The 72,089-nt window shown below is 33.2% G+C and overlaps 2 protein-coding genes across 13 annotated transcripts; both read right to left on the minus strand.

Moving 5' to 3' along the window:
* Window positions 1-2,498: 2,498 nt before the first annotated feature.
* Window positions 2,499-12,021, minus strand: LOC114314896 (putative disease resistance RPP13-like protein 1). Of its 8 annotated transcripts, XR_014362240.1 has the most exons (6): window positions 7,537-12,021; window positions 4,518-4,762; window positions 4,373-4,417; window positions 3,511-3,712; window positions 3,230-3,406; window positions 2,499-3,126 (listed from the first exon to the last, which is right to left on the minus strand). XR_014362240.1 is itself a non-coding variant. In XM_082916508.1 (2 exons), the coding sequence occupies exons 1-2, from the start codon at window positions 11,874-11,876 to the stop codon at window positions 4,759-4,761; spliced, it is 4,344 nt and encodes a 1,447-aa protein (XP_082772634.1). In that variant the 5' UTR covers window positions 11,877-12,021; the 3' UTR covers window positions 4,125-4,758. The 8 variants fall into 8 exon arrangements, 1 of the variants encoding a protein (XP_082772634.1); XR_014362239.1 differs by having other exon boundaries at window positions 2,499-3,406; XR_014362238.1 differs by having other exon boundaries at window positions 2,499-3,406; window positions 4,256-4,417.
* Window positions 12,022-23,875: 11,854 nt separating this feature from the next.
* On the minus strand, window positions 23,876-46,089 carry LOC114315622 (uncharacterized). Of its 5 annotated transcripts, none has more exons than XM_082916510.1 (8): window positions 45,787-46,089; window positions 43,134-43,248; window positions 39,358-39,499; window positions 38,524-38,617; window positions 36,936-37,013; window positions 36,170-36,232; window positions 32,593-32,670; window positions 23,876-24,519 (listed from the first exon to the last, which is right to left on the minus strand). In XM_082916510.1, the coding sequence occupies exons 2-8, from the start codon at window positions 43,244-43,246 to the stop codon at window positions 24,215-24,217; spliced, it is 873 nt and encodes a 290-aa protein (XP_082772636.1). In that variant the 5' UTR covers window positions 43,247-43,248; window positions 45,787-46,089; the 3' UTR covers window positions 23,876-24,214. The 5 variants fall into 5 exon arrangements, with proteins under 5 accessions (XP_082772636.1, XP_082772635.1, XP_082772638.1 ...); XM_082916509.1 differs by having other exon boundaries at window positions 36,170-36,247; XM_082916512.1 differs by lacking the exon at window positions 36,170-36,232.
* Window positions 46,090-72,089: the final 26,000 nt, after the last annotated feature.

Below are 72,089 nucleotides of genomic sequence, written 5' to 3' on the forward strand. Positions count from 1 at the left end.
GCCCATCCACCTTTTTTATTATTATTATTTTTCTTTTGGAGTTTAGGGCCTTACTAAAATCTTTAGGCTTAATTACATTTTTGGTCCTCAATATTTAAATTGTATCAATTTGGTTCCTAATGTATGGAAGTGTTTCAATTTGATCCTCAATGTTTAAATTGTGTCAATCGTTTCCGCAATATATAAAAATTGTTCCAATTTACTCATATTTTGGGAACTAAAAATGTAATTAACCAATAATCTTACTACGTTAGAAATTCGCCTAAAAGATAAAAGTGTTTTATTTTTCATCAGTTTGAGAATTTTATAGGTTCCACAAACAATCCATTTTTGTATTGTAACTTGCCTTTATTTTGGTTGTTACAATAATTAAATACCATTGATTGTGCTGATAATTTGGTTTTATTATTAGAGAGAGAATAATGGATATGCAAATTGGAGCTTGGAGAGGAACTTCCTTGTTGAATTGTGTGTAAATTCTGAGGTGCTGATTTAGGGTTTAATTGTGAGGTGCTGATTTAGTTGTAGTTGTATAATGCTTTGCTGATACAGTGGTATTTTTTGCAATGGATGAAGGGTTGAAGTTTTTATTTTTTATTTATTTTAATTTTTTTTTTCTATGCAGTAGGTAGATCCTGATCCTGTATTTGTTCTTTTCTACACAAGGGAAATACCATTTTAATGAAAAGTTAGAAAAAATAATATTAATTTCGTAGAAACTTTGCAATATGAAAAGAAAATTTAATTAACTATAACCACTAAATTGAAAATATTTTTGTACTGATGTTAAAATGATATTTCCCCTTTGAACTACTGACTGTTATTTTTCAATTTAAAAAAAAAAATTAATTCATCGAAAACTAATTATTTTAAGCATAATTATTTAGTAGAATTCTCACTTTTATTCCATTAAAAGTTCTCGAGTCCATGTTTGGTAGGGAATGGTAAGTTAATTAATCCTCTTTGGAGGATCAATGGATTCCAACTATTCGCAATTCTTTAACATGCTTGAATCTACCTCATTTCATTGATACTCAAAATCATGCTTGAGGATCGATCTTCTACGAGTAATTTTTCCACTAGAGTGCATAAACTGTATTAGGGGTATTCATTTACTGGTGGTGCCTTTGCGAGATCAAATTATTTGGGGCAGTATTTATATGCAGCAAGCTCAGGCCGTAGGGGTACACGTCACCATTAGCGATTGTAGAATCTTAGACTACCTAAGTGGACACTCTTCTTATAGAAGTGTCTTAACTGTATTTTTTTGGTCCGATGGGTGTTATATGGGAGAGGAGTTTCCACTGAGCCTAGTTGTCTGTGATGTGATAGAGGGATTGAGACCGCAGAATGTCAGTATTCTCAACGGGTTTGGCGAACTTCTTCATTAGGCCTTATTTTTCTAGAGGAAGTCCCATGTTTTTTGGGGAACTGGTAGATTAAGAAGGTTTGGAATCATGAAATTATTGTTCAATCCATTGCTATTCTTTGGGACCGTTTGGCGTTAGAGAAATAGTTATGTGTTTAAAGGCATGACTATGACACAAGTACAAGCAAATCTTCTTGCTGAAGAGCTTTAATACCTCAACATCTACTGTTGATGTTTTTAATAATGATGATATATGTATGCTTGCAAATTCTCTCTTTAATGTGACAGATTACTAGGTGTAGACTTTTGTCATAGATGGTTCGTGGCGGGCAGCTGATCAAAGTGCGGGCGTGGCATGTGTTTGCTTCAATATAGATCAATCACGGGTTCAAGATTATGCTTGTAGGATGCAGCTTCTCCATTGTTGGCCGAAGTTAAAGCGTGCTGGTAAGCTATTCATTGGACTAAAAGCCAGCATCTGTTAAGCATCTCCATTTTCATGGATAGTCAAGTTTTGGTATCTACTTTGCAACGGCAAGGCATCCCTGATTGGAGCATTGTGGCTATTATTAATGATATTAAGCTAATTAATAAGGATTTTGATTTTCTTTGTATTTCTAAAGTGAATATGGAATCATGTACTATCTAGACAAGTTAATGGCAACTCAAGCTAATATATAAAAAAAATAAAATAAATTACAATCACCAAAAAGGCATGGTGTGCACATCAAAGTATGGGTTTCATGTTGGAGTTTTTAATGTAGGGAGTGATATGTATGTGCAATATACATAAATTAATTCTGGAGGTTCCTAAAAAATCGATTTGCTTCAAAAATCTTGATTAATTTTATGATTTTTGGAACAAATTGATTTTTTAATCAATTTTGGGTTTTGTTTATTTGATTTTTATATTTCAAATTATAAGAAATTTGATATAATAATTAAAATGTGTTATGATTATTGTGATGGTTAGTGGTGGTGGTGGTTGGATTTTATTGTCTAAGCTAACGTTAACATAGTAAAATCTCAATTGGTTAAAATTTATAATGTTATGGTTTTGAAAATAAAAACTTGTAAAAATGAAATTATGGAAAAATAAATAAATAAATAAAGTAATTAAATAAAATAAGTGGTTAGATGAAATAGTAACTTTGCCTCCTATAAAAAAGCAACAATACTACAAACTCACCCTTATCTACCTAGAATTTACTAGAAAAAGAAATCAACGGTTTATATTCATTTCATATGTAGATCCCACACTTTATCAATTCAATCTCTACTATACAAACACATTCGAGGTAAATTCGGGAGGCGTAAGGATGGGTTCTTAGCATTTTTCATAAAAAAAGGGAAGTAGTCACACAAACACACTCTTATCTCACACAAGGTGCATGCGCAATGAATTGATCACAATATTGGGGACGGATGGATTGTACTGTGGCATATATGCTTCTCTGCCTTCACTTAGTCAGGAAGTTGTGTTCATGAAGGAATTAGATGCCACATCATAGAAGATCTCTAAATTGGTGCCCTTTATGGTTGGTATGATGTCCTCTGGAGTGAAGGTGTTAGTAGTCCGCATGCAATCTGGTACTACGGCAGGCACTCTGGGGGCGGCCATCCCCATAGACTAGTAGCATCCCCGCTTGTCGAAATGCCAAACTCAATAGAAGGGGCCCTCTAGCAAAATCATCTCCAACTCACCAGAGTGATGTCGAGCACCGCGATGAAGCACATCATGGTATTTGATGCCACACCTGCCCACAATGTCCAAGTCACAAACAAGACAAGTACGAAGTTAAGAAATCTCATAGCATAATGAATGAAAGCAACAGAGTACATGATTGAAGAGGGATTAACCCAATTGTTTGATCGAGGGTCACTATGTCGAAATATTATCTAAACTTGTAAAAGCTCGACAACCCTGGGGCCTGGCGGCAATGCTAACAGAAGTATTGTTGGGACCTAAGGACAACGTGCTAGTCCATCTCCTGAGTGTCAAGGGGATTCGCCCCTGAAATACTCAAAGCTCTATATCTACAATTCAGAGAGTTGATTAGTACAAGATGAGGCAAAAATTTCAGAATAAATGCATAAATGACATGTGCAATGTAGAAATGACATAAAACAGTAAATTGTACCTTCCATCGTTTCTAATGACCTTCAATGGTCATCTCTCAGTTGCACATGACAACACTAGCGTCTCTATAGAGGGTGACTAGAGCAGCGCCACCCCAATCGTAGTCGTCGATGTGATCAATGTCCACCATTAAGTAGTGGAGATGTATCTTGTTTAGAGGTGACTCCACATAGTAATCGATGGTGTCTGAGTAACCCATCAAACTATCAAATTTAAAAAAAAAAAAGATATTATGCTATCAATATTTTGTTTGATATAAATTAATCTCATTAAAAAGTTAAAAGACCCCCATCAAATATAAATTCTTGATTTATTGTTTTGAGAAGTTTAAATCAAAAATAGTTTTTGAGTTTATTTTTCATTTTTAGTGAACGTTTTAAATATTTTAAGTAATTTTTTAACTTTGTAGATTCACTTAATCTACACACTGAGATACATTTCAAAAGTAAAAATATTTTAAAACTTCACTTACATACAAAAAAAAGTTAAAAGGTGTGTTGTGTCAAGACTAGGAGAAAGTTAAATTCTAATAAATTAGCCACCTAAGCAGAGCTACAAATGAAGATATGTTGTGTCAAGAGACTTAAAAAATGGCCCAGAACTGCATTTATATATCCACAAATTGTGTTGGGTGCGGAAGTGAATGACTACAATGCTAACATATTCAATCACATTGTAAGCTGACTCAAACCACCAAAAATAGCACTAATGTACAATAACAGTAACCAAATTGAATTACTTTGCACCTATTCAAGTTTCACTAAACAGGTAGGATATTCAAACAGATTTTCATTCAAAGATTTCACTTTATTCAGAACTTTCAGCAGCCAAATCTTTTTCCAAAATGCCCTTTCAAAACTCACCCCATCTGAAGAACTGACCCATGTTTCTCTTCTTTGCAAATCCATCTCCAAATGATATGCCGATTAACAGAAAAAAGGCGGCCATTTTTAGTAAAGTGCCAAACCAGTTTGTCATTAGCAAGCCATGGGGAAAAAGGGATTTTACATGTCAACTCAGCTTCAAAATCCAAAAAGCACTATGTGATGAGAGCTTCATTGCATTCCAGACATCAGTGCTTTTATCAATAAGGGAGCAAACTTTAGCATCAGCATGGAATTCGTCTAACTTTGATGACAAGGAAACTCTCAGATGTGCATGGATATTTCAGCCTGCACTACCTTTTTTTTTTTTGGTTTAGATAACAAACCTCAATATTGTTGTGGAGAGTCTCAAGCAACCTCAAAAGCTACCTGCAAGATAAGAAAACAAAACCATAAGTTGATAAGAGGTTCAAAGTAATATACATGAACACAATTGTAGTAGAGATAAGAAGGCAAGCAAATTTGCTTAATAACAAATAAATTGAAATTAGCAACCAAACTCAAGCTCACGTCAAGGAAAAAGGACCAAACTTCATCATTTTATTAACTATTATTGTAAAATCTTAGCTACTCTATCAAGTAAAAGATGAAATGACTGATTCTTCCATATTGCCATTTTTGGAGTGGTAAAGTAACTATGGATTGCCCACATGAATTTTGACCAGACTAGATGGCTTACTAACTGTCAAATCTAGAATAGCATGCAAGGAGAAAGGCTTAAAAACACAAAGTGATTTTTTGCAAGGTCTGGAAATTTAAATGATCAAAAGTCTTGCTTAAGAGTGTGCTAGAGGGAGGTTTTTTCAATTATGGAAAGGACTTCTTCTCAATTATCTTGAAATATCTCTTACTCCTTTATCATTTTTTTTTTTTGGTCTCTTAATCCTTCATCATTTTTTTTTTCTCTCTTAATCCCTTATCACCTATGAGAGTTTTCTACATTACTGGATAAAGCCTTATTTTAGAATAGAGCATCCAAAGTACTTATCAAGCAAATTCCTGGCATACCTTGAAAACTCGCAATGCAGTTTAGATGATGGGCATGTGTACATCCTAAAGTTTGTTTCCACAACAACAAAGCCATCAGAATAGAAAGGTAATGACAATAGTCAATACATTTTTCTATTTAAATTTTCAACAAAACATTGAAAAAATACAGAAAAGCACAGTTTCACAAGCTGCAACTGCAGATTGTAACAGACTGAGAAAGTTGTCCTCTTTAGGGTTAAAAATATTGTTGATGCTCATGTAGGTGTGTTTGTATTTGGTGGAGTAGGCGAATGTACTTATGGAGCAGATGAAAAACAATATCAACATTCCAAGTGAAACGGAACCACTCATTAGCTCTCGTCTTGGCAATTTCAAAAAAGAACAAATAACTCGAACTAATACAAATTACTGATCAATTAAAGGTTTTGGATAAGACCATGAACATGGTGAGTAAGATTTTGGATGATGATGAGCTCCACATCTTTAAAGATTGTCACTTATACGGTTTGAGAGAGAAGCATTGTTGTCTTTTAAGGATAATAAAATTCTTCAATCTGCCAGCTTTTCATTCTAAGCAAGACCCTAAAATTCGAAACTCAAAATTTATGCATAAGCTTATCATCAGTAAATTTCAAATTTACAAAAGCTAGAACATGAAACAACTCAAAATTACAATGATGGTAACAATAGAAGAATTATGTTTGAGTGAGTAACTGTCGTGAAGAGTATCAAAAAGTGATGCTATACTTTTCAATAGACTTCAAAAAACCAGATTTATAAAGTTCAAAGCTTGTACATGCATTTTTTTTTTTCCTTTTCAAAATGAGATGGAATGCATGTTAAATGCACGATAGTAAAATAAAGATTCTCTTAAGGTCCTAACAAAAATGCAAACTTGAAATATAACTGAAACATGGTGCAAAAGTAAATATTTTCCTTCCATTCATGTACTTGTAGAACAAAAGTGCAGGGCTTCTATTGTTTACTTAAACATGGATGAATTAATGTGGGAACAAGTAGAATTTTAGAAGAATGGCAATTGATTATGCATGAATTGAGCTCAGGGTGAGTAAAAACAGGGGAACAAACTTGATACAGAAAGTTGAAACCAAACGGTCATCAATAGCCACCCATTTGACAAAATATTTGCTAAACCTAGAAAAAAAGCATCTCTTATGCTCTGTTTGTTTTGGCTGAAAATGTTTTTGGAAAAATGTTTGTCACATTTTCTGGCGGTTAGTATGATAGAAAATGAAAGTTAAATGGAAAATGTTTTCTATGGTCAATAAAAAATAAGCCTTTTCAGTGATAAATGCTTTACATTTTTGAAGGTGAAATTTTTTTCCTAAAGTGTAAAACATTTTTTGGTCTAAAGTCTTACCAACACCACCGCCGACGCCACCCCCACTACAACAAACACCACCGCTAATACAACTACTAGTACATTAGTTTCAAGTAGCAATCAAACATAGGATATCATTTTCTAGAGCACATTTTATAGAAAAATAGGTTGTGTTTGGTTTACTTTTGGAATTGTAATTCTAATAAAGAAATTTCAAAACTCATAAGCAAACACGCAACTTAAAACTCAATTCAAAAACTATTTTTAAAACTCATAAAGAAACACACAATTCAAAACTCTTTTTAAAAGTCATAACTAAACTCTTTTCAAAACAAATATGGCAGTTTTTCCATTAGCACCTATGAATAATACAAGATAAAATAACAAATGAGAATGAAAATTATCCATTCATTATTAATATTATGTTTGGCTAGGGGATTTGGAAAAGAATTTGAAAATGGAAAAAGAAAAGGAAAAGATAAGTGAAATGTGAATAAAGTATATTTGAATTTCACACACCTTTTTCCCTTTCCCTTTTTAAATCTCTCCCTAAATCTCTCAACCAAACACATCCTAAAGAAAAATTAAGAGAAAAGGAAATATTTGAAAGGAAAAGACAAAAAATAAATTAAAAAACAGAGCAGTGTGTTTAATTAATCAGTAATGTATTGATAATTTCAACAACATTCACAACAATCTTACGATATAGTAAACTCTCAGTTGTGATAAAAAATTGAGATGGATTTGGTAATGAGAAAATAAATAAACAAAAATGATATGGCAGATTTTGTGTTTGTTTGTTTGTTTGTACCTTATATATACGTGAGGAATGTATTGGATGATGGGCCAATATTCTTTCCCCTTTTCACACTTCTGTTTCAGTATTAGATTACATGCCAAGATCACCAGTGACAAAAGCGAGGGAGGGAATCCTTGTTCTGGAAAGGTCGCAAGCTCAGGGGAATACCAGATCGATAGATGCAAAAGAGAGGGAGGCAACCCTTCCTTTGGAAAGGACGCGAACCTAGGGCAATGCCAGATCTCAAGTCTTTGGAGAGAGGCGAGGTTTTGAAACTTCTCATAAGAGAGTCTTTCCAGATTTGGGAAGCGTCTGATGGTCAATTCGATGAGAGAGGTGGGCAGGAACATCCCTTCTTCTGGAAAGGACACCGTATCTCCCCACGGCCAACCACCGCCATAAAGATGGAGTGTTGTAAGAGAAGAGAGTTTGTGCAAACCCCACTCTAATGGCGATGGAGGCGGAAGTGGAAGTTGACCGACGTCGTCCACTCTCAATTTCCCGATATCAAGTGAAGTGATGTTGGTGGGGAAACTCCCTTCCTTGACAAAGTAGGAGACCATTCCTGCTCTGCAATCACATAAACCCAGATGTTGAAGCGAAGTGAGTTGGTTGATGTTGTTGTTCTCATCACGACCACCAAGTGACAGGGGCTCCAGATTAGAACAATCGTATATCTCCAATCGCCTGAGATTCCTGAGATTATTGGCTTCAGGTAAAGATTTGAGACTCCCACAATCTAGGATGCAAATAGTTTCAAGGGATGGACAATCAATTTTGATCCCTTCCTCTGCAAAAAGTGACTTCACATTTTTACACCACCTAATCGCAAGTTGTTTTAGTGTGGATGGTAGCCCACCTCTTGACAATAAATATGTGAGTGATGCACACATAGCAACGTCCAACTCTTGCAGATTATTGAGTGTCATCAACTCCGGTAGGGACTCCAAAGCATCACAACTTGTAACCCGAAGTTCTCTCAGCATAGATGGCAAACCCTTCATTGGAAAAGAGATGAGACTTGCACAACCTTCGATTCTAAGCACCCCAAGAGATGTGTATGTGTGCAGATCTTGTGGCAGTTTCTTCAGGATTCCACACTCTTCAATTGTTAAATACTCGAGTCTCGTCATGCAAGGCAGCCCCTCATGTTGCTGCTTTTTTGAACCTTCTCCTCCTTTTTCTTGCTCTTCTTCAAACAAGCAAACGAGTTTGGGGCAATGAGAAATCTTCAAATGGCAGAGGGAAGGGAGACATACTTGTATTCTCACCTTATTCCGCCACAATGTTATGAGTTCTTGGCAGTTAAGGATGTCCAATTTCTCGAGTCCCGTCAAATCTCGAGTAAACCATGTCGGTAGGAACGCCAGTTTTTCAACATCAGAAATGCTCAAAGCAGTTATTGAAGTCAAATGCTTAGACATTTCATTAGCCAGTAACTCTTCATCAGTTGTGCTTGGATTGCAGAGGGAGTCAACAACTGTAACGCGGCTAATATCCAAGGTGAGGGAACCAAGTTCAATCGTGGTGTTCGTCCCTAAGAGTGCTGGAAGGCTTTGGAGCATAACATTATTCATTGACAAGGATGCAAGTGATGGCTGAACGAGGCTCCAAACATCAATCAACAACTGCGGACAACCATCAATTTTGAGAGAATTGAGACAAGGAAGATCATTTGGTAATCTTCCAACAAGTTTGGGACAATTTATGATGGAAAGCTCACTGAGATGACCAAAGGCCTGAACTCCCTCTGTTTCAAAAGCAGAGCAATCCTCCCATTCTGGCATAAACTCAAAGCTCAGTCTCTCTAGAGAGGGGAACAGTTTGGCACCACACTGCTGCCCATAGAACTCACAACCCAGGTGCTTTATTGCACTCATTCCTTCAATGTAAAGGTCTTTAAGCAGGGGTAGTTGTCCAAGTGGTGGCAAAGATGTGCAACATTTACTACCTTTTAATCGCATGAACACCATTTTAGAGAACGAAACATCTCCAACCCATTTTGGAAATTTTGTACTGCCGTACCCACTAATGGTGAGTCGTTCCAACAATTTGAAAGGTCGCATAGCGTCAAGCACATCCCTCTCAACTATGTCATTCTGTGAACTACGAGATTCATCCCATTCTAGTGATAACTCTTTTAACTCCTCCTTAGACATTAAATTGGCATCCACAGCATCCTTAACACCACTGACATTCTCCATTCTTGATATGTGTATTGCCCCTTGAATGTGTGATAGGTTTTTCAACTCTCCTATTTTACGTCCACAATCTTTACCCACCATAAAATTTGACAATGTTTGGAGATTAGTTAATTTACCTATATGTAGTGACATCTCTTCAAATGATGGAATATGCACGCCAGTCATGTCAAAATGGCGCAAGTTCACTAGCCTCCCCATGTTTAGAGGCAACTTCACAAGTTCAACACAAAATTTCAAAAACAAGACTTGTAAATTGTAGAGAGTTACCACCGACTCAGGTAACTTCCTAATTCGAGAATGGGATAAATCAAGGTACCGTAGATGCTTTAGATCTCCAATGATATCTGGTAGTTCATCTATACCAGAATAACACAAGCGCAACTCACGTAAGCACTTTAACATTGGCAACAAATCATGAATCAAGTACCTTGTTTTGTAGTTGAATCTATTTGGCAAAAACTCTAAGAAGGTTCGTAAACATTTGGCATCATCGAAAGCTTTGAATTTTTTGATTCCGTCAAAGCTGCTAGAAACATAAGATGAATGTCGAGCTTTGTCTGAAATCTTGTTCTGCTTGCCACCCTCTGAATTATTCTCCAACCTAAAACAGATGCCCCCTGCAACTGCTTGAGCCAAATCATTGATGAGGTCATGCATTATGAATAGCAATTTATTATGCCTTGATGATTGGAAAAATGACCTAGACACCAATTCGTGAAAATACCTATGGCCTACATCTTCTATTTGTTCTTCACCTTCTGGGTGTTCAATTAAACCTTCTGCCATCCATAGCAAGACTAATTCCTCCTCCCCAAATTCATAATCCTTTGGGACAATTGCACAATAACCAAAGCACCTCTTCAAATGGGAAGGGAGATGATGATAGCTCAATTTCAGTGCTGGGAGAATGCGACTTTCCTCGTATGGTTTATCCCATATATTGCTAGTTAGTACCATTTTCCATTCATGCTCATTTTGTTTACATTGTAATAAGCCACCGAGGGCCCTTGCTGCCAGTGGCAAGCCTCCGCACTTGGCAACAATTTGCCTGCCAATTGATTCCAATTCTGGATGTTCACTAATATTTATATTCTTGAATGCATGACGGGAAAATATTAACCAGCAAACATCAGGTGATAAGCTTGGTAAATTGTGATATTTAATCGTCATCACCTTTTCCGCAACAGCTGTGATTCGCGCTGTGACAATGATTTTACTTCCATGTGCTCCAGCTCGCAATGGAGATTGTAGTGAACTCCATTCTTCATCTCTATGGTTCCACACATCATCTAAGAGGAGCAAAAACTTTTTTCCTGCCAGCATGACCTCAAGTTTACGTTGAAGGGCAGTTAACTCTGCCAAATCACATGACTGGAGAGTGAATGACTCCAGAATTGCCTTTGTTATTTTCTTAACATCAAACTCGTCAGATACACAAACCCATGCTTTTAGATCGAAATGGATTTTGACGCCATCATCATCATAAATGAGTTGAGCCAGAGTAGTCTTGCCAATCCCACCCATGCCGGTGATGGGAATGACATCAACTTTGTTTTGAGTTGGTGTATCTCTAAGAAGCAATTCAACAATCCATTTTTTATCTTCATCTCTGCCACAAACAAAAGGATCATCCAGCAAATATGTAGTTTCTCGTCTCGGCCACGCATTTGTAGGCCTATTAGTCCCCCCAATAGCCTTTTTCACCAAACCAAGTTCCTTAATTCTTGTAGTAGCATCTTGCAACTGACCATTGATCTTCTTTATCTTGGACCCAATTGCGAAATCGAATGAAATCGCACTTGGAGTAAAACCAGTGCAACAAGTAGAAAGGAGGAATCGTCGTACCGCATCAGTCTCTGCCCTGATCAGCTTCTTGCGTAGAACTTCAGTAGAAAACTCATCCAGCACATCGTCCGCATCGTAAGCCAAATGCTGGAGCTCTTTCAGCCACCTATTGACAGCCTTGTCAGATATCTGCTTGTCCTCTGCATCAGCAAGAACATCGTTTATATCTTCGAATGACTTCTTCAGCTTCTTGATGGAAGTGCTGACACCCTCATGACGCGCCAAGTTGATTAAATCAGGGGACAACAACTTGTCAATCACAGATTGAAGCAATGGAGAGATAAAGATCCCCAACACATCCATGTCTACTCGTCTTTGTTGTGAAAGAGCCCAGAATTGAATGTATGAAACAAAGCAATATGAGAGAGAGAGAGAGAGAGAGAGAGAGAGAGAGAGAGAGAGAGTTTGGAACAAGTTTGGTAGGTAGGTAATTGAATGAAGAATATGATTTTGGATGGTCCTCCCTACCTAGCAAGCAGGGTATATGATTCTGGACAAACTTTTTGTATAAAGCAAGCAGGGTATATGCTTCCCTCCCTCCCTCCCTCCCTCCCTCTCTAGCAAGCAGGGTATATGCTTCTCTCTGTTCTCTAAGTAAGCAGGGTATAATTTATTTATTTATTTATTTTTTTTGTACAACTTTCTAATTAAAAAAGGATGCCATGTAAATTAGAATGATGACCTCTGAGATTTATATACATATATATATATATATATATATATAATCAGTTTTACAAATTATGTTAAACTTGTAAAACTCAATGTATATTTTCTAAATTATAAGACATGTTAGTGTAATTTACTCCCCCCCAAAAAAAAAAAATGAAACAAACAAATATGACTTAATATCTAGAGTTTCTTACCGAACTACAATTTTTTTTTTTTTAAATAAAATTTTTAAATTCAAGTTGTAAACTTATATCCCAAGTTGTTTCATAATGTCCTTTTCTCTAAACTAATTTATTATAAAAAAAAATGATATTTTTTTAAAATAGTACTTTAACTTTGAAGTCGTGTTTGAAAATACCTTATAAATATTTTACATTTAAAAAAAAAATGGGCTCCGTATAGGTAGGTCAAAATAAAAATAAATATAAGGAGAAGAAAAGAGTGGAGTTATTTTTTAATCTAGTTGCAAACTTTAATACTTATAGTTAGTTCAATCGAATAAAAACAAGGGTTGAGCTTCCCTTCAATCCGTGATCAGACTAAAGGATATTGTTGGGCTCGTGAGGGCACACCACGGGTCCCGTTTCAATAATCTGAACCGTTCAATGCGTAGAATTCGTCAAGCAATATATGCCTATAAAAAATCACATTGATCGGATATCAATAGCTATCTCATCGGATCAGATTTTTGTCAACCGTTTATTTTTTCACCATCCATTTTTTTTTAATAAAAAACGGATTTGATCACATAGCTATCGATATCCGATTAACGTGATTTTGTATAGTCATATAGTACTTGACGAGTTCTACATATTGATGGTTCAGATTATCGAAACAGGATCCGTAGTGGGCCCTCACGAGCCCAACAATACCCTCCAATCTGATCACGGACCGGAGGAAAGCTAGACCCTAAAAAAAAATGAAATGTAATGTGACCATTTGAATGATAATTCAATTTTCAAACTCACTAAGATTATTTTAGGAGTTGGTTTCTCATTGCTTAAAGAATAAAGTGTGAAGTGTTTAAAAAATAATAAATTCAAAAGACAAAAAGAAAAAGAGCATATAATATTATTAATAATGTGGTAGAGCATCTTGTCCTCTTTCTGTTTTCTTACTTAAGCTTAATAATATTCTTCGTTGCTTTTCAAAAAAAGGAAAAAAAAAAAAAAAAAAGGTAGAGCATCGCTTGTAGTACTATGTTTCTCACTATCTCTCTCACAAGCTATAGAATTCACAAATATATGGGTTTCATCGCCTTGTAAGACACGATAAGAAATACACAGGCATCAATGATGGATCTAGAAGCGATTGCCCCCTACGAATTCAATCACTCATACATTAGTATTAGTTATTAATTATTTTTAAATTATACGAATTCACCCTCTCTAAGTTTTAAGAAAAATTAGTTAGTTGCACAATCCAAGCATTCTATATCTATGAAACATAACGTTCAAAGTATAAAAATCAATAGTTTGGGCAAAAGATAACATCTTAAAAAAAAAAAAAAATAGTTTTGTTTCCCACAACTAGTATAAAAAAAAGTCTTAAAATTGCCATCTTTTGAAATTCAACAAAAAGATATATATATATATATATATATATATATATAAATACTTATTTATATATGTTTTTCATACTATTTTTTACTCTTTTTTAAACTAATTTATCATTAAAAAAATGATATTTTTTTAAATAGTACTTTCACTTTGAAGTCGTTTTTTGAAAATACCTTATAAATATTTTAAATTTCAAAAAAAAATGGGCTCCATATAGGTAGGTCAAAATAAAATTAAATATAAGGAGAAGAAAAGAGAGGAGCTATTTTTTAATCTAGTTGCAAACTTTAATACTTATAGTTAGTTCAATCGAATAAAATCAAGGGTTGAGCTTCCCTTCAGTCCGTGATCAGACTAAAGTGTATCGTTGGGCTTGTGGGGGACCACCATGGGTCCTGTTTCGATAATCCGAACCGTTCAATGTGTAGAACTCATCGAGCAATATATGCCTATAAAAAATCACATTGATCGGATATCGATAGCTATCTCATCAGATCAGATTTCTGTCAACCGTTTATTTTTTCACCATCCATTTTTTTTTAATACAAAACGGATTTGATCACATAGCTGTCGATATCCGATCAGCATGATTTTGTATAGGCATATAATACTTGACGAGTTCTACACATTGACGGTTCAGATTATCGAAACAGAATCCGTGGTGGGCCCTCACGAGCCCAATAGTACCCTCCAATCTGATCACGGACCAGAGGAAAGCTAGACCCTAAAAACAAAATGAAATGGAATGTGACCATTTGAATGATAATTCAATTTTCAAACGAGCAAGGATCCTCAAGAGTTTTTTTTTCTTAAAGTTTCCTAGAGTGATGTGTTGTATGGTTGAGATTTAATGATAAGTCACATCAATTTTTTAGCATTAAATCTCACCCATACAATACACCACTTTAAGAAACTTTAGAAAAAAAAAAAACTCTAGAGGATCCTTGGTGTTTTCGAACTCCCTAAGATTATTTTAGGAGTTGGTTTCTCATTGCTTAAAGAATAAAGTGTGAAGTGTTAAAAAAATAATAAATTCAAAAGACAAAAAGAAAAAGAGCATATAATATTATTAATAATGTGGTAGAGCATCTTGTCCTCTTTCTTTTTTCTTACTTAAGCTTAATAATATTCTTCGTTGCTTTTCACAAAAAAAAAAAAAAAAAAAAAAAAAAAAAAAGGTAGAGCATCGCTTGTAGTACTATATTTCTCACTACCTCTCTCACAAGCTATAGAATTCACAAATATATGGGTTTCATCGCCTTGTAAGACACGATAAGAAATACACAGGCATCAATGATGGATCTAGAAGCGATTGCCCCTTACGAATTCAATCACTCATATGTTAGTATTAGTTATTAATTATTTTTAAATTATACGAATTCACCCTCTCTAAGTTTTAAGAAAAATTAGTTTGTTGCACAATCCAAGCATTCTATATCTATGAAACATAGCATTCAAAGTATAAAAATCAATAGTTTGGGCAAAAGATAACATCTTTAAAAAAAAAAAAAAAAAAATAGTTTTGTTTCCCACAACTAGTATAAAAAAGTCTTAAAATTGCCATCTTTTGTAATTCAACAAAAAGATATATATATATATATATATATATATATATATATATATATAAGTACTTATTTATATATGTTTTTCATAATATTATTATTATTATTATTATTTTCTCTTCTTGTTGATAGAAATTGATGTTTTAGTCAATAATAATTTTTTATTTTTTTGGGTTGAAATTTTGGTTAGTATATATTCACACCATTGTTAAAATTCTAGATTCATCCCTGTTAGTATTTTTTTAAATAATATTAATGATTACTTTATTGGTGCTGATAGAAGACAACACAATTAACCCCAGTTGGGACGGTTGAAAAATAATGGTAGCATTTCATTTTCCCCAAGAAATGGACAGATGTGGAGTATATGAGAAAAGAAATGTTGGAGATCCATAATTTAAGATTGGGCAAAATTCAGTTAATCCTTGGTGTTGGTTTAAGGCCGAAACTTTACCCCTATTGTTCAAAAATAGGCAGACAATCCTTTTTATGATTTTGGATTAAATTGCAACTCTAACACCATTAAAAAATAATGTAAAATTAGCTTGATAACCCTTTGTCCTTCTACCTAATTTTTGCTTCTCTTATTTTATTTCCCTTTCTTTCTCTCTTCTGCACATAATCTCTAACTTAAGCAACAATAATTTTTCATAAAAAATAACATTAATTCAATTAAATAACATAATAACCACCCATCAAAAGGGAAAAATAAAATTAAAAAAACCCTCTAATTATTTATTTGATCTCTAACTTTTTAAACTAATTTTCATTTAATTATATTTTGCACAAAAACAGATACATATATATACATGCATACGCAATATATATGGGAATTTTTTTTTAAAGGTACATGATATTAAGATTTTATAAGTTAAATGACATACAATATTTTCATAATAGTTAAAGTCCCTCAACATTTTTACAGAGACAATTTGACTTCTCTATGAAATCAGAGAAATTTCTCTAAGTTGGAGCCGAAATTTCTCTTTACAGAGACAATTTGACTTCTCTATGAAATCAGAGAAATTTCTCTAAGTTGGAGCCGAAATTTCTCTAAATCAGGCAAAATTTCTCTAAGTCGGGCAAAATTTCTCTGAGTTGAATTTTTTCTGTGAAAATTTTGAAAGACCTTGGCTAATAGAAAAAAGTATCTTGGACGTATCTTACTACACAAAATTGAAGAGGGATGTTTTACTAATTTTCCCTATATATATGTACATATACATAGGCTATAATAATTGAAAGAGAAAAGGGGTTGGTAGCTGATAGATATAAGAGAAACAAAATTAGATAAAATAAATTAAAATGAGAAAGATGAAATTACAAATTTTACTCTTCTTTGTTTTCTGTTCTGTATTCTTTATTCTCAGTCTTTTCCCAAACAAAAACAGATACATATATGTATATATATACCTACACAATATATATACACATTGTATATCTTGTAAAATGAAATCAAAGAATCATTTGGATTAATCAAAATCATGTAATCATCCAATGTAATCACGAAATAAACTTAACATAAAGAATTCAATTTTTTTGGATCAAAGCCTCGCAAAATGATGGACAGACTAACGCTATGAAATCCCATATTTTTGAAGTATTTAATATTTTAGTAAGAGGTAATGGTGGGTTGTTATTTGGTGGCGAAATTTTTAGACGAGAACCTAATTTATTTCTTTATATTTATATTATTTCTTTTATATCTATCTTAGGTTGAAATATAGTACACAGAATATTCTAGAATAGGACCCTTTTTATGGCCATTATTTAGGCCTTAATGTTATTTCCTATCTTGTACAGTTTCCTAGATATATATATTAGGTATTGATTTCTTAGATATATTTGTATTGTCATAGTTAGGTTTCTAGTAGGATACTCTTTCTCAACCTATATATACGGGCCTTCTATTGTATAGGATCAATTTCATGGAATAAAATATATATTATTTCCTCTCTCTCTACTATTCTAACATGGTATCAGAGCCTAAAAAACCCTAGCCACCCTCTCTCTCTCTCTCTCTCACAACTAGCCACCACCGAAACCCCTCTCCAGCCACCATCCACCAGCCAACAGCCTCTCTCCTCCTCTTCTAGCTAGCTGAAACTCCTTCCCAGCCCATGCCCACCAGCCAAAACTCCTTTCCAACCCCTATCCACCAGCCGACAACCCCTCTTCCTTAACCCTTGACCCTCAACAATCCCTAGAAACCCCTACCGAGGGCTTTGTGAGTGTCGACCAGTCTTTTATGTGAGTGAGATTGATTCGGCTCTATCCCTAGGGTTTGTTTTACCCTTTTTTCCTTGTTTGGGTGCTCCAAATTAATGTGTTGAGCATTTTTTCCCTCTTGTTTGTGGAATGGGCAACTGGATTTATTTGGTAGCATTTAATTGGATAAGAGTTGAGTTTTTTCCGGCCTCTTGCTTTCGTTTTTTGGACTGTGTTGTTGTGACTTTGTATGTCTTTCAAACCTATCACTATGACTGATGAGACACCTCCTGCTGCTCCTTTTGTTGAGACCACTAAACATATTTCCATGAGCTCTGATTTTTTTCTTTCTCACCACACTCTCGTTCATTGCATTACGAGTGTGGTGCTGAATGGGAAAAATTTTGTCGTATTGAGCCGTTACCTTAAACTTTATTTAGGGAGCAATGGCAAAGCTCATTGGTTTTTACCTTCTACTACCCAGCCTAATGAGATCAACCCTAAACAAATCCAGTGGAATATTGATAATTGCACTATTTTAGGTTGGATGCTTAATTCTATGGAGGATCGTATCTACCACATGTTTCTTTATTGTGACATAGTCTCTAGCCTCTAGTGTGCTTTGTTCCAGATGTATGCCCATGCTCATAATGATGCTTGCATCTTTGAGCTTTATCAAGATATTGCTCGTGCCACCCAGTCTGCTTTGGGCCCTTCTGTGTTCGAGTTCTTTAGATACCTTCAGGCTCATTAGGAAAAATTGGCTCAATATGAACCCTTGACTAATTTACCAGCCGGTGCTGCTTCTCTTGTGACCAAACGCCTTGCTCGCTAACACACTTACTAGTTTTTCATGGGTTTAAACTCTGAGTTTGAATCTCTTCGAACTCAGATTTTAAACACCTCTCCTATTTCGTCCCTCTATGAGGCATTTGCTACCATTGATAATGATGAGCGTCACTGGCGTTTGGTTCAACTGAGCTCTCTTTCACTCTCTCCAGTTTTATTTGATCAAATGGCTCTTGGGATTCTTCGGGTTCCATTACTTGCCATCATTGTGGTACTTTTGGGCATGTCAAGGCGCGTTGCTTCAAACTGATTGATTGAGAAAAAGATTGATTGTCAAGGCGCGTATTGATAATGATTGAGAAAAAGAGAGGAATGAGAAAAAATGATTGATTGATGTGTAATAGAAAGAAAAATGATTTTGAATTTTTTTTTCTAAATATTGTCCAAATAATTTGTTATGTTTTAGATATATATGGGCAATCCAAAAAATATACGCAAACAGTAAACAAAATATGAAGAAATGAAAAACAAATGTAATAAATATGAAACGTTTTAAATGTATGTAGATTGAGTAAATATAAATTAGAAAAGCAGTTTTAAAATTTAAAAACGTTCTTACAGACTAATATATACATATGAAATTATGTCCTATAGATTATATTAGATCTATTTACAAAGTATATTTAGATTACGTATGTAAAAAAAGTAAACAAAATTAAAAATATATATATATATATATAACGATAAAAAATAAAAATAAAATTGACTATAATATTGTAAATTTTTTTGATTACGTATGTACAAAAAAGTAAACAATTTGACTATAATATTGTAAAGGGATTTTTGGTGAAAAGTCTCTCCCATTGGGCCTATTTTGTGTGAAGCCCACGGAATTAAACAATGACTCCAAAAACCCCTCAATTAAAAAAATGTCATGAATTGACTGAAATGTCCTTTCATATAAGTGGGGAAATGTGAAACAATTAACAGTAAAAATTTACTATCAATCAAAGTAAAATTTTACTTACTATCACTATCAAAGTAAAATTTTACTGTCACCACAAGTCCAAAAGTCAATTTGTGTTGATAAAATTTTACTGTGGTTTAGTGTAACATTGTACTATATTTTAGAGTTAATTTTTACTATTAGGTTTGCCAAAGATTGACAACTCATACAGTGTGTCACCAACACAACTTGAAACATGAATGTAAAAGTAAAATTTTACTCTGAAATAAGAATAAAATGTTACACTTTGAATCTAAGAGCAAAATGTTACACCCTAAATTTAAAAGTAAAATTTTACTCTGTATAAAAGTAAAATTTTAATCTGAATAAGAGTAAAATGTTACACTCTGAAATTAAAAGTAAAATTTTACTTTGAAAAACTAGTAAAAAGTTAGACTCTGCACAAAAGTAAAATTTTACTCTGTATAAAAGTAAAATTTTACTCTTAGACTCTAAATCTAAAAGTAAAATGTTACTCTGCACAAAAGTAAAAAAGCGGAGGTAGTGTTTGTGGCGGCTGAAGTATTTGGCAATGACCACCTCTTGACAGCAAAATTTTACTGTCATTCTAACACCAGAGTAAAATTTTATTCTAATTCTCTCAAACAAAAAACAGAGCAATTGAACCAGAGTAAAATTTTACTCTCATTATCTGAAACAAAAAACAGAGCAATAGAACCACAGTAAAAGTTTACTCTGGTTCTGTCAAATGAAATTAGATCAAAAACAACAAAAATAAATTCAAAAAAAAAAAACAAAACAAATTAATCAACAAATCAACATATTTAATTGAGAAGAAAATTTTCTAAAACTCGATCAACAATTACAAATCTTAATGAAATTCTCGTTTAATTGAGAGTGTTGATCGTCGGCGGCGAGATCGTCTATTGTTGACTAAGTGAGAGATTTTTAGCTACGAGATCTTTAGATTTGGAGATCGTCTTCATCGATTTCGTTTATCCAAGATCTTCAACTCAGATTTCAAATATTTCAAATGTATGATACGTATATATAGAAGGGCAATATTGTGATAAAAAAAAAATAGAAATTGTAAAATGTCCTTATTAAGGTAGGCATTTCCTACTCAGGAGCTTTTTGAAAGAAAATTGATTGGGTTATCCTTTACCCTAATAAAAAGGCCCAAAAAGGGGGTTTCACCAAAAATCCGTATTGTAAAAGGTTGACTATAAGACAAAAAAAATACAAGACTGAAAAAAACTCTAATTAAAAACTAATTTTGAAAACTCTTGACCAAACTCTAATTAAAAACTAATTTTGAAAACTCCTGACCAAACAAGTTTTTAATTTGTAAATTTCTAAAAATTACTTTCAAAATATATGACTCAAAAACTAGTTTCAAAACTCATTACCAAACAAGTTTTAAATTTTTAAAACTCTTTTCAAAAACTTATCTTCCAAAATGAATTTCAAAATTAAACCAAACAGAAGTTTTGGATAAAAATGCAAGGTTATTAAGTGTAATTTACCCAACATATAACATTTCTCTCAGTTTGTTTAGGATGGAATAGGTATAAATTGAAAGAAATAGAAGAAAATTTAATTTCTATGAGTTTATTTTGCTTAAAGTGGTGGAAAGTATAAGAAAATTAATTTTCTTGTACAACTCTTATTAGCATTGTAACTAATTTTTTATTTTTTGCAAAAAAATCACAAGAAAACACAAGAAAAATTAAATGTGTGAGTTATGTATAACTAAATTTTTAAATTTTAAATCTTTTTCTTACAAAATTTTCATCTTAATCAAATGCTTGCAAGAAAATATATTTTCTTTTCTATTTCTTTTCTTTCACTTCATTCTCTTTTACTTTCACTTTCTACCAATTTTTTTTTTTTTATAATCAAAGGGAGAGAGAAATATTGTACCCAAAAAAATTTGCAGAGGAATAAATGTTGTATGGGAAGAAAACAAAGGGGGGGGGGGAATAAGGGAGTCAATTAAGTTTGGTCGAGAAGGCTAATCTGTAAACGTTTTATTTTGTTTTGTTTTGTTTTGTTTTATCAACAAACAAAAGAGAATACATGAATGTGCTTTTTTAATATTAAAGTTAATTTCAATCACTTGGATCAAAACAATTAGAAAAGACAAAAGCAAAAAAGCAAAAGTAATGAATAGTAAAAATATTAACGTTGTGTTTTGCTGGAGAATTTGATGAGAAAAATGAAAAGGGAAAAGAAAATAGAAATAAAAGAAGAAAGAATTGATAGGATTTGAATTTTAAGTTATGTTTGGTTGAGTTGGGAAATGGAGAAAGAAAATAGCTTAGACTGTGTTTGGTTGGAGGAGTTGATAAAAGAAATGAAAAGGGAAAAGGAAATATAATATCACTTCTTGTTTGGTTATAGTGGAAAACACAAGAAAGAAAGAAAAAAAAAAAAAAAAAAAGAGGGAAATGCAATCCCACTTTTTGTGTTTTGGGTTCACTTAGACTTTTTTATTTTTTTAATTCCCAACTTAACCAAACATAGCTTAGAATTTGAATTCTATCAATTCTTTCTCATTTTCTTTCTATTTTTCTTTTCCTTTCCCTTTCCATTTCCTTCATCAAATCATTTAGCCAAACACGGTCTTAAAAGATAAAATGTGGGATTGCATTTCTCTTTCACTTCCTTTTTTCTTGTGTTTTCCATTTGTTAGGTATTTGTAATTAGTAATCCTATTTGACAAAATTCCTTTTAATTGTGATTTTATTCGCTCTTTTGTTTCAATAAGACTGTGAGTGTTTAGATGCGAATTTAACTTAAAGCCAAAATTGTTTGACTACTCAAGCGGTCATTCGTATCTCTGCTTGTGTCTGAATTTCTGGGAGACAAGTTTTACCGCTCTAGTGGTGGATGTTGCGCTTGAGCGGTTGGCCTATATGTTTGCACCGCCTTTACTCACACCACTGGAGCGGTAAAGTATGCGCTTGAGTGGTCTTCGCAACTCTGTTTAGTATAAAGTGCACCGTTTGCTATTTTTAGGGTTTAACCCGTCCAAATTCTCAAAGAGGAGAGCTACCAAGGCTTTCTATACCGGAGGGTGTTTATATATTGGTTTTCTTCATGATTTGAGAGTGATTGATGGATCTACGAGATTATATTGACATCATCAAGGGGTTTATTTTTATTATTTCATTCATAAAAGAGAGAGGTGTTCTTTGGTGAATTTCGAAAAATTTGGACTTGAAGCTTTGGTGGATTCGGAAGTGGCTTATCGTCGTGGATTTGACATTGGCGTTGTAGATTCAATATTGGGCAAAGCAATTCCAAGGTGAAAACAGTGGTGGAAGAAGCACATGGAGTTTGGTTTAATTTGAGCATAAATTTGCAAAGTAATTAAGGGTACTCGTATGTAATTCCTTTTTGTCTTCTTAGTAGATTATTTTGTAGTTTTAACTTGTGATTTTTTTTAATTACAATTAGAGGTGTTTCAATTGTAATTTTTTTCACGTTAAATCGTTGTGCCAATTTATTGTTGATTATTTGATTGGCATTGATATTCACTGTTTAAAATTGAAACATAATCACGAATCAATCTCGAGGGTTTTTAGATTTTTCACCATTATAACCAAACAAAAAATAGGATTGCATTTCTTTTTTCTTTTCCATTTCTCTCATCAAATCTTCCAACCAAACACAACCTAAGGTGGTAGGTAATAAAATGGTAGACAAAGACTATGTTTGGTAGATGGATTTGATGCGAGAAATGGAAAGGAAAAAGGAAATGCAATCTCATTGTTTGTTTGGTTATAATAGAAAGCACACAAAAAAAGAAAGTGAGAGGAAAATACAATTTCACTTTTTATCTTTTGGATTCACTTAGACTCTTTTCTTTCTCCATTTTCCAATTCAACCAAACATAACTTAAAATGTGAATCCTACAATTCTTTCTCATTTTCTTTCTATTTCCCTTTTCCTTTTTATTTTCTCGTCAAATCTTTTCAAACAAACAGAGTCTAAGGATTGATTATGTAACAAATATGATTGGTCCATTTTGTCATGATTTTATGAAGTGAAATAAAGTAGATAAAGAGAAGGGAGGCATATGCATAAGATCAAGAAAACAAGATAACAATGTTACATCTCTTTAATTTATTACTCTTAAATAACTTTTAATAATGTGATATTGAGATTAGACCCCAAATAATGAAATGTTTGACAAATTAAAATTTGACACTTATCAAATATATCATTAGAGATGATTTTAGGAGTGATAAATTAAGTGTGTTTCAAACATTTTTCACGAAAAAAAAATATATGGCATGATGCCCACTTGATCTAGTCTCTACTACTTATTTTATTTTATTTTTTTATTATTATTTGATAAATTAAGTATTTCAAATAACCCAGCAACAAACCATTTGACACTTAATTATTATTATTATTATTATTAAGTATTTTATTATTATTATTTGACACTCAATTAAGTTTTTTTGGGTGAATAACAACCCAAAGAGTTAGCTCTCTGTAAAGCACAAACCTAAAGGGTGAACAAACAACCCAGCAACAAGCAATAAGTCCCAATGGACTTTAAACACACTAGAAAGTCCAAGCATTTAGGGCATAATAAAATTACAAACCATCATGTTTTAGAGGTGCATGTCACCCTTTGGTAAAACTGTCTACTGTTTTATGACAACAAAGCACAGCCACGCACGTCGGCAAATAAGTCCAAAAGCACAGAAATCAGACACAAAATTGGACAACAAAATATATGAATGGACAGAAGGATCCACTTCTAAACAATCCTCTCTATTATATAATTTTCGTGTCCAGCTCTTTGTTTGGTTTCTGCATTCTCAGACTTATGAATAACAAATGACAAGGCGGTGTAGCAGTAGTAGTATACTAACATCGCATGACCCAGAAGCGAATTAGTCGTATACCCAACATCAGCACAATGGAAAGGAGGAATGCCACTTCAAGATACTCGTCAATTGGCTGTTCACATCCACCTCCACCACGTCCACCTCCACCGCCACCTCCACCGCCACCTCCACCTCCACCTCCATCTTTCTGAAAGAAGGACTTGAATGCCATGAATATCGTCTGCCCAATCCTAAAGAATTCCAATAAGATCTTTTCCCATGCGCCAGGCTCAAAACTTTCCTGGAACTTTTCCCACGCACCGGGCTCAAAACTTTCCTGTTGAGCTGCATGAATAAAAATTAATAAAAAAATGAAAATGCTATACTGGTTTTTTTTTTTTTTGTCACCATTTTGTATCACTGTTGATATTTAAGATTGATTCTTTGTTAAAAAATCATTGTCATACCTTCATGATATCAAACAGAGATATATAGCAAGCATTGAAGGAAAAAAAAAGAGGGGCGGTAACATAAGGTATAGAACATTACTCCAAGAGCATAGTAGAAAAACTAATCCAATCCATAACGAAGTACCGACAAATACAACAAATACAGATTGGCTAATCAATAAGATAGCAATTAATGCTAAAATAACAATGATTCCTTTTCTCAGCCAAAAATTGTAACCATGAATACTCTTTATAAAAACTTATTATTATTTCTCACAAAAATGCTAGAAGACAGTCTTCTCTTTTTGTTGTTTGGCCTTTGCATGAAACAGTCTTTAGTCACTCACAAAGTCACAATCTCACATAGGAATCACGGTTTTAAATATCGGAAATTGGTGTAGCGAGAGATATCAGGCGATTCAGTCTTAAATTTTTAAAAATCTGTTAACTGGGAAAAGCGGTTTGCAACATTCTAGCTGGCTACTGGCTTTATTGGTAATGAATCAAGTCCTGAATCGACTAAAAGACTATGAACTGGTCAATATACACATAATTTTTCAAAAATGTTTAAGAGCACTAAAAGTAGAGCTCTAATGAGAGCTCTACTTATGCGGCAATGGACTCCACTCATGAATGATTTGATGTTTGTGTTGTTTTTTTTTTTTTTTTTTTTGGCTCCATGCCACATCATTAAAGCCATTGTTAGAGCTCCAAATTTAGAGCTATGAATCATTGCTCCTAATTTTTGGGGGAAAATCAATTTATCCACTTGTGGTTTGGTATGTAGCGCTTAAACCATATTATTCAAAAATAGCCGGACACTATCCATAAGGTTTCATACTAAGGTGTAAATGTCAACTCTGCAAACGTCGTGTAAAGTTACCTCAACAACCCTATGTTTTATTCCTTTTCCTCCTATTCTTAGTCTCTTTTATTTAAAAATAAAAAAAATAACTTCCAAATCAAATTCATTGACCCTAAATCCTAACCAATTATTTTAAAAATAATTTATAACTTAAGAAATTATTTAACACTAAATCCTATTTACTTAACCTATCTCCTATTTACTTAACCTAGTTTTTCAATTTTAACATAAACTATAAATATAATTTCTAACTTAAACCAATTATTTAACACTAAATCATTTTTATTTAACCTATTTTTTTAATTTTTAACTTAAACTTCAATTTAACCATACATATACACAAAAATGTATATACAATTATATATGGTGGGTGAAATGAGGATGAGAATGGGAGAGGGGATCACGACGAGGGGGCTGGGGAGGGAAGGGAGAGGTCGAAAATGGGAGAGCAGGTCAGGGCTAGGGCTGGCTGTTTGCGTTAGGATTTGTAGGGTATGGAGAAGAAAACAACAGGAGCAAAAATTTCATTCGGCGAACACATAGGCAAAAATGTACGGGGCCAAACCACAAAGGGGTAATTTGGATTTTTTCCTAAATTTATTATCACCATATATATTGGAATGTATCACTATTGAAAATCAAAAGGTCAAATATGTATCAATTGGAATACTTGAATGTATCAATATCGAGAAACCAAAAAAATAATATGTATCAACCGACATAATACATATCATTCAATATTTAAAATCACAAGAAATACGAGTTTAGTTAGAAAGACCTGATGACGGTTGCTAGCTATAGAGGTGGTTTTGTGTCTGTGGATTGTGTAAAACCTGAAATTTTAACTATTATTTAATTAAGTGAATTAAAATTTTATTAGTACTTTATTAAGAAAAAAAAAGGGGATAAATTAGTAAGCATATTTTGATCTTATAGTTGTATTTTATTTTAATTATTGGAATGTATTTTAATTAAGTTTAAATTTTAAATAAATTTATGATGTAGGTTTATAATGAAAATATGAGGTTTTAATAATATATGTGTATAAAAAAAAGTGTACTAAATATAATTGATCAAATATAATGTTATTTTAATTAGACTCATAGGACAAGGTATTACAAAACAAAATAAAATAATTAACGAGTGGTTTTCTGGGAATTTGTTATATAGATAATAAAACCCTAGTTGTAAGCTATGTTACTTAAAACGTGGATCGTTCTGGTACACGGAACGAGAACTGGAACGTGATACGCTATATGCTCTAAAATGTGATATGATAAGAGTAGACTTGTATATATTACACCTATTAAGCACGGACACGCGACACGACACGGACATGACACGAACACGCAAATTTTCAAAAAATGGGGAACACGACACGTTGAGGACACATTTAATATATATAATTAATTTTATTTATTATATGTCATAAAATTATAAAAAAATCATTAAAAGGTAATAAAATATACAAAATAACACTATTAAAATTATTAAAAATAAACATTTAATTGATTTAACATCACAAAAAAAAATACTCAAATAATATAGGCACAGCTGAGAGAAAAAAGAAAATAGAAAAAAAAATAAAAGACAGAGAGAGACGGATCACTTGAAGACAAAGAGAGGGATCACTCATTATAAAAGAAAAAGATAACTCACTATATAAAAGAAAAAATAAAAGAAAAACTAAAATCAAAAAGAGAGGGTGGGAGAGAGAGAGAGAGAGAGAGAGCGACTGAGAGAGAGAAGAATGAAGAAGAAGAAGAATGAAGAAGAGCAACATGTACCTTAACGAGTGACGACGAGACACGAGTTACGACCGACGAGGAGAGACGACCGACGAGAAGAGACGATCGACGAGGAGCGCAGACAAACGACGAGCGATAGGTCTCTCTTTCTCTCCCTTTCTCTTTTGTTCTCCCTTTCTATTCAGTTCGAATCGAGTTAGGGCAGACATTGCTCTGTTTTTACTTATTTACAAATCGCACCCCAAAAAGTTTTGTAAATTGTGAAATTACCCCCGAACGTGTCCCAAAAGTGTCTATAACATGTCAGGATGTAAAAAAAATTTTAAAAAAAATGGGACACTCTCTGCTGCATGTCGGACACATGTCCACCGTGTATCTGACGCGTGTCCGTGTCCGACATGTGTCCGACACTGGTACGAAGCCCTCGGAGAGGTGTCCGTGCTTCATAGTATTACACTTAAGAATTTAAGGTACTTCTAGAGTAATTTTCTTTTAACAATTAAGTATCCAATAAAATTTTTTCTTGTTCTTTCATGTAGCAAATCATTTCTATGAAAATTATGACCCATATTTGATTTTTTGTCTTGTCAAAACTTAACTCGCCTTAAATTTTAGTTCATATATTTGATTTTTTTTTCTCCTAAAGTTAACATTTAAGGTAATATATTGGAAAAAAATTTCGGGATCGCTTTAGATCACTAAATTTATCGTTTTGGAACGAAAATATACCATGTTTTGGAACGTGTGTACCAATACGTAATTCACTAGGATATTAGCATTTTCTGGTAACATAGGTTGTAAGTATATTTTCTTTTCTTATTATTTATTTTCCTCTCCAAGTTACCGTGAGCCGTGAGAGGGGGAGACAGAGAGTAGCAAAGAATTGAGGAGAATCGTTGAAGAAATCTGAGGGAAAGGAACTCTCATAAATAGGTAAACATTCTATGTATATTACTTTATGTATGTTGGTATGTCCTAGCCGTGGATTGACTCTGGGAGTTGGAGATGGTACCAAGGGGAGGGGTTAATATTCATCTAATATTTAATATTCACTGTTGATGTTATTTGCTATATAGTACAATCATGAATAGAGGTGAAGGAAATATATCAAACGAACGAATTTTAAGTTGAAATTTTAACAGTAGCTTAATTACATATTGAATTTCATACCAAAATTTTCTTATAATTTTTGGGAGTCAAAAACTATATAAATTGATGCGTTCAAATCTGTCCAGAAAATTAGTACTAATAGTAACTTCGGAAGTGAGTATAAATCTGAAAATTATCAAATCAGTGTCATTAGAACCGGTTACGAGTCTAGTTTCTTACATTTTTGGCCTTGCATTGATTGCTCGTGTATATTAAGAGAACCGTCAATTTGTTTAAAGTGCTGCAGTAAGCGACCTGTTTGGACATAATTAATTGTAAAAAATTATTTTGATAAGCAAATCAAGTTAAACCAATTGGGTTTAAAACTTAGGATATATTAGTTGATATCTGGAGGGTTTTGGAATTTTTTTAACAGCATGGAGTGGGTTTTTAATTTTCAAAGTTAGAGAATAGATTGAGAAAACCTGTTTAAAATTCTATTTTATCTCAAAGTCATATTTAATTAAGTTTTAATCTAAACCCATGTTTTGGGTAATTTTAGACCTTGAAGAACATGAACTTAGGTATTATTTAAGAGTAACGATGAGTTGGGTTGAGCCGTGTTAGTGCGCTTTAGCTTCGAGTTACTTAGTTACTTAGTTTCTTATTCTTTTTAGTATTTTAAATTAGTAATGGCGTGTAGTTTTCATACTTGGTTCAGGGCACTAGTTGGACTTTTATACTCTATTCAAGGATTATATTATTCCGTTTTCAGGTTAGTAGTTGCATGTTACATATTTTTATAAATGTTCCCTTACCCTGAACTGTTAGAAAATTAAATTGTTGTTTCAGGACTAAACTGTTTTGATAAAATTATTATATTATCAATGGAATAAAATTATTTCTGAAACATGTGTAAACTTTGCATTCAGTAAATTGTTTGAAATAGTCTCATGTTTATAATGGTGAACTATCATGTTTTGCGAAACTGAATTGTATTGATTACTGGGACCATCTATATATAAAAGTCCAGGAAATTTATTCTATTGTGTGTGGTGATTCTAGCCATCAGGGAACAAATCCGAGTTGGGCTGTGATGACTCTAGTGCTCAACGATTGTAAGGAAAAGACCCGGGCTAGGCTACGTGACCTTAAATCGGATCATCTTAGAGAAAAGGCCCGGATTGCCACCCCGAGGATGATTCTTGGTTCGATATTGGATCCAACAGGCTTATTGCCTTGAAAAGCTTGTGGCAACTTGTTAATCATGGTACCCAAATTATTGATGATCATCTTGTAATCTGTTTTAAGTTTAGAATGTCATTTGTTATGTTCTTGAGAGACATGAATATTTTTAACTGTTGAACTATAGAATCTTCTTTTTGAAACATATTGTCTTTATCAAAACTATATGCTAATCTAGTTTTTGTGATATATATCTTATTTTGGAATTGAACCTTGTTTTCAAAACTATATTTACTATCCATGCTTCTGCTCACTGAGCTATCAGCTGACTTAGTTGTTTATCATTTCAAAGTGATAGAAGGACTTAGAGTGGACTCATGACGTAGCGGGGACTCAATTGCATTGACCTCTAGGACATTCATTTTTTTTTTCCCCGGATTGTTGTATCAATTTTGTGCATACTTTTTGATTGAGATTCATTTAGAATTTTTTTGTTATGTGGACTGTTTGTGTCCCATTTGTACGGATGATATTTATTAGGGTTGGTTTTGCCCGTTTATACTTGTGACATGTCACTGGATTGAGTTTTGATTTATTTATTTCTGAACTATTGTTACATTTATTCTATGTGATTATGGATTCATGTTTAGGCTTACATGTGCCTTGGGCTAAGGCCATGTGGTCCACGGCCAGTCATGTCCGGGTTTGGGGTGTGACAAGTTGCTACTGGGATTTCTCACTATGTTTTTGACTCCTGAAGAGGTGAGATAATATATTCACTATCATTTTTAATGATAATTTTGTAACAATAATATTACATAGCTTAAAATAATTACTTAAAAATAAAAATTTTAGATGTATAGACTAGATTCATTTTGGATGTGATCCATCACACTTCTCTAGTCTATATGCATATAATCCTTAGGCCAATATATACCTATAGTCCCTGTAATTTTTCAGATTGTATAAATTTAGTCCAATTGATAATATTTGTTAAGAAATTGAATAGACGTCAAGAGCAAAATACATATTCTGAATTGGACTAAACTAAACTGACATAATATGACAAAGTCAAGGTAAAATCAATGCAATTAGAATTACAATGACCAAATTGATATAAGAGGGAGACTACAAGGCAATGAATCTAAACTTCAAATATTATTTAACACAAAATCCATTGTGTTTAAAAAATTTAATTTTTTTAAAACAAGTAACTTTTTTTTTTTATCAATTATGACTTTATTAAATATTATTAATAAATACTATACAACAATTTTTATTTTTATTTGAGTATTTATATGTATTTTTATTTGTTTATAATTTATAATTATATTTTTTAATTATATAATATTAATTATTCGTCACGGTTCGACCGCTTTGACCCGACGGTTGAACCGGTGACCCGTCCACCCGGTCCCTTTTGTCCGGGTTTCAAAACATTGGTTAAAATGCTACGGGGACAAACCACAAAGGGGTAAAATTGGATTTTTCCTTAATTTTTATTGCCGCCATATATATACGGAAATTTATGAATATTGAGAAATCAAAATATCTAGACACATCAATTGGTATATTAGAATGTACCAACATCGACAAACACAAAAATATATTAATAATAATAATAATAATAATAATAATGTACGAATTGATATTTAAAATCATAGGAAATACAACGAAGTTAGAAAAACCTAATGACTGTTGCTGACTAGAGAAGCGGGTTATGTGTTTGTAGGTTGCTATTCGAATTTGTCACTATGTTGTTGGCACCTAAAGAGGTGAGACAATATATTCACTACCTTCTCTAATGATATTTTTGTAACAATAATTTTGCATAGCTCAAAAATTAATTAAAACAATTTTTAGATGTATAGATTAGATTCATTTTAGGTGTGACCCATCACACTTTTCTTATATGTATATAAATTTTAGGCCAAAGTATACCTGATGGTCCCTGTAATTTTTCAAATTATATTAATTTAGTCCAATTGATAATATTCGTAAAAAAAGTGGATAGACATCAAGAGCAAAATAATCCGTTCAAAAAGAACAGACCATTTCAAATTGGATGCCAATCCCTCAATCATTTTTTTTTTGTTGATAAATCCAATCCCTCAATCATTTTGATGAGATTAAATAAAATATTTTACTCTTTGATTTCAATCTAATTTCTAAATATTGTTATAAATTCGACTAAATTGATATAAGATGCAAACTAAAAGGGCAATGAACCTAAACTTTAAATATAATTTCTAAATTAAACCATTTATTTAACCTTTTTTCTAAAATTGTTAACCTAAACTTTAATTTAACCATATATACACACAATATACACACATAAAACACACACAGATAGATGTATATATATACAGTTATATACAGTGGATCAGTGGAGGATGAGAATGGGAGAGGAAGTCATGGTTGGGGGGCTGCGGGGAGGGGAGAGGAAGTCATGGTTGGGGGGCTGCGGGGAGGGGTTCATAGCGGACGGAATCACGACAAGGGGTTAGGGAGGGGAGAGGGGGGTCACAAGGGAGGTCGGAAATGGAAGTCGGGGTCAGGGCTAAGCTTGATGCTAGGGCTGGGGAGGGAATAGGTGCAACATAGAGCGTTGGCTGTTAGAGATATGGTTTGTAGGGTATGGAGAAGAAGACAACAGGGGCAAAAATTCCTTATGCAAACACAAGGGTAAAAATGTCATTTTACAACACTCTTTGAATTTCATTTAAAAATGAAAAATCATTCCAACTCTTGAAATTTGTGCATTTGTGACAATTTCAATCAATTTGGACAAAAAATATAACGATTTCACTTTTGTCCAAAATCTTAAGGGAGATCTTTGGCTACCCTTGAATGATAAAAGGGTAAAGTGCTACGACGCCAGACCACATGGGTTTAAATTGAATTTTTCCCTAATATTTATAATCACCATATCAATATTGAGAAATCAAAAAATCTAAATGTATCAATTGGTATACTTAAATGTATCAATATCAAGAAACAAAAAAATCAACATATATGAACCAATATAATACATACCGTTCAATATTTAAAATCATAGGAAATACAATTAAGTTAGAAAGACCTGATGATTGTTGTTGACTGTAGAAGGTATTGTGCAGTTGAGGGCTGATGCTTGGGTTTCTCACTACGTTGTTGGCACCTGAAGACATGAGATAATATATTCACTACATTTTTTAATAATATTTTTGAAAAAATAATATTGCATAGCCCAAAAAATTACTTCAAAATAGATGCTCTATTTGATTTGATTTGATTTTTCAAAAACTATTTTTAGACAAATTTTCTTTTGCCTTTAGTTAACTTTTTTCATATGTAAGTTAATTTTTTTAGTTTATCTTACTTTCTTTTTTTTTCTTTTTTTTTTTTAAAAAAAAGACTAAATTATGCAAAATGTTGACTATACACAAGAAAACCCGAACAAAAACATGTCTTGGGAGGATCATGACGAGGGGGCTGGGAAGGGGAGAAGGGGATCATAGGGGAGGTCAGAATTGGGAGAGGGGATCAAGGCTAGAGCTAGGAAGGGAACAGGGGCGACAGGGAAAGGCTAGTTATTAGGGTTTGTAGGGTGTGGAGAAGACGACGACGACCAGGGCAAAATTTCATTATGCAAATACATGGGTAAAAATGTCATTTTACAACATTATTTGAATTTCATTTAAATGAAAAATCATTCCAACTCTCGAAATTGGCACATGTATGACAATTTCAATCAAATTTGGATGAAAAATGTAATTAAACCACATAGGGGATCTTTGGCTATTTTTGAAAGATTATGCAATAAAATGCTATGGGGCCAAACCACAAAAGGGTAAATTGGATTTTGCCCTAATTTTTATTACTACCATATATAATTGGAAGAATAATGTTTTAGAGCACTAAATTGGGAGCTCTAGAGCATCACCAATGATGTGGCACAGTGGCCCCCACCAAAGTGATGTGATGTTTTGGCTTGAGTTTATTTATTTATTTATTTTTTAAGCTCATTAGAGCTATTAGTGGTCCAAAAATTAGTGGAATGAATCACCACTCTAATTGGAATGTATGAAACCGAGAAACGAAAAGATCAACATGTATCAACCAATATTTTTTTTTTGATCAGCAAAAGAACCTTTATAGATGTAAAAACCAAGCAAGAAGGGAGATCACATCAACAAAGGGGGGAGGAAGAGGAGTTTGGCGAGGAGCCAAACCCAAGAAAAAGAAGAAAAACAAAGTTGCTAACAGCAAAAACAGACCAGCAGAGCAGAAGCAAACCGACAGCAAAAACAAAAGCAGAAAACCAGCCCGCTGCAATTGATACCGGGCAGAACCAGAATTCACCATTGCAGATCTTCACCCAGCAATTCACCACAAACCAATGCAATAGCAACCAAGAAGCAATCATCACGAACCCATTCAAAGGGTCAACCTGATCTGATGCAGGTTGGCCACAATGTCATAGACTGAATAGTTCACCACCGCATGACATTTGATCCACAAGGCTATCTTCACCTTAATTTTCTCGCACAATTCTTGAATGTTGGGGAGAGCACCCTTGAACACACAGTCATTCCTCAGCTTCCAGACAGACCATAACACAACAGCAGGGATAATCTGCCACGCTTTGAGTATCCAGCCTTTGAACCTACCTCCAGCCCACCAATGTAGCAGGTCTACTAATGATCCTGGTGTGGCCCAAACCTGATCCCACCAGTCAACCATAGTAGACCAACACTTCCACACTAGAGGGCATAACAGCAGAACATGATCAACAGTTTCCACCTCAGATTTACAGAGAACACAGAGAATGTTAGCATTCGTGCCAATAGCCCCTATTCTTTGAAGGAAGGAAGTAGTTTTTACCCTGCCACGCCAAGCTAACCAACAAAGGAACTGCATTTTTGGAGGAGCAAAGCTTACCCACACCCCCGGAGGGACACCCATACCAAGGCCTCTAGCTGCGGCCCTCCACCTCCACACGGATGCAACTGTAAATTGCCCTGATTTCTCTGCTGCCCAGGAGCAGGAATCCTCAATATCAGATCTCAGAGAAGGGGATTGAACCAACGACCCTAGCAGCCTCTGAACCTCCTCCTCTTCCCAAGCTAATAAATTCCTTCTAAACTGAAGCTGCCACCCCCCTAGGGTGCTCTTCTTAGCACTAATTTGCTGCAGAGACTCCTCCTTCTCTGTTGATAAACTAAATAATCTGGGGAATTCAGCTTTCAAGGCTCTACTACCCAACCAAGTGTCATGCCAGAAGTTGATTCTCCTCCCATTGCCAATGATAATTTTGACCTGATCAGAAAAAAAGGCACCCAGCTGCTGGTTGACTATAGGAAGCTGTGAGATGTCCTTCCACACAATTGAAGTTCTACCTGATTGATTTACCAGGGGGGTCCAACCCCCTCCGATCCTACCATACCTAGAGCACACCACGGATTTCCACAGAGCCTTGTCTTCCCTACCGAACCTCCACCACCATTTCAAGAGGAGGCACTCATTTACTTCTCCTAAATCCCTCACTCCCAAGCCTCCTTGACTCTTGCACTTGGTAACCTCTTTCCACTTCACTAGGTGCACTTTTCTGCTGGTTGCAGATCCCCCCCACAGAAAATTGGCCTGCAGTTTAGAGATAATCTTTACAACCCCTCTAGGCATTTTGAAAAGAGACAGGAAATAGATCGGCAAATTGGATAGGGCTGATTTAATCAGAGTTAATCTACCGGCAAAGGATAATAATTTTCTCTTCCAAGATGAAAGTTTCTTATGAAATTTAGCCACAACTGGGGCCCAAGTGCTCTTCCTGCTGGGATTGGACCCTAAAGGCAAGCCTAGGAAATTAAATGGCAGCTTCTTAGAAAAACAATTCAGGATCTTAGCAAACTCCATGGATTGGTCATCCTGGTAGCCCACCCCACACACCACACTCTTGTGATAGTTGATCTTTAAACCAGATATCACCTCAAAGCACCTCAAAATTTCAAAATTTCATCCTTATCAACCAATATAAGACATATCGTTCAAATAATTAGGTATTGCTCAGTAACGTTTACGTTTTTAGTTTATGTTTACAAAAATTTTATAAACTTATTTTTGTTTATTTTTAAAAAAACATAAATTACAAATGCGTTTGGTTTGAACAAAATGTTTAAAAAAATTTGAAATCATAAACTAAAAAATAAATTTGTTCAGGCCTAAAATATTTATATTTATTTTTTTTATTTATGACAATGGGATCACACACATTATAATTGAAAAAAAATTAATTAAAAAAAATATTTGAAAAAAAAATTAATTGAAAAAAAATAATTTGAAAAAAATGAAAAAAAATTAATTAAAAAAAAAATTGAAAAAAAATTTAATTGGGAAAAAAATATTTGAAAAAAAATTATTTAAAAAAATATATTTGAAAAAAAATTATTTGAAAAAAAAATTAATTGAAAAAAAAAATTAAAAACTAAAAACGTAAACTCATTTTTTGAGTTTACATTTTTTCCTCAAATTTATAAATTGAGACAACCATTTATAAACCAAGAAAATTATCAAACAAGTTTTTATGATAGTTTTTTAAATTTTGTAAATATAAACTAAAAACAGAATGGTTACCAAACAGGCCCTTAAACTCATAGGAAATGCAATGAAGTTAGAAAGACCTGATGACCGAAGCTGACTCGAGAGATTGTTGTGCGTCTGCTGGGTGGTGCTGAGATTTGTCACTACGATGTTGGCACCTAAAGAGGTGAGATAATATATTCACTACCTTTTTTAATGATATTTTTGTAACAATAAGATTACATAGCCCAAAAAATACTTAAAAACCAAAAAATTTAGATATATAGATTAGATTTATTTTAGATGTGGACCATCACACTTTTCTAGTCTACATGCAAATAATTTTTAGGACAAATTATACATATTATCCCTGCAATTTTTCAGATTGTATCAATTTAGTTCAATCGATAATATTCATTAAGAAATTGAATAGCCATCTAGAGCAAAATAGTTCGTTCCAGAAAGAAATGGACCATTTCAAATTGAATGCCAACCCCTCAATCATTCTGATGAGAGTGAATTGACTATTTTACTCTATGAATTCAGTCCAATTTCTAAATGTTGTTATGAATTAGACTAAATTGACATAATGTGATAAAGTCAAGGTAAAATCAATGCAATTAGAATTACAAAAACCAAATTTATATAAGAGGCAAACTACAAGGACAATGAGTGTATTTCACCCTAATTTTTATTACCATTAGCAAAATGAAGTGTATCAATATCAAGACATAAAAAAAGTCAATATGTATCAATCGATAAATGTATCAATATCAAGAAAATTTAAAACTGATATGTATAAGTTGATATAATACATATCGATTGATATTTAAAATCATAAAAGTGAATACAATGAATTAGAGAGACCTGACGACTGATGCTGACTATAGCTAATGCCCTGTGTCTGCGGGTTGCTGCTTGTTATTGCCTCTGGTCCATTGGCACCTAAATAGGTGAGATAATATATTCATTATCTTTTCTTATGATATTTTTGAACAATAATATTAGACAGCCCAAAAAAATTACTTTAAAAAAAATGTCAAAAATAAATTTTTTGAAACGTGAACTAAATTTATTTTGGATGTGATTTCATTACACTAAATTCAAATTTGCACCGCAAACTTTATTTTTTAATAAATTTTCACATTAGTTTTTAGACTCCCTAGCTTTTTCTTTTTTGTAACTACTAGCCAGTAGACACAAACTTGTCCACATTTTCATTAAATAATAAATAATATTAGAATTATTATAATTTTTATTATATTTTTGATTTTGGATGTGGCACAATCACTATTCCAATGAGTCTCACAATAATTTGATTAATATTCAATCATTATGTGTCTACCACATCAAACAATAAACAAATTATAATAAAAAATATGTTAAAGGTAGCATTAATCCAGACAATAAGAAAGGAAAATATAGCTTCTCTCTCTCTCATTTTAAGAAACATCATTCATACATACTAAGGAAGAAATAAAGATAAATAAGCCCATCATGTTCTGGTCCGTGATGCTTTACATATTTTTTTTTGTTTTTTTTAAACAATCGGTCACTACAAAAAATTAAGATTTTAGAGACCAAAATTTAGGGACAAAATCATTTTTTAGGGGCCAAACAATTTTGTTGCGAAAAGTGTCATTATATTTTCAGCAACAAAATTAGACATTAGTGATGAATTATTATCTTTTTGAGACCAAATTTTTTATCCAAAAAAATTAACTATTTTGAGACCAAATTATTTTGTCCCTAAAAATCTATTTATTAGTGACATTTTCAAAATTTTGTCGCTAAATGCCTTGTTTTTGGCTTTTCTTGATAACCTTTTAGCTACTATCCTCATGGCGATGGAAATTGGTCTCTAAATGTCTTTTGCAACAAAATTTTCACTTTTAAAAATCAAAACATTTGGTTTCTAACATAGTGGGTAGAAGAGGTATAGGAGAAGGCAAGTTGCACTCCCAACAATAAGACCAATGTAATCATATCACTTTACTAGAGACAAATATATGAGACCAATGAGCAAAATTAATCAACCACTTTGGAGAAAACAAAACATAATCAAAGCAAAAATTCATCTTAGCATGATATATAGTAAAGGTCTCGGACATGTAGGATCAGTTTAAGGTAGGATTTCTATTGATCAACCTAGGTTTTGTTAATGTGATTAATATTAAATTAAACTAAACTAAAATGTGATTAATATAAAATTAGTATTATGAAAGATGTACAATTATTGCAACAATAATACTATGATAACTATATTTTTGTATCATGTTTTGCTTAACATCTCATGTGTGTCAATACTGCATTGGTAATAAACATGAGTAGTGGAATCCATTAAACTAATACAATGCTGACAAATAAGATGGTAACCAATTGTGACAAGAAAAGATGGTTATCCTAACATTACCAATATTTTAAATATCATTAGTAAATAAATGCATTTGTGAACCTGTCTGCAGCTGCCGCTCGAATTCCTTAACTTCATTACTGTTTATGAAAGCATTGCACATCTCTGCTTTAGTTACTATACGCTTGACCAAATCCTACATACAAAGTGGGTCCAATAGATTTAGAGGACATAAATTGAAGAAAATAATTTTCATGACAATAACTGCTTAAAATTTAAGCTCCTTGTCGCATGATTAACTAATTCAAAAGATTAGCAAATAATATTCCTTATGTTCTTTGTGGGTGATTTATTAAGAGACTTTTATTCTTTCTATTCAAACCAAAATCATACTTTTTTTCAAGAAAAAGATAGGCAAGTTGGTCATATAAATGATTCAAAGGGATTCAACAATGATCACTTTGGAACATGTCGTGAACATGATTTTAAATATTGAATGATATATACCAATACCAGCCGATACGATGTTTTTTTGGCCTTTAATACCGATACACTCTGGTATACCAGTGGGAACAAAAATCGCATGCATATTGACCGGTTCACGATATATATCACTTCATAGCTGATTCATGACCTGATTCAGAGATGATATGTCAGGTCGGTTCAATTCTATGCAGTTCTTTTCACTGCTGATGATTTTAAAATTTTACAGCTGCATTATCCAATACCTTGGTTGCATTATTTAAAACCTTGGTTGTGAGTGTACCTCATATCATTAATTGCTACTCAATCATTGAAAGCATAATGTGTTGTCCAATTGATTTATCAAAAAATAAATAAATAAATAATGTCTTGTCCAAGTGGGAAATGGATCTTGTCCAAGTGCAAGAGAAGAACAATTATTTCAAAATACTGATTATAAGCAGAATAAGGCACCTGAATGGGTTTGACTCTGTTCATCAATTCAAAAGCTTTTTGAATAGTCATTCCTTCAACAGATTGCAGCTTTCCCAGACCATCAAGGCTTGAAATCAATGGAAGTGAACCGACTTTTGATCCGGTGTCAGATTGCAAAAAACTATACGAGGTGTCATATGATAGATAGGATTAAGATCAGATGCATTCATATCCAAACTAGGGAAGGGAACCCAAATCAACTAGTGCAAAACAAAATCACAATCCGAAACATTTCTTGTATTCTGTGAATGTATAAAAAGTTGTGCATATATATGTAAGTAAAATACGTGAACTATTGAAAAAGATGACAAGTCTAAATCATGAAGCACTAGAGCACAACTAGAAGAAAGCCTAGATCATGTACTGATATTCTATTCCCTCCAGAACTCCTCTATTTCACTCTTGTAATACTTTGTCTCTCTCCCTTCGCTATATTGGAACACTTTGCATTAAAAAGGGGCAATAATGTTATGATGATCACATTTGTTTACCACAAATGGGAAAGTGTTACAGAAAGTAAAGAGGTTGGAGGATTGGGAATCAGAAAAATCAGGGAAATGAATTGAATGTCTTTTGATGATATGGTGGGGGAGATTTGGCACACAAAGGAATGCTCTTTTGAAGAGAATTATCTGCAGCAAATCAGGCAATGTGAACAACTCCTGGCTTCCTTTTGGCACATCTTCATACAATTCATCCAGGATTTGGAAAGATATCACTGCAATGGAAGGTAGGTGCCCTACTTTGTTTAATTTCTTTGTGTCAAATATTGAGTGTTCTTTGGATGATGGTATGGTAGTGTTAGAAAGGTCAGTGCTGTATGGGAAGTGATTGCATTTGCAATTTTGTGGACAATTCAGAAGGTTAGGAACAAGCTTGTCTTCGAGGATACACAACCCAATTGGAATCTCAACCCAATTGGCATTTTGCGTCAAGAACTAAGCAAAATTTAAGCACATCAACTTCCAAACTTTATGTTGCTTCTTTCAACATTTTATCCTTTAATAATTCTAATTCCTCACTTCTTAGATTTCACCATTTGTTTTTCAATTTTGCACATTCTATGAAAACAATATTTTTTCTACCTGTCTTTAAGATGCTTCATTACAATTATTACTATGTCATTTCTATGTATCTTTTCCAGTATGGCAAATTTTAGGGGTGAACACCTACACTGAACAAACCGACCGGTTTTCGGTCTGTTTTCTGCACCACCAAATAATCAGTCTGTGTTGAGATTTTTTTTTCCTGAAATTCGATTCAGTGTTTGGTTTTGGAGATTTCACATCAAACCGAACCGAATCGAATTTTACTGATTATGTCGAATTTACTGAACATTCAAATAATATACCAGCATTACCTCTTACTATTGTTTAATTTGATATTTGATAAATTAGTCTGGTGCAATTACGTTGTTGTTTGTTGCCTTATATCTTAATTAGAATGATATTTTTTTTTTAAAAAAAAAATGAAGGTAATTATTTTATTTTTTTTAAACAAATGCCCAAACCGGTAAACCGCACCGAACCAAACCGAAATCGAATTTACTAGTCCAGTCCGGTTTACATGTTTTGGTCGGTCTGGTCGGTGCTATTAGTGTAGAAATCCGATTTTACCGGTTCTATCTAAAAAATGCAAAACCGGACCGATTTCACACCTAGTAAATTTTATACACAAATTTCATTAACTTTTTCTTCTACATCATTACTACATTGTTACCTATGAAGCATGGACACGCCAGATTTCATGCCGTGGCAGTGTCTGACACGGGGACACGCCGGGGACACGGGGACACGCCGGGGACACGTACGGGACACGCCGGATGGCGTGTCCCTTTAATTTAATTATTTTTTTTGCAGGGACACGGAGGAGACACGGCGGGGACACGCGTGTCCACCAAATCTGGACACGCGTGTCCAAATCTGGACATAAAGAGCAAAAGAGAAGAGTAAAGAAGAACAGTAAAACCTGGTCTTCGATCCAGTTGAGTCGCCTGTCGACCTCCATTCAGTCGACCACCGTAAGTCACTCTCTCCCTCTCGGCTGTCGACCTCCATCCATGACCTCGACCTCAACTCGCCTCGCCTGTTGACCTCCATCCGTAAGTCTCTCTCTCTCTCGTCCCTGTCTCTCGCCTTTCCTCTTGCTCTCTCTCTCTCTCGTTCTCGCATCGATCGCGCATCGATCGCGTCGATCGTTCTCGCATCAATCGCGTCGCGTCTCTCGCTCTCGCGAGAGAGATCGTCTCTCGCGTCTCCGATCTGTTCTGATGCTATCGCCTCTCTGATCTGATTCATATATAATATATATATATATATATTTATTAGGTTTAATATATATATATATGTTTATTTATTTAATATTAGTAAAAAAATATATTAGGTATAATATATATATGTATGTATTTATTTAATATTAATAAAAAGGCATATCTTATATAATATATAAATATAAGATATAATATATACTTATATATATTAATAAATAAAAAAAAAAGTAAAAAAAATAAAATAAAATAATTAATAGAATTATGTTTATTTAAAAATATAATAATTAAATAAAATAATTAACTTGTATTAAAATAAAAATATTTATATAAAAAAAAATTTGCCGTGTCCCCAGCCGTGTCCGTGTCCCCATTTTTTTAAAAATTCCGTGTCCCGTGTCCGTGTCCGTGTCCGTGTCCGTATGCGTGTCCGTGTCCGTGCTTCATAGGTTGTTACACTTGTAAACATTCTATATTCTTTTCTTCTAATCATAATATTTACTAATTTCATGGTTTTACCTATTAGTGTTCATATATTCAACATTGGTAATCTATACCTACAATCCTAGACTAATTTCTTTACCTGCGCTAGTTTAGTAAAAACCCTTGCCTTCTTTTTACTACACTCAAGCGCTGATGTGGTGCCCCTTGCCCATTTTTTGAAACGCTTAAAGGAAGGAGCAATGAGTTCCTTACAAATTTGTATAGGAATGCAAATCGATCGGGCCAAGCTTTGGGATGCTGGATCTTGGCTTGTTGAAAATTTGTTAAGCTCAAGATTGAGTTGAGCTTAAGTGGAGCTTAAAAAAATCAAGCTCAAGCTTGACTCATCTAGTATTTGTGAAACTCAAGCTTGGCTCGAGTCACTCGATTACTTAAAAGAGCCAAGGTCAAGCTTGAGCATTGAAGGAAAATTAAAACTTAAATTAACATGCAAATTAAGAGGAAAAAAGAAGATTACGTGCAAAATGTAAGTAATAGCAAAAACTCCAAACATAAATACCGAAATAAATTAAATTCATGAAAATATATTATTAAAAATGAATATTAATTAATATAGCATTTGTGTTCACGAGCCTACATTAGGCACGTTTTGGTCTACTTGAGCTCAACTTGATTAATAAATGAACCTAAAAATTTTGCTCGAACTCATTCATTTAGTAAACAAGCCATATACAAAAGAGCTTTAAATGACCCAAGCTTGAGCTATTCATGAACTACTTGATTCGTTTGTAGCCCTATTTATAGGTAATACCTTAGCAGTTATTTGCATATTCAGGGATTTTCAAGCTACACAACCCTCTTTATCCAAACATGGGATAAAAATGAAACACTGAGCACGACACATGTGGATTAATAAGTAGAGAAAGAACATTGATGAATATTATTTTGCCCTTCATAGATAAGTTGTAAACATAAAACTACACAAATAAATAAATAAAGCCCACATAAGAATACTTCCTAACCCAATATTTTTGTACTAACTTACCTTGTAAACCATGAGATCGCTAAGTCAACTTCATATCCAGATGGAACAGAAAGTGGTATGCGGGATATGGCTGGAATCTGAAAGTTAGCCTCAGAAGAAGTTGATGCTTCCATGGCTGTTTTAATAATACAAAACAAAATGTAACAAAGTTCACCATGAAATATATCGTAGCGAGATCCTAACATATATATAACAACTAAAAATTCTATTAAGTTCGACTGGACATGAATTTTCCTTAGTAAAGTTATGCAAAATTGGCGTTATATGGTCTCCTAAAATTTGATTAAAAAATAAAGTACCGAAGTAGTATTAGGTTAAAAAATTTATTTAAAAAAAAACTAATGCAATGCATTTTCCTTTGTTAATGGTTTACCACTAAGTAAATGCCATATCAACTAAAATGTGTTCAACTGTGAAATTCTCTCCATTCCAGTTGTTTTGTCTTTTTTTAGAATTGATATCCATCAAGTTTCCATTTTTAATCCAACAGATGATAATAGTTAAATTTGACTCATGTGAATACAATTTGGGTTTTGTAGTTGTCTCATTTTTAAAAATTGATGCTATATAATTTATTGTTTGGTTTATTTTTATGAAATTTTAGTTAAAGGTTGTCGATCTTTTTTTTCTTTTCTTTTTTTAAATCAAAGCATCATTCTCTATCTAAACACCTTGAGACCTATGTGCAACAGTTATCTTTCGCATTAGAGTTCCAGTAATAAACTTTATTTCATGAGGGTTAAACTATTTGTTCCTCAATTGTGCACAAAAATATATTTTTCTGTAACTGATAGTCCTTTTAGTAGCATGTGCTATTTTTGCATTGTTAATTATATCACATATTATGTCACACCCTGGATATCTAAACCTAATGAGATGAACTAAAACAAGGTAAGTCAATACCTAAAAAGCCAAACCAATTGAAGAAGTTCATGATTACGTTAGGGTTTAATAACCCAGAATACAGTTCCAGTTTTGAAACTTGCAAACTTGTTATTTAATCATGATTAAAATTCCATTTTATTTGACAATCATCTAAACATGTTGACAATGTTTCCAACTTTTAAAATTTCATAATAAAATTCATCTTTTCCCAAACAAAACATAAGCATTAAAATAAAGCCTAACCTAAGCATTCACTTTCAAAATCATTTTAGAAAATTATAAAGCATGTGAGCACATAGACAAGCACTAATTCATATACTTCATTATTTTCAATAAAAATGTCACTTACTTGACATCCAATCTCCCAAAATATCATCCAAAGCATATTAATCATGTGAACTTACACCTTTAATCATAAATCAAATACTTTACAAAATTTATCTAAAATAAAGTTTCAAAGGTACATGGCTTTAAAAATAAAGCCCTAATCTACCAAAATGTATAGAAAAGTTATACATTTCAATAACATGGCATAAAACACCTAATACCTCAAAATTTTCATTTTACATCATGGTTGTCAAAATGGCAATGCACATCGCAGGATCGTAAGATTCTATATTGTCAAAACGATCCAAATCAGTGTTATAGTAGGATCGCAAGTAGGATCGTGTGGGATAGTGTAGGACTTGTGATTTTTCACCTTATTTTAATATGTATCATCCTTATTTGTTTTTTTACCTTATTTTTAATAGGAGGTACAATCTTATGATCTTCGATCCAATCCTACGACCCGAAGATCATCCAATCCTACAACCCGATCCAATCCAATCCACAATACCCTCACACGGATCTTATGTAGAATCTCGATCTTAACAACCATCTAACACAAGGTTGTTAAAATCGGGATCTTATGTGGGATCTTTGGGAGAGAGTCATGAATCGGATCATAGAATCAGATTGAGAATTGTAAGATTCTAATTTTAATGCAAAATAAAGTGAAAAATTATTTGTAATAATAATGTATGCAAAATAATTTTAAAATCATTAAAAAAAATGATAATTTGATATAAGGCATCTTCTATGCTAACATTTATTAGAGGAGATGCTTCAAGAGGGATTTATGGCAGAATTTTTCATATAGACATACATATGTAAGTAATAAATACCAACAATTTTTTTTTGGTTGTAATGGGATCGTAGTAGAATCATGATTGTAGTATGATTTTACAAAATTTAAGATCCTAATGTCATCCGGATTGTTTGGCTCAATTGGGGTTATACAATTTAAGATCCTAATGAGATCCGGGTTGTTTGGCCCAATTGGGGTGATACAATTGTAAGATCCTACGATCCGCATGGTGATTATGATAATCAGCCATACTCTAACATGCCATTCAAGATAAATTAATTTTGAGTACTCCTTTTTTCATAGACTTTGAAGATAAAAAACCCTAGGCATGGCATCTAACAAGTAGTAGCATCAAACATCCCATTTTCATGATTTTTTAAAATTACCTAATATTGAAAATAAAATACATACATGGAACATCACAAAATTCCTCATCCAAGAACAAAATACTTTTAAAACAAACCTACATTTCACCTAATTTCACACCCATTTTCCCTTGCCCTTCCCAAATCACTTTCCAAATCTCCCAACCAAATAAAGCCAACCAAATACATCGTAAACGTGTTTACTTTAGAAAATCCTACCCTTCAATTTTTACCACAAAATCAAAAGAGATGAAATGAGAGGATTGAGTTTTACCCAAAAAAATAGAGAAGTCCTCCCAGTGAACTAGACTTCAAGAGGGCTGCTTCTTCTTCAATGATCACAGAAGCACCAAGAGGGGCGTTTGGGTTTTGAGTGTACAAGTGAGGAGAGCCTAACCGTTTCAAGTCTTTCAACTCAAGAAGACAATGCCAAGTTCACTTGATGAAGGGTCTTTGCCTGAGAAAAAATGTGAAACAGAGAGACAGCTTTCCGTTTGCAAAAGACAAAAAAGCAAAAGACAAATCATTAAAATCAAAGTCTAGTCAAGTTAAAGCTACGAGGAACGGAAGAATTATTAGAAATTTTAGAGACAAATTATAATAAAATAATAAAATAAAAATAAAAATTTTTAATTTTTAATTTTATCAATTTAAATTTTAATATTCTGATTTATTTTCAATCTAAGCTATTTATTTATTTTTGTTAAATGTCTAAAATATCATTTTTATTAATTTTAATGATTGAAATATCTATTTTTATTGATTTTAATGATTGAAATATTTTTCAAAAAAATGTAAAGTTTTCCAAGTGAACAAGACTTATGGAGAGCTGCTTCTTCTTCAATGGTCACAGAAGCACCAAGAGGGGCATTTGGGTCTTAAATGTACAAGTGGGGATAATCTAACGCTTTCAAGGGGTGCCTCTATTTACACATCAGTAATTTACTCATCCCACACCATTTTTTTAATTACTATTCTGTCCATAAAGAGAATTACCAAAATATCCTCTTCTTCTCTGTCTCTCTTTTCTCTCTCCTCCGAAGCCCTAACCAGCAGCTCTTTCTTCCGCCGCTGCCAATGACTTCCCCATCTCCTGTCGCTGTCAACCTCTCTCCCGCATCCTCCCGCAGCCGCCAACGTCTCTCTCGCCTTCTCCATCCGTCGCAAGCACTCCCCCATAACTTAGATTTCGCGATCTTCTCTTCCGGTAAATCGCACATCTCTCGCTCGCTCTCTCTCTCTCTCTCTCTCTCTCTCTCTCATGCTTTTGTGGGAGGGGGTTTTGGTGGTGATGGAGAGGGAGAGGAAGATCTATGGTGCCACTGCAAACCCTAGCCGATGCCAGTGATGATGCCGCCACTCCACTAGCTTCGTGCCATCCTCTCCACCCCTCTGCGCCATCCTTGCAGCACCTCTCCCGTCAACTTCCCTCTCCAGTCCCCTCTCGCCGATACCCTTCTCCCACCATTCTTTCCCTTCTTCTTCTTCATTTTCCCTTCGCCTCTGAAACCTTAGATCCGAACTGGGGGAGGTTGAAGGGCAGATCGCAATGGTGGCTTGTAGAAGAGAGGGCAAGGGGGAGGGGCTAACACCGGCGCCGGCAACAGAGTTGGGTTGCAGGTGGTGGCGGTGGCGGGGTGTGTAATTAACGGTAAAAATGGAACATTGTGTGTATTGAACAAATTTATTATTTATTAAATTATTAAAAGTGTGAATTAACGCTATGTTTGGATTGAGTGATTTGGAGAGAAAAGAAAAGAAATGGAGAGATATGCATTTCTCTTACTTGTTTGGATAATCTAAGTGGAGAAAAATGGAAAGAAATTGAGAGAAATTGAGAGAAACTCATTTCTCTTGTAAGCCTCATTTTCAATCTTTCCAAAAGTGAAGAGATTGTGAGAGAAAAGAAACTAATATTTTCATAATACCAATTTTGTCTCTATAAAAATAAAAAAAATAAAATGATTGAAAATACAAAAAGGTTATTTTGGTAATATAACATAAAATATTTTCTTTTCTTTTCTTTTCTCTTAATGAAATCTAACCAAACAAGAATGAGAGAAATCATAATCATTTCTTTTCTTTTATTTCTTCCTTATCCAAACAAAAATGAGAGAAATCACAATCATTTTTTTTCTTTTCTTTTCTCTTATTACTTAAGTAATCATTTCTTTTCTTTTCTCTCCTAAGTTCCCAAACACAGTGTAAATATTGATGTGTCTTGAGAAGATATGTGATGTGTAAACAGAGGCACCCGCTTTCAAGTCTTTCACTCAAGAAGACAATGCTAAAAGCTCACCAGATGAAGGGAGGCTCTTCGCCTGAGAAAAAATAGGAAACAGAGAGACAGCTTTTGGTTTGTAACAGACAAAAAAGCAAAGACTTATTATTAAAAAGTCTAGACTTCAAGAGTAAGTTAAAGCTACGAGGAAAGGAAGAATTATTAGTAGAAATTTTAAAGACAATTTATAATTACAAAAAAAAAAAAAAACCTCAAAAATTTAGTCTAAACATTATAAATTTTTAATTTTTAGTTTTATCAATTTAAATATTAATATTTTGATTTATTTTCATTATAAATCATATGCCTTCTTTTGTTAATTACAATCGATAAAAAAAATTATTTTAATCATTAAACTATATATATAAAATGTCTAAAATATTCTCTTTATCTACTCTAATGATTAAAATATCTATTTTTTATTGATTTTAATTAATAAAAATAGAACAATGGTTTAGATTAAAAATAAATTAAAAACTTAAGTTTTAAATTGATAAAATTAAAAATTTAGAATTTATTTTGTTATAAGGCTCAAATCTTAAAAAAAAATTCCTAATTTTTCCAAAATCATATTTTGTGATATTTTGACAATTAAAAAATTATAAATTATATTAATCAGATTATTCCCTATCTCCAAACTACTTAACAATGGTAAATTATCATATTTTAAGAACACAATTTTCTATTATATCAGTGGTTCAGATTATTGCATAAGTAATGTCATACAATTTTTTGAGATTACTTTAACAACAAGAAAAGAGGGAGGAAGGTCACCAAAGTTTTCACAGTAATGATTCAGATTTTCACAAAACATCACCCCCACAACCTCCACTCACTTGTAATTGGTCTAAGTAAGAAAAAAAAAAAATACAAGCACATCATTGGTCCACATCACTGTGGAAGTGGTGGGGTCTCCCCAAAAGGGGGTCCCAAACATTTTCCAAGTTTTCATAGGAAGCTTTGCCACGTGCCAAGTTGTCGTTGGTCCAAAAAGAATTGAAAATTGGAAAAATAAGAACAAGAAAAAAAAATTGTAGTGTAGCATCACTTTGTAATGTAAAATTGTTAGTTTGATTTTAAAAAATAATAAATTATTAAAAAAAAAAAGGTTTGATACTTCTGTTTGCCATTTGTTAGGTGTGGTTTGGAATCCAATTAAAAAAGTGACATTTTTTCTAAATTTTTTTTGCTCTTTAATTGATTTTTTTTATTTTTTTTAGTGATATATATTCTAATATTCTAAGCCCACACACACGCCTTTGCTTTTTTGGATGGCCAAAAGAGAGCAGCAAGGGAGTGGTTCCTTAGGCACTACAATAATTAAAGTGAAAGTGGAAGAACAACAATTGAAATCTAGTCTGTGTTTGACAGAGTTTTGTAAATATGATTTTAGAGTATGAGTTGTATTTTGAATTTATGAGTTGTGCAATTATAATTTGAATATAGAAAATTTGTTTGGTTATAGTTTTTGAATAGAGTGTTGAATTGAATTTTGAATTGTATTTGGAATTGAGTTTTAAAAGTTTGATGTGACATGTGAAATAAGAAAATTTGTTTGGTGATGAGCTTTCAAAATAGTTTTCAAAACTTAAATCAACCTATAATTGATAACGATCCCGCTACGTAGCTCGAAAGTCTGTGGTTCGACTGTGGCTCGACACCAAAACGACGTCGTTTTGGTGTCTCTTTTTTTTTTTTTTTCTGCGTTTTTCTGATGAAGAAGAAGAAGAAGAAAAGGCTGAAAAAAAATAATTTAAAATGAATGATGAGAGAATGAATCTGTTTTCTCGTACAAAAAAAAGGCATTGGATGAATGATGAATGCGAGAATGATGCGAGAATGAATCTGGCCATCTCTCCATCAAGATCAATATCAACAAATTTTTTTTTTTGTTCATTAACATCATCAGATCTGGGTCTGAATTTTTTTTTTTTTTCCTTCATCCTCAGATTTTGAAATCAGCAACAACATCATCAGCATCTTCATCAACAAAAATTTTTTTTTTACCATTAACCCTCAAATCCAGATCATCATCATCTTCATCAACAAAAAAAAAAAATTAAAATTGATGAACAACTAAAAAAAAATATGTATATACAGAAAACAACATCAACATCATCACCATCATCATCATCAACAATTTTTTTATTTTTTTATTTTTTTTCAGATCCAGAACAAGTAAAAAATAAATAAATATACAGAAAACAAGAACTAAAAAATATATATATACTCATGGCAGTCTCTGGTCTTTGTTCGGTGAAGATGAGATAGAAGTGGCTGAAATCTTGCTCAATCTTCCAAATCTAATCTTCAAATCGGAGTCTCGTCTTCGATTTGCATCCGGGTGGGGTGTCAAGAGAAGGAGATCTTCAATCGATTCCAACCCACCGCCTCTTCCTCGTCTTCGTCCCTCAATCAACATCATCATCTTCTTCAGATCATCTTCAGATCATCATCTTCATTCTACCTCTTTTCTCCTTCTCTTTATCTTTTCTGTCTTCTCTCTCTATTCTGATTCAAAAAGCAACTGAAACCAAAAAATTAGGGACCCAAACAAACTGAAGCAAGAAAAAGAAAAAGAAAGAAAAAAAAAAAAGACAAAACGATGTCGTTTTGTCTAGTCGACCCACTATTCGAGCCACATTTCTCGAGCTACCACTCATTTTGCAATTGATAATCAAACACACAATTCATAACTCGATATTCGTATTTTTGATCAACAGTCATAATGAAACTATTTTTAAAATACTCAAATAAAAAAATGATTTTTTTTTTCAATTAATTGTTTTTAAGTAATTTTTTTGAATATTTTTTTTTCAAATAACTTCTATGTCAATTATTTTATGTCAATTAATTTTTCTGTCAATTCATTTTTTAGGCCTGTATAAACATTAAAAATATTTAAAAAATGTTTATAAAATTAAAATATTAAAAATATTCCGAAAATACAAATATTAAGAATATTAAAAATATTCTGAAAATCAAAATATTAAAAATAATTTTTTTTCAAAATAAATATTCAAAAAATTTATATCATAAATATTTAAATAATTTAAATAATCTAAAAATTTTAATAAGTAAAAAATTAAAATAAATATTCAAAAACTTTAAATCGTAAAAATTTAAATAATTTAAATATTCAAAAAATTTAAATAATTTAAAATTTTAATATTTGAAATTTAAAAACAACTCTACACTCAAATCGTAACCAAACACATAAAACAAAACTCAATTAAAAAATTATTTTTAAAACTCATAACCAAACACATAACTCGAAACTCCAAATTACTTTCACAACACTACACTCAAATCGTAACTAAATACATAACAAAAAAATTAAAATATTTAAAAATATTTTTTATAAAATAGAGTTTGAATTTATTTTTATAAAATATTTTAAAATTTAAAAAATTAAAATCGTAATATTTAAAAATATTCAAAAAATTAAAAAATTAAAAAAATCGTAATATATTTAAATATTTAAAATCTTAACAAAATTAAAATATTTTTAAAATATTTAAAAAATTAAAATATTAATTTGAATTGAGTTTTGAAAAGAGTTTTGAATTATATGTTTGGTTATGAGTTTTGAAAAGAGTTTTGAATTATATGTTTGGTTATGAGTTTTGAGAAATGGGTGTAGAATTATGATTTGAAAGCTCAAAACAAACACCACACTCAAATCAATAAGTGAAACCATAATTTGAGAGGCTTACCAAACGGAGCCCTAATTTTTTCAAAAAAAAAAAACAATTGAAATCTAATTAGTCTTGAAAAAGCTAGGAAAAAAAATAAAAATAAAGGAGGAAGGTCATGAACTGCTTCTCACATGCCAAGTCCTTACTAGTCGAAAAAAAATAGGGAAAAAACAAAGAGAGAGAGAATAAGGGAAATAGAGTCCAATAAAAAAATGTAGGTTTTGTTTGGAAAGTGAGTTGGTTTTTTGACTATTTTAGTTTGGAGTTAAAAATTTCGTTTAAGATGGGCTTTTTTAATTTTTTTGACTTTTAAAAAAGAAAAAATGAGAGCGTTTTGGTTTGCTGACCTATTTTGAGACCGACTTCAGTTATCCAAGTCGTTCACTTTTTAAAATTTATGGACTAGAATATGCATGCAGAAAATCAAAATGATCGGATATCGGTATATGTTTGAATCAAATTTGTATTATAAAAAATGGATCTCTATTCTTAAAATTATATTTGACATCTATTTTTTAAAAAATAAATATAATTCAAACATATAGTTATCAATGTCAAATCATTTGATTTTTTGCATAAATATTCTATTCAACGAATCCTAAAAAATATACAGTTTAGATTACTGAAATTGGTTTCAAAATGGTTCTATTATGCCCAAACGCTCTCTCAAATTGATATGACAATTTAATAGTAACCAAACCCTATATATGTAGTAGTTTAGGCCTAAATGGCCTTTGATTGGGAAAAATTATTATTATTAGTTTTTGTCACGCGTTAAAATTTATTATAGCTTAATAAGAGATCATCCCAACACCCCACATAAGAAAGTAAAAAATAAATTTATTCACATATTTTTTTAATGCGTGAATAATACACAAAATATGATTGATTCAAAAATACAAATATATTTAAAAATGTATTGATTCTATATAAAATGATAAGTTCTATTATCTTACCCCAATCAGAAAATATATATTGCTCACACATACTTTGTGTGAATAAGATTGTGACGGTGAAGGTTGCTAGGCACTTTCGCTTTCTTTATTTCGACATGGAAATACTTTTTTAATGGAAAGCATTTTTTATAGAAAACATTTTCATATATTTAGTTGCAATTGTAAAATTGATATATTAGTCATAGTGTTAGCGATGATGATGAGGTGGTAGAGGGTGGTGGTGAAGTGGGGGAGGTAGTGAGTTGTGGTAACGTGGCAGCATTGAGTTCAAATAATGTTTTTCACCTTTAAAAGTAAAAAGGAGTTTGACCTTTTAAAAATAAAAAATATTGTCAAACAAACTTATTTTTTGTTGACCACAAAAAAAGTTCTATGCTGTTTCGTTTTTTTGAAAATGAGGATAACATATTTTGAAAAATAATTTCTATTGAAACAAACGCATCATTTAATTCAAATTAAAGTGAAAGAAGTTGGAGAACAAAAATTGGAATAGTTGGTCTTGAGCCGAACTACATGTATAACGCTCTGTCTGTTTGGGAAATTGGTTATTTAGTTGATTTTTTTAGTTTTTTTTAGTTATTTTAGCTTAACTAAAAAAATTATATGTGGAAAGATAGTTGGTTATTTTGTAATTGATTTGATGGTTGTAAAAGAGACAAAGTAAAATGATTATGAGTTAGAGGTGATATTTTGTCTTATTGAGTATTTTAGCCTATTAGTAACCCTTCCCAAACAGGGCCTATGTGATATTTTGACAAATAAAAAATCATACTTTATATTAAGTGAGTTAATTTTTATTTCTTAATTATCTATCAATCCTAAGTTATCATGTTTCAACAGTAAAAAATTTCATTACATCACTGATTTAGACCACTGTATAGGTAATGTAACATGATTTTTAGAAATTGGAAAGCTTTCCATAGAAGGATGGTCACCAAAATTTCTATGGAAAGTTTTGCAACGTGCCAAGTCGTCATTGGTCCAAAAATAACACTCCTTTGGCTGGAGGGGTTTGGTGAGAGAAGGAAAAAAAAAATGTGAGAATAGAAAACTCCTTCACTTGTTTGGATGGAAAAGTAGGTAAGAAATGATGAGAGATGGTGAGAAAATGGTTCTCACCAAACCTATACTTTGTTTCTCACTAAAAGTGGTGAGATTTGATGAGAAAGGAATTGGGTTTAATTGTGACACTCCCAAATAATTAACAAGTTTAAGTCTAATTATTCCATTAGAACTCAATAATCTCAATCCAAGTGATCAAATCTCTATATCTGTATACCATTCATGAGAGAGATTTACCAAAAAAAGGGTCTATATGCAATACATATTCAATCTTTCCCAAAGTTGAATCCATAGCATGTGTGACAATTAAACAAGAAAAAAATATAGCAACAAAAGAAATGCCCCAAGGGGTATAAGTTCCAAGAATTTAATTCCGGTTACACAAAAATTGGTTATCAAACACATACAATTAAAGCCCTTGGTTTGTCACAAAATAGTCAACAAAATAAAAGAGGGTCATGCTTTACAAATACTTTTCACGCCTTTAGTTAGGCAGAATCATCATATCATTTCCTGCACAAATCCACTAGGGGTGAGCACAAAGCCTAGTAAAGAGAGATTTTAACAAAGTATATATGTTTAACAGTCTCATATATGTATAAATGCAATGCCATGTCATGCCATATCATGTCTTAAAACCACAAGTTTTGTTCTGTTGAGAAAATCATATGCAATGATCTTTTAAAGAAAGTCCATCATTTCAGTAAATTCCCAAAATTTTAAATATGGGATGGTAAACACGACTCAGGTAATCCGTAAGTTGGTATATGCAAGTAAGCGTAGCAAGTACTACCAAATAGCCACTTTACCGGCTCTTAACCGGAAAGCACGCGGTACCTCCTCCATGCGTGTTTTTGGTTTTTCACCTCAGACACTCAGGCCAACTTAAACATTTCCACTACACCCCTTGTCCAGACTTACCAAACGTATTTATCCCAAAACATATCAAGAGCAACAATTGTTTTCTCAAAACAAAGGATAAATTTTCAAACATAGTCATAATAAACAATATTCAAAGCTATGCAAATCTATGAAATAAGATTCAATTCTATACGTATATCTTTATTATATCATTCCAATAATTCTCCACATCAAGACCAAAATCCATATCCATGTGACATATGACACCATTTCATATTCACAATCAAAATTCATTTTTCATTTCGTAGTCCAAGCATATATATATATATATATATATATTCATGCTATCTAAGATTTCCAAATAACAACCTTCATCCATCTCATGGATATCCCCAACAACATAACCACATGTGAAAATTGTTGGACAATCTTTACTGTATTTAAATAAATTAAATTCTGTTGTGTACTAAACAACAACTAGAATATAAAGAAATAACGGAAAGCAGAGAAAAATGTTTGATTACAAAAATCAAACTAACAATAGAATTAAATAAATAAATAACAGATTTTATTTTGTTACCAAAACAAAATTAAAATATGATTTAAATAAATATTAATAAAATCAAAAAATAAATAAATAACTTACTTCATTAATATCTTGAATGTTATTCTGATCAAGTCCAGTGTTTGACACTGTGTCCTTAAGACAGATTCATCCTCTCCACGGTGTTTTCAGAATGTGGACGTCTATCTCCCAGGATGAAATGATCAACTACAAACAAAAGCAGTACTACAAATTGTTTGCCTAACGAACACACTAAGTGTTTATACTCTTTCTCACAAAAATTAAATGCAGCAAAATGAAGAATAAATTTGCAGAGCTCTTAAGGACGAAAATTATGAACCAAAATATCAAATGAGGGGCTAGTCTATTTATGGGAGAATTTATGGCTGTTGGGTTTGAATTAAACAGATGCAAAACCTGTTTGAACAGGTATGATACATGTTCCGTTTGAATAAACAGATACAAACCTGTTGGATTAAAATTTGAATAGATAAAAACCGTAGGATCCTGTTTGGGTGTAGGGAAAAACTGGAACAGTTGGACAGATTTTATTTCAAAGAATAAAATTAAATTCAAATGTTTTTGGCCAAAAAAGATTAGTGTTGGGCCAAACAAGCCTAACCACACACCCGCACCTAAGCCCAGCCCACCTGGACGAACGGCGGTGGCGCGCGTGTGTGGTGACTTTTGGGTCCAATGGGTCTAGCCCATTTTGTCCATAACCTCCCTCTCTAAAACACTTGGGTACCCCTTGGGGCACACCCTAAGTTCCAATCCCATGCCTTATAAACCCATTCAAAACTTCCCACCAAATCAATGTGGGACAAGCCTTATTCAAACCTTTAAGGATTTTTCACCAAAAACTCCATTTCCATGGAGCATACTTTGGCTTCAATTTCCCATTCACTTGGTAATGGTTTTGAGCAACCAAATATACCACGTGAATCACAACGCAGCATAGAACGCGTTACCACTTTGACCCGCGAAAATCGACGCACAGGGCCCACCTAAAAAATAGACTAAAGGTAGGAAAAAATTCTGGTTTTACCAGAATTTTCCGAACCATTTCCAACAAAAATTTCATCATTTTCTTAAGGAAATCTCCAACAATTTCATTAACATTCCCAAAAAATCCATTTTTCCCAACTTTTCCAAAAAAAAATTAGAGTTTAATCAAAGGAGGGCTTTTATTCATTTTCAAGACATTTCTCCTCCATGCACTCCCAAGAGGTTCACAAGTTCATAAGGCAACTTAATTTGAACCAAAACCAAAGAAAAACTAGTTTTCATCATTTTTCCAAGACTCAACGCTTTAAACTTCAAACCTTCTAATCAAAATCATAACAAAATAAGCTAGACATGCTAAATTCATATATATAATTCAAATAAACTCTCTACCTCAAGATTTGAAGAAGAAAAAAATGAGAAAAGTCCCGAAATCAATGATGTCAAAACCCGCACATAAGATAGCCCTTAAGGAACTCTCCAATATTAATGGAGAAGATTGGGTCAAATCTTCAATAAATTTGAAGAAATCAAGAGTTTAGGCCAAGTTTGGCATATAGCCAAAAAGTTAAAAAGCCAAAAAGTTACTCAAAAAGTTAAAAAGTTAACACTATTCATCAAAAGTCAACAATTACGGCTGCACAACTCCCAATTCAAATTTTACCCTACAAATCAATTTTTACAATTTTTTATTACACATTTTTCCATAAAAAGTCAAAAAATTAACCCAAACATCCATATTTTCAACCTCAATTTTTTAGTCCAAAAAGACAAAAAATGCACTTATTTAGGACACGCCAAACAAGCCCTTAATGTGGTTATTGGGTGTTTGTAGAGAGAAGAGAGCAAAAATAGGTTTTTAGAGAGAGAGAAAGAGATATGAGTTAAAATGAAATGCACCCAACCCAAAGAGAAGAAAAGGGAAAAATTTCGGACATTCAGCATTTTTTGCAGGTACAGTACCTTCCCCACACGTGTGGAGGGTACTCTCCCACACCTGTGGCACTCATCTCCACACGTGCAGTTATTTCAGGAACCAACATCACATAAACCCCACCTCTCTGCACGTGTGACTCACCCTCTTACACGTGTGGCATCTCTTTCGTACGTGCCCTCCGCACGTGCGTTTATTTCAGTCCCCAACAGCCAGCAACTCCCTCTCTCTGCATGTGTGGCTCACTCTCCCGCACGTGCTGTACCCCTTCCGCACGTGTGGCTCCAACCCTTGCACGTGCGGTTTTGCTACAGCCTAGATTTTTGCAAGCTCAACAAGCCTGTGACCACCTCAACTCCAACTACACTTCTAAAACAAGAAAAACTCAACTCTAGAACAAAATTGGAGATGTAAATCCGAGAAAGGTTTCAAGAACAATGGACATAAATGGCCAATGAGGCTTCAGATTAGTTCTTGATATCCCCAACACAAGTAAAATAAACACGATTTAAAGGAGAACAAGACAGGTTATGTACCCGGACATCACATTAATGAAAGTTAAAATATCAAAATTATCCTTAAAAAAAAAATATAACTTATTAATATAGAAGGTTATTTTAGTAAAATGAAATACAACACTTTCTTTTCTTTTTTCTTATTTACTTTATCCAAACAAGATATGTGAAAAATCGTGTTATTTTATCTTTTATACATCCAAATAAAATGATGAGAAATCATAATCATTTCTTTTCTTTTCTCATTTAGGTGAGAAACTACAATCATTCCTTTCTTCACCTCACTTCACGATCCAAACGAAGTGTAAATGAGAACAGAAAAAAAAAAAGAAAAAACAAAAAAAAATGTAGTCTTGCAAAACATGTTATTCCAGGCCCAATTACATTCTTTAGCTTATTAGTTGTATAATAGTGTGAAATTGCAAATTTAATTCTTAAGAAAAAGGGTTAAATAGTCTTTGTGATGGTGATTTTAGTAGCATTTTTTTTGTAGTTTCAGCGTGTATTACCTATTACTTGTTACATTTGTCGCTTAGCGATTTCTTTTTCCCCGTGTGATTTGAGATCTAGTTTAATTTTTTTGTCTTTATTTTTTTTTAATTTTTTTTTATAATTTGTGTCAAATTTATTTTTTTCCCATCCATTTAATATACAAAAATCTAGAAATTAAAAAAAAATTGAAAAAATTAAGAAAAAGTAAACTAAAGATAAAAAATTAAAAAATTAAAAAAAAATCTAATAGGCCCACAAGTCTTTGCTTTTGGATGGCCGAAAGAGAGCAGCAAGGTAGGGGTAGTTCCCCAGGCACGTTAATAATTCATAAAGAATTCTATGTTTCTCATTTTCTCCATTTTAAATTTATCTCAAACAAGATGGTAAGGTTGTAATTGAATTTATGTAATGTGAGATTTATAAGTAGAATAAATATAAATTATAATTTAATAATTTTAAATAAATGTTAGGTAGTTAAATCTAAATTTATGGTATTACTGATTCGATAAAATGAAAGTTGGTGGACAAAAGTTGAACTCTAATTCGTCTTGAAAAAGCTAGGAAAAAAAAAGGAAGGCATGATTGAGAAGCTTTTCACGTGCCAAGTCCTCATTGGTCCAAAAAGAGACTTAACAAAAAAAAAAGAAAAAGTAAATTACACTTCACCTCTTTAAAATTTTGCCAATTTTTCGCTTTCACTCTTTAAATTTAATTTTTCTCACTTTGAACCTTTATATTTATAATTTTTTTCACTTTGGCCTTTCATGTTTATAATTCTTCACACTTTATTCTTAAACTAACTTTCATAAAAAAAATAGCAAAATTTGCCACATCATCAACACATTAGCTCTATGTGTGATATAAAAAATTCACTAAAAATGCAAAAAATGAAAAATACAAAAAAAAAAAATCAATATCAAATGTTTTCATGAACATTATTACATTAGAGATGCATCTAAATTAGAAGCACCTAAAAAAATAAAAATAAAAATTAACTAAAAAAAGAAAAATGTTCACTAAAGACGGAAAAAAAATGATAGTAAACTTTTCATTTCAGAATTGACAATACGAGTGTTTGAGTTAATATATTTTCATTTTTTTCGTCTTTAGTAAACTTTTTTCATTTTTTACATTTTTAGTGAATTTTTTACATCACATATGAAGTTGATGTGTTAGTGATGTGACAGATCCTATTAAGTTTTTAGATAGAAGTTAGTCTAGGAATAAAATGGGAATGATTGCAAATATTAATGGCCAAAGTGGAAAAAATCAAACTTAAAATACCAAAGTGGAAAGGATTGCAAACATGAAAGGCCAAAATGAGAAATTGGTGAAATTTTAAGGGAGCAAAGTGTAATTTACCAACAAAAAAAAAGAAAAAGAAATAGAGTCCAACAAATAGGGGTGTAAATTTGGCCTGGCCTTGCCCGGCTTGGCTCGTGTCGGGTCTCACGGCCTCCCGTCAAAATTTGGGCCAGCCCACGAGCAAAAAAATTAGGCCCAGGCCCAGTCCTAGGCCTAGGGGGTATTTGGGCCTTGGACGAGCCAGTGGGTGGGGTCTTGGATGGGCCTGACCAAAATTTTTTTTTTTTAAAGTTTTTTCTACCAAAATTTTATTATTTTTCACCAAAAAAGACACTGAGCCTCGGGCGGGCAGGGCCTCAAGTAGCCCTTAAGCGAGTTGATGGACTAGGCCAGGCGGGCGGGGCCCACCCCAAGTCGTGGGCGGGTTTCAAGCCGCCCATGAGCTGCGGGCTATTTTTACATTCCTACCAACAAATATATGCAAAATAAAAAATATATATCTAGTAGTCTAGGCCTACATGGCCATTGATTGTGGAAAACTATTATCATTGGTTTTTTTGTCACTAGTTAGAATTGTTATTTTTGTACATATTAAGCCTTCCTTTGTTAATAGATTAAAATAGAGTCATTATAAGTTGTTACATTATTTTTTTATGATTTTATATATATTTTTTTATAAAAAATTAAAAAAATTAACTAAAACAGTCAATTTCTAAACAAGTCCTAAATAGTGTAAGTGCTTTAGATTTTTCTTTACATACTAAGGGCTATTTTGGTAACAATTATCAAAAAGTCACTATTTTAATCAATATAAATCATTCGCCTTTTTTTTGTTAAGTGCAATCGATAAAAAAAATTATTTTAATCATTAAACTATATATATAAAGTCTAAAATATTCTCTTTATCTATTTTAATGATTAAAATATCTATTTTTTATTGATTTTAATTAATAAAAGTGGAACAATGGTTTAAATTAAAAATAAATTAAAAACTTCAGTTTTAAATTGATAAAATTAAAAATTTAGATTTTATTTTGTTATAAGGCTCAAATCTTAAAAAAAAATTCCTAATTTTTCCAAAATTGTATTTTGTGATTTTTGACAATTAAAAAATTATAATTTATATTAATCAGATTATTCCTTATTTCCAAACTACTTAACAATGGTAAATTATCATATTTTAAGGACATAATTATCATATTAATCAGTTATATCATTTTTTGAGATTACTTTAATAACGAGAAAAGAGGGAGGAAGGTCACCAAAGTTTTCATAGGAAGCTTTGCCACATGCCAAGTTGTCGTTGGTCCAAAAAGAATTGAAAATTGGAAAAATAAGAACAAGAAAAATAAATAAATGTAGTGTAGCATCACTTTGTAATGAAAAATTGTTAGTTTGATTTAAAAATATAATAAAAATAAAAAAATATTAAAAAAAAAAAAGTTTGATACTTCTGTTTGCCATTTGTTAGGTGTGGTTTGGAATCCAATTAAAAAAGTGACATTTTTTTAAATTTTTTGCCCTTTAATTGATGTTTTATTTTTTTTTAGTGACATATATTCTAATATTCTAGGCCCGCACGCAGCAAGGGAGTGGTTCCTTAGGCACTATAATAATTAAAGTGAAAGTGGAAGAACAACAATTGAAATCTAATTCTTTCACACAAAAAAAAAAAAAAAAAAAAAAAAAAAAAAAAAAAAAAACAATTGAAATCTAATTAGTCTTGAAAAAGCTAGGAAAAAAAAAAATAAAGGAGGAAGGTCACGAGAAGCTTCTCACGTGCCAAGTCCTTATTAGTCGAAAAAAATAGGGGAAAAACAAAGAGAGAGAGAAAAAAAGGGAAATAGAGTCCAATAAAATAACGTTGGTTTCGTTTGGAAAGTGAGTTGATTTTTTGACTATTTTAGTCTAGGATTAAAAATCTCGTTTAAGATGAGTTTCTTTTTTTTAATTTTTTTGACTTTTAAAAAAGAAAAAATGAGAGTGGTTTGGTTTGCTGATCTATTTTGAGACCGACTTCAGTTATCTAAGTCGTTCACTTTTTAAAATTTATTGACTAGAATATGCATGTAAAAAATTAAGATGATCGGATATTGGTATATGTTTGAATCAAATTTGTATTATAAGAAATGGATGTCTATTCTTAAAATTATATTTGACATCTATTTTTTTAAAAATAAATATAATTTAAACATATAGTAACCAATGTCAAATCATTTGATTTTTTGTATAAATATTTTATTCAACGAGTCCTAAAAAATATACAGTTTAGATAACCGAACTTGATTTCAAAATGGTTCTATTATGTCCAAACGCTCTCTCAAATTGATATAACAATTTGATAGTAACCAAACCCTATATATGTAGCAGTTTAGGCCTAAATGGCCTTTGATTGGGGAAAATTATTATTATTAGTTTTTGTCACGTGTTAAAATTTATTATAGCTTAATCTAAGAGATCATCCCAACACCCCCATATAAGAAAGTAAAAAATAAATTTATTCACATATTTTTTTTTTAATGCGTGAATAATACACAAAATATGATTGATTCAAAAATACAAATATATTTAAAAATGTATTGATTCTACATAAAATGATAAGTTCTATTATGTTACACCAATCAGAAGATATATATTGTTCACACATACTTGGTGTGAATAAGATTGTGACGGTAAAGGTTCCTAGGCACTTTCGCTTTGTTTGTTTCGGCAAGGAAATACTTTTTTAATGGAAAGCATTTTTTATAGAAAACATTTTCATATATTTAGTTGCAACTGTGAAATTGATATATTAGTCATAGTGTTAGCGATTATGATGACGTGGTAGAGGGTGGTGGTGAAGTGGTGGAGGAGGTGGTTGCAGTAGTGAGTTGTGGTAACGTGGTAGCGTTGAGTTCAAATAACGTTTTTCACCTGTAAAAGTAGAAAAGAGTTTGACCTTTTAAAAATAAAAAATATTATCCAACAAACTTATTTTTCGTTGACCACGAAAAAAGTTCTTTGTTGTTTCGTTTTTTTGAAGATGAGGATAACATATGTTGAAAAATAATTTCTTTGAAACAAACACATCATTTAATTCAAATTAAAGTGAAAGAAGTTGGAGAACAAAAATTGGAATAGTTGGTCTTGAGCCAAACTACATGTATAAGGCTTTGTCAGTTTGGGAAATTGGTTATTTAGTTGATTTTTTAGTTTTTTTAACTATTTTAGCTTAGCTAAAAAAGTTGTATGTGGAAAGATAGTTGATTATTTTGTAGTTGATTTGGTGGTTGTAAAAGAGACAAAGTAAAATAATTATGAGTTAAATGTGACATTTTGTCTTATTAACTATTTTAACCTATTAATAACCCTTCCTAAACAGGGCCTATGTGATATTTTGACAAATAAAAAATCATAATTTATATTAAGTGAGTTAATTTTTATTTCTTAATTATCTATCAATCCTAAGTTATCATGTTTCAACAGTAAAAATTTTCATTACATCACTGATTTAGACCATTGTATAGGTAATGTAACATGATTTTTAGAAATTGGAAAGCTTTCCATAGAAGGATGGTCACCAAAATTTCTATGTGGCTGTTGGGTGTTTGTAGAGAGAAGATAACGGAAAAAGGTTTTTAGAGAGAGAGAGAAAGAGATATGAGTCAAAATGAAATGCACTCAGCCCAAAGAGAAGAAAAGGAAAAATTTCGAACATTCAGCATTTTCCGCGAGTATGGTACCTTCCCCACACATGCGGAGGGTACTCTCCCATAAACCCCACCTCTCCGCACGTGCGACTCACCCTCTCACACGTGTGGCATTCCGCACGTGCCCTCCGCACGTGCGTTTATTTCAGTCCCCAACAGCCAGCAACTCCCTCTCTTTACACGTGTGGCTCACCCTCTCGCACGTGCGGTACCCCTTCCACACGTGTGGCTCCAACCCCTGCACGTGCAGTTTTGCTACAGCCTAGATTTTTGCAAGCTCAACAAGCCTATGACCACCTCAACCCCAACTACACTTCCGAAACAAGAAAAACTCAACTCTAGAACAAAATTGGAGATGTAGATCCGAGAAAGGTTTCAAGAACAATGGACCTAAATGGCCAATGAGGGTTTAGATTAGTTCCTGACATCCCCAACACGAGTAAAATAAACACGATTTAAAGGAGAACAAGACAGGTTATGTACCCAAACATCACATTAATGAAAGTTTTCTAAAATATCAAAATTATCCTTATAAAAAAATATAATTTATTAATATAGAAGGTTATTTTAGTAAAATGAAATACAACACTTTTTTTTCTTTTTTCTTATTTACTCTATCCAAACAAGATAGGTGAAAAATTGTATTATCTTCTCTTTTATACATCCAAATAAAATAATGAGAAATCATAATCATTTCTTTTCTTTTCTCATTTAGGTGAGAAACTACAATCATTTCTTTCCTCACCTCACGATCCAAACGAAGTGTAAATGAGAACAGAAAAAAAAAAGGAAAAAGAAAAAAAAAATGTAATCTAGCAAAACATGTTATTCTAGGCCCAATTACATTCTTTAGCTTATTAGTTGTATAATAGTGTGAAATTGCAAATTTAATTCTTAAGAAAAAGGGTTAAATACTCTTTGTGATGGTGATTTTAGTAACGATTTTTTTGTAGTTTCAGCGTGTATTACCTATTACTCGTCACATTTGTCGCTTAGCGATTTCTTTTTTCCCGTGTGATTTGAGATCTAGTTTAATTTTTTTGTCTTTATTTTTTTTTATAGTTTGTGTCAAATTTATTTTTTTTCCCATCCATTTAATATACAAAAATCTAGAAATTTAAAAAAAAAAAGAAAAAATTAAGAAAAATAAACTAAAGATAAAACAATTAAAAAATTAAAAAGAATCTAATGGGCCCACAAGCCTTCGCTTTTGGATGGCCGAAAGAGAGCTGCACGGTAGGGGTAGTTCCCCCAGGCACTTTAATAATTAATAAAGAATTCTATGTATCTCATTTTAGTTGGTGGACAAAAGTTGAATTCTAATTGGTCTTGAAAAAGCTAGGAAAAAAAAGAGGAAGGCAAGATTGAGAAGCTTTTCACGTGCTAAGTCCTCATTGGTCCAAAAAGAGACTTAACAAAAAAAAAAAAAAAAAGAGTAAATTACACTTCACCTCTTTAATGTTTCACCGATTTTTCACTTTATCTCTTTAAAATTTCACCAATTTTTTATTTTGACTCTTTAAATTTAATTTTTCTCACTTTCACTCTTCATATTTGTAATCTTTCTTATTTTAGTCTTTTATGTTTATAATTCTTCACACTTTATTCCTAAACTAACTTTCATAAAAAAAAATAGCAAAATCTGCCACATCAACACATTAGCTCTATGTGTGATGTAAAAAATTCACTAATGTAAAAAATGTAAAATACAAAACAAAAAAAAAAATCAATATTTTTTTTAGTCTTTAGTGAACTTTTTTCAAATGTTTTCATGAACATTATTACATTATAGATGCATCTAGATTAGAAGCACCTAAAAAAATAAAAACAAATTTAACTAAAAAAAGAAAAAGGTTCACTAAAGACGGGAAAAAAAACGATAGTAAACTTTTCATTTCAGAATTGACAATACAAGTGTTTGAGTCAATATATTTTCATTTTTTTCGTCTTTAGTAAACTTTTTTCATTTTTTACATTTTTAGTGAATTTTTTACATCACATATGAAGTTGATGTGTTGGTGATGTGGCAGATCCTATTAGGTTTTTATATAGAAGTTAGTCTAGGAATAAAGTGGGAATGATTGCAAATATGAATAGCCAAAGTGAAAAAAATCAAACTTAAAATACCAAAGTGGAAAGGATTGCAAACATGAAAGGCCAAAATGGAAAATGGGTGAAATTTTAAGAGAGCAAAGTGTAATTTACCAAAAAAAAAAGAAAAAAAAAAAAAGAAATAGAGTCCAACAAATAGGGGTGTAAATCTGGCCTGGCTTGGCTCATGTCGGGTCTCACGGGCTCCCGTCAAAATTTGATTAGGCCCAGGCCCAGTTTTAGGCCCAGGGGGTATTTGGGCCTTGGGCGGGCTGGTGGGACGAGCCTTGGGCGGCTTGACCAATTTTTTTTTTTTTAGTTTTTTTTACCAAAATTTTATTATTTTTTACTAAAAAAAATACTGGGTCTCGGGCGGGCCGGGCCTCAAGTGGCCCTTAAGCGGGTTGATGGGCTAGGCTAGCCAGACCCATCCCAGGCTGCGGGCGGGTTTCAAGCCGCTTATGAATTGCGAGCCATTTTTACACTCCTACCAACAAATATATACAAAATAAAAAATATATATCTAGTAGTCTAGGCCTACATGGCCATTGATTGTGGAAAACTAAGTTTTTTTGTCACTAGTTAGAATTGTTATTCTTGTACATATTAAGCCTTCCTTTGTTAATAGATTAAAATAGAGTCATTATAAATTGTCATATTATTTTTTTTATGATTTTATATATTTTTTTATAAAAAATTTAAAAATTAATTAAAATAGTCAATTTCTAAACAAGTCCTAAATAGTGTAAGTGCTTTAGATTTTTCTTTGCATACTAAAGGTTATTTTGGTAACAATCATCAAAAAGTCATTATTAAAAAGTTGTTTTATTTTTATTTTTTCACGTCTTTTTGTAAAAAAATTAACTTTCCAAAACAATTCTAATTTTTGTCATAAGTGGAAGGGCTTTTTATTTGATTTTTGTTTATAGACTAATTTTTCTTTGAGTTGAGCTTCTCATGTTTCTAAATTGTAAAATTCGGTGCTTACTCGAATTTTGTGATAGAAATTTAGAATACCCATGTTGGTTTGATTTTTATTATGAGGAATGGTCATTTTTTCTGTCAAGAGAATGATCTTTTTTACAGAGGTTACAAAATTATCATTCCATTTTATTTCCTGTCCCATTCCAGTTAACTCAAAACATCTGATTTCCTCCAGAAAATTAGGATCCTCACTAGCAATGCTTCCATTCAATGCATATTCTGCAAATCTGACCCTGAATCAGCCTGCCATGTCCTACTATTTTGCCCATTCTCTTGGAGGGTTTGGGCTGCAATGATGCAGTGGTGGGGTTTCCAATGGGTGATACCACGTTCAGTGGATAAGTTGTTTTATTGGTGGTCTGGAGGCAAATTCAAAAGATTGGTGAAACAATAATTTGAGAGAGTGATAGAGAATAGAGAGAGAGAAATACTGAATTGTTCAGTTGTTGTATATCTGTGTAATTACAAGGAGAGTTACATCTCTCTTTATAGAGAGGAAGAGGGACATTGGGTGCCGTTGCACCGAAAGCATAAAGAGAGAGAGGGAACAACAATTATGAAAGCATAAACATAATAATAGACTACAATGATGACTAACACTACTAATATACAATATGAATATACAATAAGAGGTAGACCTTCAGAGGGAGCAGGCTGGACAGAATCAGGAGTGAGCAAGGGCGTCTCGATGAATGAAGACCCTGTATCAAAATCAGCAGAGAAAAGATCGATGGAAGGATTAGTAAACAGTACAGAAGTGGAAAGTGTGGGTAGGTGAAATGAGGAGAGCGAGGAAAACATTTGGTGTTCCCAGAAAACAACATGTCGAGAGATACGAAGACGTTTAGAGATAGGATCCCAACAGCGAAAGCCTTTATGTTCAATTCCATATCCAAGAAAGCAACAAAGACGAGAACGAGGTTCAAGGTTGGTGTGTTCATGAGATTGAAGAAGAACAAAGCAGGCAGAGCCAAAAACCCGGAGATTGGCGTAAGGAGGAGGAGTGCCATGCAGACGTTCAAAGGGAGTTTGATTAAGGAGGACAGGGGTAGGAGCACAGTTGATAGTGTAAACAGCAGTGAGGGCAGCTTCCCCCCAAAAGTTTTCAGGACAGGAAGAAGACAGAAGGAGAGCACGAGTAGTGTCAAGGATATGCCTGTGTTTCCGTTCAGCGCGGCCATTTTGCTGGGACGTGCCAGCACAAGAACGATGAGGCAGTGTACCATGATGCTGAAGAAAGGAAAGGAAATCTGAATCCCGATATTCCATGGCATTGTCAGAGCGAAAAATTTTGATGACTTTAGAGAATTGGGTGTGGACCATTTGGGCAAAGCGATAATAAATGTGTTTAAGTTCAGACCGATGTTTCATGAGAAAAAGCCAAGTAAAGCGGGAAAAATCATCAATAAAGACAACAAAATAACGAGATCCCCCCATAGTAGGAGTAGGGGAGGGTCCCCAAATATCCGAATGTATAAGATCAAAAGGTGCAAGGGAAACAGAAGTACTTTTATTAAATGATAAAGCAGGTTGTTTAGCAAGTTGACAGGGTATACAATCGAAATGATCGGGAATTACATGACCCAACTGTCCACTAGAAACCAAAGACTTTAAGCGATTAACAGAAATATGCCCTAAGCGACAATGCCAAAGATGAAAGGGAGATAATGAGGAAGTAGAGGTAGGAGCAGCGATCTGAGGAGAGGTAGGAACATGAAGGTGAATGAGTTCATAGAGACGTCCATGCTTACGGCCGATCCCAATAGTCTGCCCCGTCTGAGGGTCCTGTACCAAACAATCAGTAGCAGAAAATGTGACAGTTAGACCAAGTTCACATAATTGACCAATGGAAATAAGATTTAAAGTGAGAGCAGGGATATGATAAACTTGAGGTAGAGATAAAGAAGAGGTGGAAACAGTACCAACATGACGGACAGACATGAGGGAACCATCAGCAGTATGAATGGAGGGAAAAGGAGGAGATGAGGAGGAGGAAGAAAAGATAGTAGAACTGGAGGTCATATGATTACAACAGGCAGAGTCAAAATACCAAGAAGAGTTACCTGGGATTACAGACAAAGCAGTAGGAGGAGGTGTACCAGATGAGGAGAGAAGTTGTTTGAGCATGGCCTCTACATCTGTCGGAGAAAAGCGAGATGTAGACGGAGCAGGTGACTCAGAGAACTCCGCAGAGGCAGAAGCATCAGTGTGATGAGACTGATTCCCGGAAGCAGCAGCAGCAGTGTGATGAGACTGATTCCCGGAACGATGAAAGTTTCCCCGGGAAGAGCCACCGCGAGAGGAGTGGCTGTTGGAGGATGATCGGGAAGGATTGCGATAACAATCCTGTTGTAGATGACCAGGACCAAGTTTGTTGCAGTAGCGGCAGGATCTGACGGGGCAGTTGACCAGGAGATGGGTTGAAGAAAGGCCCCGATTCTGACAATAGAGGCAAGCAGTGGGCCGCTGGGTAAATGATGGCCGGGACGGAGGAGTGGCAAGAACAGAGTCCACATGATGAGTTTGAAGTGTACCAAGACGAGTCTCCTCTGAGAGCAACTCAGAAATTGCTTGTTCAAGAGTGGGCAATGGATGGCGATGAAGCAGAGAGGCACGTACGGGCTCAAAGGAGGAAGTAAGAGCCATGAGAAAGTGCACCAATCTTTGCTGGTTGCGATAGATAGTAAATAAAACAGCATCTTCGTGGTTATGCCAAGTTGGTTCCGAAAGAGCAAGCTGATCCCAAACAGAGTACATTTGAGAAAGGAAGTCATTAATGGACTGAGTGGATTCTTGGCGCATGCGATGAAGTTGGTTCTGAAGTTGATATTGATGGGCAAGACCAGTAGTCTGGTATCGTTCTTTCAAAAAATTCCATATGTCCTTTGCAGGAGTATTTACAGAGTCAAGCTGAAAGCGACCAAACTGAAGACTGATAGAGGTAATAGATGTATTACGAAACCAGGTAATGATTTGGTAATTTTTACTATCCCATTCCTCAAGTTGGTCTTCATATGTAGCAGTATGAGCAGTAGTTTCAGTAGTGACACTGTCTTTAACCGGTTTAGTCACATCCCCGGTGACAATTCGCCAGAGCTTCTTGCCTTTGAGGAAGGAAGACATGGCTTGGGCCCACAGAACATAGTTGGAACCATTCAAAATAACGGAAATGGGATGGGACGCATCAGGACGATCCATAATACGAGTTGAGTAGGATTTAAAGCAAGAGGAATAGACCTGTAGGAGCAAAATTAGGTAAAACAGAGTGTACCAGTGAGTCCGGAAGGTCGAAAATAGCCAGGAAAGGTATGCTGGACAGAGATGATGTCAGCAATGATGTCAGTGGCGCACGTTAGCAGGCTGCAAGAAGGAGCACGTTAGCAGGAAGCGGCAGCGCACGATAGCGGACAGGCGCAGGTGCGGCGCACGGTAGCCGTTTTGGCGCACGCGGGTGCACTTTAGTGAAGCGGCGCACGAAAGGCGCACAGTAGCAGGTGCGGCGTACGGGAGTGGTAGGGCTGACGTCAGCCGCGGTTGTGTGGGCGCGTGGAGGCACGTGGCGGAAGCAAGGTGCAACAGATGGCGCGTGCGGGCGCGTGTGAGAGTGGTGACGGAGGTGGTGACGCGCCGAAGACAAAGGTGGCGCGTGAGGGCGCGTGGAGCGTGTTCTGAGGACGGGCTTGGTGCCGTTGGAATCGTGAGGAAATTCCGAGCGGTTTGATGTATGCCACTGTGTACGGGACTAAACACCAAAATCGAAAATTGCCAGAAATGCAACACTGGGCTCTGATACCATGAAACAATAATTTGAGAGAGTGATAGAGAATAGAGAGAGAGAAATACTGAATTGTTCAGTTGTTGTATATCTGTGTAATTACAAGGAGAGTTACATCTCTCTTTATAGAGAGGAAGAGGGACATTGGGTGCCGTTGCACCGAAAGCATAAAGAGAGAGAGGGAACAACAATTATGAAAGCATAAACATAATAATAGACTACAATGATGACTAACACTACTAATATACAATATGAATATACAATAATATACTAACAATTGGAAAGAAGAATATGGAAGGCTTTGCCATTAATTGTTATTTGGTCACTTTGGAAACTGAGAAATGAGTGAATTTTCAATGGAGTGCAGCCTAATCGTTCTGATTTGTGTGAGCTTATAAAGTTAAGATTTGCATTATGGCTTAAAGCTACATTACAAGACATTCATTATTCTGTCACTGATCCGGTGTTCAATCCTATACTGGTGAGGGACGTGCTGCTCGATTGTAGTTGTTTGTTGCTGGGGTCTGGACTGCAATTTAGATGTCCTTTTTTTTTTTTTTTTTTTTTTTTGGCCTTTGTTTTTTGTTTTGTTTTGTTTTGCCCTGGTTGGTGCTTCATCAACCTGGGATTGAGCTAGCATATGATTGTATTTCCTATTTGGTGTCAACCTAGTTAGGATCGTCTAATTTTTACTATGATGCTTTTTGCTCTTTCTCACTTTATTGATGTTTCTAGTGTACTTTGTACTTTCCTTATTATCAATAAAACTATTTCTTTTGCTAATCACAAAACAGAAATCCCTCTAGTAAGAAAATTTGCAAAGATTTAGTTGGTGTAGGATTTATGCATAAAATGAATCTAAACTATACATTGATGTTTTTGAATAAAATCTTAAATAAAAATCATGAGTATATATATATGCTTAGCTCATTTTTTTTACGAAGGAAAATTTAATAAATGTGGCGTGCCAGAAAAAGTTAAAAAATCTTTTCATATTTAAATTTAAGCCAATTATCAGACATATGGGTTGACGGTTCTTTTGTCTTAACGAAAAGAACTTCTAAAATTGGTAAGTATAGAAAAAATAAATAGCCAAAGAATAAGAGAAAGAGATGAAAAATATGAAGTAAAATGATTGAGTAAACAATCGAATTACAAGTAAAGCAACATTAAATAACCTGTACTCCTATTATTTCAAAATAAATGTGTAAGTTAATGAAATGGAGGAAATATAAATGAAGCATAAGAAATGGTAAAGGAAATACAAGAATTTAAATCTAAGTTACATCTATTCTTAGGATAGATAAATGATAGAAAATAGAAATCAATTATTTTTTTATTTATGTTGGAAGATCATTTACAATGAAGCCATAGATGACTATTATAGGGAAATTATTCCAACAATAACTATCTAATAACTACCCATTTCCCTATATTTGATCTTGCTTTGACATATCTTTCAATGATCTCTCATTAAGTCACTTTGTGCTCTGTGTTGCACTATACTAAACTACCTTCTTTTGTAATATCTCTTAATTTTCAAGAGATTAAGATCACGTCACGTATCCTATAAATATATGTGTGTGGGTAATTTTCTGACCACACTACCCGCTTAGTAATCAGCTGGAAAGCACTGGCAGAATAGATGGCTTTAGCAAACCTGTAACAGAAAGAAAAGGCTCCGGCGGTGGCTCTTCCACCCGGGGGCACTCCGACGATCAAGTCAGTATATCTCTCAAAGATAATCAAGTGCTAAACTTATTATTCAAAGCATAAAATTGCGTACCTTAGACCCACGGGGTGCCTCTCTTTTATAGTTTACTCAATCCAAGTCCCACTAGAAGCCTGACTTCTATGGACTTCAATTCAGTGCTTACTTTGGATTCCTCAAGAGATAAGGATAAACTCCCTAAAAGTATTATCCTTATCTTAGCTAAGTCTCCTCTTTACTCTAGGACTCCTGTCCCTTATCTTTTATCCATTTATCTCGGATTCCGATATCTTCGAAGATAACCTCGACCTCCCCGAGATAACCTCGGCGTCACAACCAGGACATGTGGCACTTCGGTTGACACGTCGGCGTAGACCCACGGGGTGCCTCTCTTTTATAGTTTACTCAATCCAAGTCCCACTAGAAGCCTGACTTCTATGGACTTCAATTCAGTGCTTACTTTGGATTCCTCAAGAGATAAGGATAAACTCCCTAAAAGTATTATCCTTATCTTAGCTAAGTCTCCTCTTTACTCTAGGACTCCTGTCCCTTATCTTTTATCCATTTATCTCGGATTCCGATATCTTCGAAGATAACCTCGACCTCCCCGAGATAACCTCGGCGTCACAACCAGGACATGTGGCACTTCGGTT

This window comes from Camellia sinensis, chromosome 2 (genome assembly GCF_055761805.1).
Source record: "Camellia sinensis isolate YWXY chromosome 2, ASM5576180v1, whole genome shotgun sequence".
Taxonomy (NCBI): domain Eukaryota; kingdom Viridiplantae; phylum Streptophyta; class Magnoliopsida; order Ericales; family Theaceae; genus Camellia; species Camellia sinensis.

Coding starts and splice junctions, on each gene's coding strand:
- LOC114315622 (XM_082916509.1), bottom strand. CDS start 43,246: ATGGAAGCATCAACTTCTTCTGAGGCTAACTTTCAGATTCCAGCCATA. Junction 38,618..39,357: donor ACAGAGTCAAACCCATTCAG/GTGCCTTATTCT, acceptor CTTTGTATGTAG/GATTTGGTCAAGCGTATAGT. Junction 32,671..36,169: donor GAGTCAGCTTCGGTCATCAG/GTCTTTCTAACT, acceptor TCATGTCTTCAG/GTGCCAACAACGTAGTGAGA.
- LOC114314896 (XM_082916508.1), bottom strand. CDS start 11,876: ATGGATGTGTTGGGGATCTTTATCTCTCCATTGCTTCAATCTGTGATT.